Here is a 72,089-nt window from a genome sequence, read left to right on the forward strand (position 1 = left end):
AAAAACTTGAGTCGGCGCTACCAATTTGAAAGATAATTGGTTTTTAAAATTTGTTTTGAATGCGGAAGCGGCCGAGGAAAATTTTAGTCTAAAAACGAACCGTTATTGGAAAACCGGATATGCGTTAAGCTAATGGATTAGAGATAAAATGAAACACTAATCACTACACTAATTGCACACTCAATTGATATATTTCACTAACTAGCAAGCCTAGTTCCAATGATCCAAAATACCAAATTAAACTGAGTGTAAACTTAAGACAACTTTGGCTTATGCAAATTCACAAACACTTGGTGTGCATATACTCCAAGAGATATTTGAGTTGAGTAAGTAATTCAAATTTATCTAGTACAATATACTATTGTACTTTGTATTCAAACAGCAGTTTTAATTTCTTACTCAACTTATATCAACGTTTGGTAAAATTGCTTAAACTAAAATCACTTAATTTTTTTAAGCTGAAAAGCGCTTATGCAGAAAATTAAAGAAGACAGAGATTTGATGAGGCAGTTCCCCCGCCGTCCTCGCTTCGGGGTACGTCTGCCCTCAGTTCTAAAAATAGAATTGAGATGATTAATTAGATATCACCTGTGAAATTTAATCGTTTATACAAGGATTGCAAAGCATGTAAACAACAGAACTTCCAATGTGTTGAATGATGCTTCCTATCCTTGCTCCTTGATTCAAGATGAATCAAGACCTTCGATCGTTGTTGCTAGACCTCCGATTCCAGCCCCTTTGTTGAAGAATCTTCCGTTCTTCAAACCCTCGGCCCGGCTGATCTTAAACACAACGAGTCGAACCCGAATCCTTCACTTCAATGCCACCGAATCCGCTACTAGACTGATGAAGACTTCCTCTTCTCAATCACCTTCGCTCAGCTGAATATTGATGAAGCGATTCGTCCAAAAACCCCCAAACACAAACCCGTATTGGAGGACAAAACCCTAACGGTTTTATTCAAGAAAGAACCTGCCACAAGCTTCAACCCGAACTGGATTCTTCGATCACAGCTTCGAACCTTATCACCTTTAATCGATCACGAACCACATCAAGAGTAATTGTTTGCAGATGATGTGTTGTGAAAAGTTGAAGATGAATATGATGAGTCTTGGACACCTTTTTCACTCTTTCTTGTTTCCTTGAACACTTGTACTCAAATTTGCAAATGTTAGTTAATAAAAGTGTTTTGACTTCTATATATAGTAACTGATAAACAAACCAAAAATAACAGACTTTCAAACAGTGGAAATAACTCAGAAAACTGAGTTTACGCACGAGCGGTCGACCATAGGTCGGCGTGCGCTGAGCCGTGAGTGATGCACCGACCCCTATGGTCGACCCATGGTTCCATGCGCTGACTCAGGATAGCATCGTTATGCCATGCGCTGACTTCTGGTCGACTCAAGGAATTTTTGCGCTAACCCGTGAGTTATGCGCCGACCCTTATGGTCGACCCATGGTTCCATGCGCTGACCCAGGATATCATCGTTATGCCATGCGCTGACTTCTGGTCGACTCAAGGAATTTTTGCGCTAACCCGTGAGTTATGCGCCGACCCTTATGGTCGATGCAAAGAAGCATGCGCTGACCAATCTTCAGTTCTGCTGAGCTTTGCGCTGACCCGTGAGCTTTGAGCTGACCCCTATGGTCGACTCAAGGCCTTCAAATCTGCATAAAAATGTGTTTTGTGATTTTCATGCATTTCGTCATGATCACACTTTGTCCACATATGTTTTTGATCATTATAATAGGTTTAGACAAACGTAGAAAAGGATATGGTGGGTGTCATACCCCAAAATTTGCCCATTGGTGTTACAAAGCATTTTCCAAGACCCTCTGACTTGTTCCGCAAGGCACTGATGCCAAACGGACAAAAGCCCAGCTCACTACAGGCCCAATCCACAGGCGGTCCAAAGTAGCTTGCTCGCTAGGCGAGCAGCTCCTTCGCCTAGCGAGTATCTCAGCATGCCACTCGCCCAGCGAAGCGTCAGGTCCAGAAAAAGCCCAAACCTAACTTGCTCGCTAGGCGAGTAATTCCTTCGCCTAGCGAAGCTTGCGAAAATTGGAAATTTTGGACCTCATTTCAAGCCCATTAGGTCACCATTGCCACTACTATAAATACATGCTCTTCTGCCACGAAAAAGAGGACCCAGAGGCGGACGTTAGACGGAGAACCAACACGGAAAAGCAGAGAAAGACGGACGGAAACCCTAGCACGGGAACTTTGACGGCCACGTACCCGCACCGGAGTTACCACTGCCCAACGCAACCCGACACCAGCAAGGATCCGTCAATTCAGCATCATCACTAGGTTGCTAACAGGTTAGTGTATCATCACCGTTTTATGTCTTCATTCCATAAGCTCTAAATGCATAACACCGCATGATATATTGAATTTTTGGATACGAGTTCATACTTTGCATGCAAGCTTAAATATGTCTGAACATCATGAATATTGGACCCTGTTATTGCTGTAATTGAATGTGATAAGATATGTAATATGCTGGAGTCATGCTGTTCTGAAAGTCCAAATCCGTGGTCGCTCGCTAGCTCAACGCTAGGCGAGTCTGCAGCGAGCCTTCGCTGAGCCTTCGCTAGGCGAGGCAGCAGCGAACGGGACAGTGGCTGCTTTGTCCCTTTGCTGTTCCATTTTATGCGTATGTCATTATTGTTGCATCATTTGGCCTGAACTCCAACTGTTATTTTATGGCATTTTATGGTATTAATTAAATCATATTTTATCCTTATGCTCTAACCCGTGTGTTGAATGATGTAAAAGCTTCCATATCCCCAATGAAGTGGCCGGCTAGGTACCCTTACGTGCGAGAAACTTTCGCGGAGATGGAGTCCAAATTACTTCACTTTAATGTGAAGATTCATATTGATTACCAATTAATTTTAATGTGTCGATTTTTAATGTATTGATTGATTTTAATGTGTTGGTTTTAATTGGTTTTAATGTGGAAACTCACCATAATTACCTAATGAACTTAAAACATGGACTTTAAATTAATGATATCGGACCTCTCTCTATTACCCCACGATTACAATATTACGGTCATGTCCCGCGAATATGGGGATATCCTTAGCAAAGACCCTTCGGTAAAATCATCATAGTCCCTCGAATGTTGCCTTCAAAAATACGATGTTGTCCCTCGATGACCCTTCGGTGTAGCCTACGGTTAAATGATGATAGTCCCTTCGAATGCTAAGGTATCCTCACAACTGTTGCCTTCAATGACCAATCGATGACCCTACGATGACCCTTCTACATCCCAAGGATAAAACTACTTACTTCTCAATAGTAAGGACAGTTTTACCCTCATAAGGATAGGAAACGCCCGGAAAAGACCTCGGACAGGTATAACCTTAATTGCTCATTCATAACCAAAAAATATACTTTTCACCTCACACCTTTCAAACATCTTTTTTGGAAAATCACCACTTAGCATACATCCGCACTAGGATCATTGCTGAGTTATATTTTTCTAAACTGTTTTCTAAATTAAAACGAGATAACCACTTTGTATACATTCATGCAAGAATCATTACAAAGTTAAATTCTCATTTTGCAAAACATTTTTCACACCTTTCTCAACCACCTTTTTCAAACTAGAAAACATAGATGATTGAGCAATTAAGAGCCCATGGATAACCATGGATACAAAGGGTGCTAATACCTTCCCTTTGTATAAAGTACCTCCCGAACCTAAGAATTTAAAATTAAGGTCTTTCCTGTTCTTTTCCACCTTTCCTTATGGGATAAAAGAAAAGTCGGTGGCGACTCTTGCTATCCGCGACATTGCGATTACAAATCCAATAAGGTCCAGTTCACCGTATGACAGAACTGGCGACTCTGCTGGGGACTCACTAAAGAGAGGTCCACCTTAAAAAAAAATCAAAAATCATTTATGTTTTAATTTGTTCTTTCGTTTTAAGGGATTGTCTGAGTGAAAGATCCTACACCCGGATCTAGTGTACCTTAGGTAAGTAGCAATAGATCATCGCGACTATCCGGCGTATACTGGAATGGTCAAAATGATGGCTACGGTTAATGTGACACTTTGGTTGTCCTGATGTTCCTCATGTTACTTGAGGAAAAATTTGGCTTCCGCGTGGTGTCATCAGAGCATTAACCAGACCTTTAGAACCCTAATTGACTCATCCTAGCCATTAGAAAGTAGTGAGATAACTGGCTTCGGTTCCGACTGAGGTTGGTTGATACTCGATACTACACTCTTTGAGATTGGACTTTAGGGAAGCTCCGGTCAACCACTTGGTGTTGCACTGAAGTGGACTTAAAGAAAGGTCGATGATTTGAGATCCTTCTAGAACCCGGTTACTATTCTAGGACAGGTTGAACCAACCAAACTTCAGTGGGGAGGGTACTTACCTATGGAACTCATGCAAGCCTTAAAACCTAGGAATGATTGTTGTGTAACATGTCTGTGCTTGCATAACAGCATAACATCATAACATCATAACATCATAACATCATAACATCATAGCATCATGGCATTATCATACTAACCATTTCAAGGACTTAGGAATTTAGCTTTGCTCTTTGAACAGGTTATGGCTTCCAGGAAGACTATCCGGATCAATCTTGTAGCAATCTCTCCTCAACTCAAGGATTTGGTGTCAGAACTTCCCGATCAGGCTCAGTTCATCAAGAAACATGGTTATCTCCTCAATTTAGTTACCACTGGTTTCAAAGAAGATATGATGAGAGTTCTATTCCAGTTCTTCGATCCTAAACATCATTGCTTCACCTTCCCAGATTATCAGCTGGTACCCACATTAGAAGAATTCTCCCAGCTACTTGGGATACCTATCCTGGATCAAATACCCTTCAGTGGTTTAGAAAAGATGCCAAAGTCTGAAGAAGTTGCCGCAGCTTTACACATGACAAAGTCTGACATTGAGACCAATTGGGTAACAAGGAATGGAATAAAAGGTTTACTTGCCAAATTTCTGATAAGTAAGGCCCGAGAATTCCTAAAAGTTATGAATGTCCATGCTTTTGAAGATGTTCTAGCATTGCTAATCTATGGTTTGGTGCTATTCCCTAATCCGGACCAGTTCATAGATGTGAATGCTATTAAGATATTCCTCACTCATAATCCTGTGCCTACCTTGCTTGGAGATGTCTTGCATTCCCTTCACACTCGTACTATGAAGAAGCAAGGGACTCTCATGTGCTGCGTACCTTTGTTGTCTAGGTGGTTTATTTCGCACCTCCCTCAATCAGTCTTGAAGAATAATCAAAATCTGAAATGGGCTCAAAGGATAATGGCACTCTCCCATTCAGACATCCGTTGGTGTTCCAGTCTCAGAGAAAACGTCACCCTCATCGACCGTTGTGGAGAATTCCCTAATGTACCACTCATGGGGATAAGAGGAGGTATTACTTATAATCCTGCCTTAGCCCTACGTCAGTTTGGGCATGCTCGAAGAGATGGTCCACATGAAATGATTATTCAAGGTACAGTGTTTGACTATGACAATGACTCTCAAGGTCTCCGCCTAAGGTTTGTACGAGCTTGGGGCATGGTGAAAAGAAGCAACTTAGGAAAGAAAAATTCTATTCCTATGGAGCCTTATCTCCGATGGGTGCGCGCCAGAGCTCGCGAACTTGTCATGCCATATCTTGCAGTCGGACCATTGACTGTTGAATCAGAGGCCGAAGGAGCTACTTCCCAGATCATTCCTTATCCAGATATGCCTACTGATGTTGAGGAATTGAAAAGATCCTGGACCCAGTTGAGAGAAGAGAGAGATACTTTCGAAGCTCAGTTCAATGCAGAAAGGAAGAAAGTGCTAGAGCTCACCAGTCAGCTTAATGAGGAACGAAGACTCAATGCATATCTTCGCCCGAAAAGAAGTCGCCCCTGGGAGACTTGAGCTTTGTAGTTTTACTATTATTCCTTTTGTAATGAGCATTGATCAAAAAACGTAGCAATAAAACATTTCCCTCTTGTTGGGGATTTATGCAGAGTTAAATTCCAAAAGTCCTTGAAAACATTTCATGCATTGCATCACATAACATAACATTGCATAACAGGTATTCCAAAGGACCATATTCTCACGGTCTGCCTCTTAAACAGAAAAATGGATCTCGAACAGACTGTCAAAGATCTCCAGACTCAGAATGCTCAGTTTAAGGAAATGATGATGAGCTTATCCAAGGGGCAGGAGGAGCTGAAGGCTCTTTTGGCCGAAAAGAAGAAGGACAAGAAAGCTGTGAGCTTCATTAACCCGGGCAGAAGGCGTAAAGGACAGGCTACGGGAATCAAATTTGGAATCCCGAATGGCCCAGAAGAGGGGGCGGAAAAGGATTCAGAGGAGGAGGACGCTGATTTCTCTAACCCTGAGGATGAGGATGAAGAGTATGAAGATGAACCGTACTCTCCAAGAGATGATAAGTACAAACTGCTGGAAGAACGCATGCTAGCCATGGAGGGTCAGAAGACACCTGGTCTGGATTTCGAAAGGCTGGGTCTGGTCTCCGATGTGACCATTCCCCGCAAATTCAAAATCCCCACTTTCACTAAGTACGATGGTGCATCCTGCCCTCAGATGCATTTAAGGGCTTATGTGAGAAAGATTCAGCCGCATACCACTGATAAGAAACTGTGGATCCACTTCTTCCAAGAAAGTCTGTCTGGCACTCAGTTGGAATGGTATTATCAGCTCGAGAGCTCTGACATCCGCACCTGGACTGATTTAGCAACAGCTTTCTATAAGCAGTACCAGTACAATTCTGAATTAGCGCCTACTCGGCTACAGTTGCAGAATATGGCTATGGGATCTAAAGAAAGCTTCAAAGAGTATGCTCAGAAATGGAGAGATTTGGCCGGCAGGGTCAAACCCCTATGACTGACCGAGAATTAGTAGACCTGTTCATGGGTACCCTGACTGGCCCATTCTACAGCCACCTACTGGGGAGTTCTTCATCAGGTTTCACTGAACTTATATTGACAGGTGAACGGGTGGAGAGCGGCATTCGAAGTGGAAAGTTACAGGCAACTACTTCTACAAGCAGTAAAAGGTCCTACCATGGGAAGAATGAATCCAATGCTGTGTATGGTCAGAAGAATCATAATAAGAAAAATGGTGACCATGCCGTTGGAGCAGTGACAATTGCAGCCCCGCCAGCTCAAAACTTCCAGCAAAGACAAGACAGACCAAGAAGGCAGTTTACCAAGCTCAATATGACTTTAGCACAAGCACTGCAAAGCATGCTGAAGGTAAATTTAATCACTCTCAGAGGTCCTCCTGCAAATGTCAACACTGCTTCGCCTCGTTATAATCCCAATGCCAGGTGTGCATATCACTCCGACAGCCCCGGGCATGATACAAACGATTGTTGGCTGTTGAAGAATAAGATTCAGGACATGATCGACGCTGGGGAAATTGAGTTCGAGCCTCCGGAGACTCCTAATGTCATCACTGCTCCTATGCCTAATCATGACAAGGCTGTTAATGCTCTCGATAACGATTCTCTCATCACTGCTGTGGCGGACTTAACATCTCCTCTCCCGATCATAAAGAGGAATTTATTGCAAGCTGGTTTATTTCCAGGTTGTACTGAAGATTGCAATCTCTGCACACTTTGGCCCGAGGACTGTTTGAAATTGAAAAATGGCATTCAACGGCTGATGGACGACCGTACAATTCTCTTTGAAAGGGTTTCTAAAACGGAAAACCCTATTGAAGAAATATCTGTGATTGCAAGGTCCAAAGTTCCAGTAAAGATTACCGCTCCCAGGGTACCTGTGAAGATCATTGCTGAGCCTAGAGCAGCTCCCCTGATCATTACTACACCTGGCCCAATACCGTACTCCTCAAGCAAGGCCATTCCGTGGAATTATGGAGGCGAGGTGTACATCCATGGCGTAAAACAAGTTGGTGATTCTGCTAATCCTAAAGACATCGTGGGGACTAGTAAAATTACTCGAAGCGGAAGGATCTTCTCTCCAGAGATCTCACCCCCAGCTCCTGAGACTCGAGGAAAGGAACCAGTCAATCCTTCCCAGTCAGAGACACCGGTCGAAGCTACTACTGAAGACGTTGCCAAACGAGAAATGGAAGAAGTGTTGAAAATCATCCGCAAGAGTGATTTTGATGTGGTAGAGCAGTTGGGGCACACTCCTTCCAAAATCTCGATGTTGTCCTTGTTGTTGTCTTCTGAATCTCATGCCAATGCCTTGATAAAATTCCTGAAGACTGCCCATGTACCTCAGGAGACCTCCGTTGATCAGTTCGAAAACTATGTTGCTAATCTGACTGTCGACGGTGGCCTAGGTTTTTCCAATGCTGACCTGACACCAGCGGGAAAGAACCATAATAAGGCTCTGCATATCTCTATTGAGTGTAAAGGAATCACCCTGTCTCATGTGTTGATCGATAATGGCTCTTCTTTGAATGTGTTACCGAAAGCCGTGCTCGAGAAACTTGACTGCAAGAGCATTGAGCTGAAGCCTAGTGACATTGTGGTGCGGGCTTACGATGGTGCAAAGAGTGTTGTCCACGGTGAAGTTGTTCTCCCTATCAAGATAGGACCTCAAGTCTTCAACACTACTTTTTATGTAATGAACATTCGCCCTGCCTACTCCTGCTTACTGGGACGCCCTTGGATTCATGAGGCAGGCGCTGTAGCTTCGTCTCTCCATCAAAAGCTGAGGTATCCAATAGAGGGTAAGATCGTCACTGTGTGTGGGGAAGAAGAATACATTGTCAGTAGTGTGCATACCTTCAGATACGTTGAAATGGATGGTGAATTCTTCGAGACTCCGACTCAGTCATTAGTAGGTGTTTCTCCGCCCGATCCTGTCCTTAGAAGCCAACTCCCTGTGTGCCCAAGATTATTCGTGCTCCTCCTGCTATGATTTCTCTGATTATTGTGTCTTCCGATGTTTTAGACTCCCTTCTCAGTCTTTCGTTGCTCCTAGTTCTAAGATGCTCAAGCTGTAGTGGAAGATGGTGGCATGTGTACTGGCTGGGGTCAACTGATCAACGTACCGTACAAGTCTGACAAAGCTGGTCTGGGATTCAACTCTGAAAAGATGGTCAAAGATCAAATCAATGTTGTAGAAGATGCTGACAGTGATTGCGACCTGGATAGCTGGATCTACCCAACAATTGGCAACGGACTCAATAATTGGAAGGCTGAAGACATCATCCCGATCTCCTTTAGTCAGGAGTAATTGTTATTGTCTATTTAGCATTGCAAATTTTAATTGAACTTCGTAAAGCATTGTGTCTATACCCGGGGCACAATAGCTAATTTGTTAAGGGTTTTGTCATTTCATAAGCATATTTTCATATTCAATAAATCAATGGACATTTCGCATTCAAATATTGCGCTCTTTATTTTTCCTGTCGTCTTTCAAACAAGCTATGCATTCTTACACACACTCACGTAACAAATTGCAGATCCGTACTCACTCTGGATCCTATTGATAATAATTCCGCTACTGTTCATTATGACTTTGAAAATCCAATCTACCAAGCCGAAGATGAAAGTGAGGAAGATTGTGAAGTCCCTGGAGAGCTTGCCAGACTATTACTGCAAGAGGAAAGGACTATACAGCCGCATGAAGAATCCCTCGAAATTGTAAATCTGGGTACTGAGGTAGACAGAAAAGAAGTCAAAGTAGGAGCAGGATTGGAAAGCAGGGTCAAGGAAAGATTGATTCGGATGTTACATGACTATGTAGAGGTTTTCGCTTGGTCTTATGAAGACATGCCTGGGTTGGATACTGATATAGTGGTGCATCGGCTGCCTACGAAGGAAGATTGCCGTCCTGTCAAGCAAAAGGTTCGCCGCATGCGTCCTGAAATGTCTGAGAAAATCAAAGCCGAGGTTATGAAGCAATTCAATGCCGGTTTCCTAGCTGTTACTTCTTATCCTCAATGGGTTGCTAATGTGGTGCCCGTGCCAAAGAAGGATGGTAAGGTGCGAATGTGCGTAGATTACCGAGACCTGAATAAAGCAAGTCCCAAAGACGACTTTCCACTCCCACACATTGATGTTCTGGTAGATAACACCGCTCAACACAAAGTATTCTCATTCATGGATGGATTCTCGGGTTATAACCAGATTAAGATGGCACCTGAGGACATGGAGAAAACTACGTTTGTGACGCAATGGGGCACCTTCTGTTACAAAGTAATGCCATTCGGTCTAAAGAACGCCGGGGCAACATACCAGCGTGCTATGGTGGTTTTGTTCCATGATATGATTCATCATGAGATAGAAGTATATGTGGATGACATGATAGCCAGGTCTCATACTGAAGAAGAGCATCTCGATCATTTATACAAACTGTTCGAGAGGTTGAAGAAGTACAAGTTGAGATTGAATCCGAACAAATGCACTTTTGGAGTAAGATCCGGTAAACTCTTGGGCTTCATTGTCAGTGGTAAAGGAATTGAGGTTGACCCGGCTAAAGTGAGAGCTATTCAAGAAATGCCAGTTCCCCGTACGGATAAAGAAGTCAGAGGTTTCTTGGGACGTTTGAACTACGTTGCCCGATTTATCTCCCACTTGACCGCTACCTGCAAACCCATCTTCAAATTACTGAGGAAAAATCAAGAAATGATATGGAATGACGAATGCCAAGAAGCCTTTGACAAAATCAAGAAATATCTCCAGGAACCTCCAATTCTGATACCACCAGTCGAAGGAAGACCTCTAATCATGTATTTGACCGTGTTAGAAAGTTCAATGGGGTGTGTATTGGGGCAACATGACGAGTCTGGTCGAAAAGAGCATGCCATATACTACCTGAGCAAAAAGTTTACCGACTGTGAAACAAGATACTCACTGCTCGAGAGAACTTGCTGTGCTTTGGCCTGGGCTGCTCGCCGACTAAGACAGTATATGTTGAATCAGACCACTTTGTTGATTTCTAGGATGGACCCCATCAAATACATGTTCGAGAAACCCGCCCTCTCCGGAAGAATAGCAAGATGGCAGATGATTTTAACGGAGTATGATATCCAGTATACCACCCAAAAAGCAATCAAAGGAAGCGTGCTGGCTGATCATTTGGCTCATCAAGCGGTGGATGATTACCAATCTATGAATTTTGAGTTCCCAGATGAGGATGTCATGTTTGTTACGGATAATGAAAAACCTAAACCAGATGAAAGACCCGAATGGGGATCCCGATGGACTATGGTCTTTGATGGATCTTCTAATGCATTGGGCCATGGTGTTGGGGTTGTACTTATTTCTCCCGGAGGTTACCATACACCTCTCACTGCTAGACTATGTTTTCACTGTACCAATAATATGGCTGAGTATGAAGCATGTATTTTGGGACTCAAAGCTGCTATAGATCGGCGAATCAAGTTTTTGAGCGTGTACGGAGATTCAGCCTTGGTAATCAGTCAGATCAAAGGAGAATGGGATACTAAACATCCAAATCTCATCCCTTATCGAGAGCGGGTGATGACATTAATCCCATACTTTGAAGAGATTACATTTGAACATATTCCACGAGAGGAGAATCAGTTGGCGGACGCATTAGCTACCATGTCATCTATGTTCAGAGTCAGATGGGGCAGCGAAGCTCCCATGATTACCATTGGACGGTTAGATGAACCGGCATACTGTTATGAACTTAGCACTGAGAGGGTACAGGAGAAACCTTGGTTCCACGACGTAAAAAGATACTTAGAAGATCAGGAATACCCTGAAGGGGCATCCGTCAATGACAGAAAATTCCTGAGGAAGTTCTCCGCTAAATTCTTTCTGAGTAATGGAGTATTATACAAACGTAATCATGACTCGACTCTGCTTCGCTGTGTGGATAAAAAGGAAGCAGAAAAGATTATGGGAGACATGCATGACGGTATCTTTGGGACTCATTCTAATGGACATACAATGGCCAAGAAGATTCTGAGATCAGGGTATTATTGGTCTACCATGGAAGCTGATTGCCACCGTCACTCCAGAACCTGCCACAAGTGTCAGATCTATGCGGATAAAGTACATGCGCCTCCTGCTCCATTGAACGTGTTGACAGCTCCTTGGCCCTTTGCAATGTGGGGCATCGATATGATCGGAGAGATTAAACCTACGGCTTCAAATGGACATCGCTTCATTCTCGTCGCTATTGATTACTTCACGAAGTGGGTAGAGGCAGCCTCCTTCGCTGCTGTCACCAAGAATGTGGTGGCACGATTCATCAAAAATAGTCTTATTTGTCGGTATGGCATCCCTGAAAGAATTATCACGGACAATGGTACTAATTTGAATAACAAGATGATTACGGAACTCTGCACGCAGTTCAAAATAAAGCATCATAATTCTTCTCCGTACCGGCCAAAGATGAATGGCGCCGTAGAAGCTGCTAATAAGAACATCAAGAAGATCATACAAAAGATGACGGTAACATACAAAGACTGGCATGAGATGTTACCATTTGCTCTTCATGGTTATCGTACCTCCGTGCGAACTTCGACAGGGGCAACTCCTTTCTCTTTAGTCTACGGAATGGAAGCGTTTTACCGGTGGAAGTCCAGATTCCCTCTCTAAGAATCATGAAAGAGGCAGGCTTAGATGAAGATGAATGGATTCAGACTCGACTCGATCAAATAAACTTGATTGACGAGAAGAGACTTGCGGCTGTTTGTCACGGGCAGATATATCAGAAGCGCATGACCCAAGCATTCAACAAAAGAGTCAAGAGACAGGTATATCAGGTAGGCGACTTGGTGATCAAGCGTATCATTCTACCACAAGGTGACCCCAGAGGCAAGTGGACTCCCACATACGAAGGGCCATTTGTGGTTAAGAAGGTATTCTCGGGTGGAGCCATGATACTTGCTACAATGGATGGCGAAGATTTCCCGCATCCTGTGAACGCGGACATAGTTAAAAAATACTACGCATAAAAGAGACCCGCTAGGTCGACGTACCTAGGCAAAAGTAAGGGCATCCCGGCGAACCAAAAGGGTTCGGGCAAAAATTAGGGATAAATATATAAAGACGTATACCCGGCAAGTCGAAAACCTGAAAAGGCGGCTTGGGCAAAAAGGGTATCCCGGTGGACTGAAAACCTGAAAAGGCGGTCCAGGCAAAAATTAGGGATTAAAGCGTATGACTATGTCCCGTTCTCTGCCCCTTCAACCCAGTTCCAGGGACTGAACAAGCCAATCACTTCTATCTGACAGCAGGGGATGAGATACTTAAAGACATAATGACAATAGTGGAATCAAAATCAATAAGACTTTTTCTGTCTGCATAGCTTTCTCTTTTTTTGACAATTTCCTCTTACTAGGATTTCCGTCTCCTTGTACATAAATTGCCTGTTTATAGGCCCTCTTTCAACATCAATACAATTTCATCTCCAAAAAGATGCTTTTGTTTCACGTTCTCTGTTTTGTTTGCGTAAACGTCCATTGGTTTCGTTTGAATTGACTTATGCACTTGAATATGATCGATGTTTACCAAAAATGCATGCCTAAAATAGCGATAGCAATTACTACACGACTTCAGGATCGTGGAGAAGGTCTAACCACGCTTCCCCAAGGAGTCAGTGGCTAATCCGATTCCCCGGCAACGCCAGTTATTCCCCAGAAGAGGTCGGCAACACCAGACAGACAAGTCATCTCTTCCATCCCCAGCCAGGCCCGTTGGACAGAACCCAAATCCCTGGCTAAGGAAGGGCCATCAACACCAATGCCTCTGACCAGCAGACTGAGATCTATCTCCCCAGTAGTGTCCCCTGGAAGAATGCTTCAGACGCCTTACATCATTTCATACTACATACCTGCATACAACGCCCACATTTATTTCATTCCGCATCATACACTTTACATCATTTCATATACAGGCATATACATGCATACCAGATTCGCAGGCATAAAACATCTCATGCATCATGACATTGCATGAGGCTAATGTTGTTTTTCAGGTTAATTATCCTCTTGATACAATCAACACAAAGGTCCATCCAGACGGACATCTGTATCAATTACATTCAGGATTCAACTACACCTCCCAGATATACTCCCGGACATTTATCGCCAATGCAACAAATATTATCAGATACAGCCTAACGTACGGTTCATTCTGATTCAGTCCAACATATGACTCTTTCAACTCAGATACGATCTAACGTACGATCCATTCTGATCTTCAACAACTCAAGTATGGTTTAATGTACGACCAAGTTAAACCTTCATCTTCTCAGGTGCTACCTTCGGACAGGTACATTCCTGAATGGTAGTCTAGTATACGGCTACTCCCTTTCTCAGGTGCTACCTTCGGACAGGTACATTCCTGAATGGTAGTCTAGTATATGGCTACTCCCTTTCTCAGGTGCTACCTTCGGACAGGTACATTCCTGAATGGTAGTCTAGTATATGGCTACTCCCTTTCTCAGGTGCTACCTTCGGACAGGTACATTCCTGAATGGTAGTCTAGTATATGGCTACTCCCTTTCTCAGGTGCTACCTTCGGACAGGTACATTCCTGAATGGTAGTCTAGTATATGGCTACTCCCTTTCTCAGGTGCTACTTTCGGACAGGTACATTCCTGAATGGTAGTCTGGTATATGGCTACTCCCTTTCTCAGGTGCTACCTTCGGACAGGTACATTCCTGAATGGTAGTCTGGTATACGGCTACTCCCTTTCTCAGGTGCTACCTTCGGACAGGTACATTCCTGAAGGGTAGTCTGGTATATGGCTACTCCCTTTCTCAGGTGCTACCTTCGGACAGGTACATTCCTGAATGGTAGTCTGGTATACGGCTACTCCCTTTCTCAGGTGCTACCCTCGGACAGGTACATTCCTGAAGGGTAGTCGAATATACGACTACTCCCTTTTCAGCAGCTTCAGCCTAACGTACGGCTCATTCTGCAACTTAGACACGATCTAGCGTACGATCCATTCTGATCCCTTATCCCCAGCAGTATATCATACTCTGACTCCCCAACGAAGTCAACAGCATAATGGAGGGTTCACTATACGGTCTGATGTATGACCCGGTGTGACACCCATGTCTCTAGATATCGTCTAATGTACGACACAATCTGGAAATCTCCTCAGCAAGTTTCTTGGATGGCATCTTTAAGCCCATCTCCGTCAAGACAAATGAACAAGTGCAAATTTTTGGGGCATTCTAAGTGTTCAATAATCTTTCACCTCCAGACCGCGAACGGCACCTACCATTCTACTCTCTCGGTTCAAGAATATTGAACAGGGGCAGCTGTCATACCCCAAAATTTGCCCATTGGTGTTACAAAGCATTTTCCAAGACCCTCTGACTTGTTCCGCAAGGCACTGATGCCAAACGGACAAAAGCCCAGCTCACTACAGGCCCAATCCACAGGCGGTCCAAAGTAGCTTGCTCGCTAGGCGAGCAGCTCCTTCGCCTAGCGAGTATCTCAGCATGCCACTCGCCCAGCGAAGCGTCAGGTCCAGAAAAAGCCCAAACCTAACTTGCTCGCTAGGCGAGTAATTCCTTCGCCTAGCGAAGCTTGCGAAAATTGGAAATTTTGGACCTCATTTCAAGCCCATTAGGTCACCATTGCCACTACTATAAATACATGCTCTTCTGCCACGAAAAAGAGGACCCAGAGGCGGACGAAAGACGGAGAACCAACACGGAAAAGCAGAGAAAGACGGACGGAAACCCTAGCACGGGAACTTTGACGGCCACGTACCCGCACCGGAGTTACCACTGCCCAACGCAACCCGACACCAGCAAGGATCCGTCAATTCAGCATCATCACTAGGTTGCTAACAGGTTAGTGTATCATCACCGTTTTATGTCTTCATTCCATAAGCTCTAAATGCATAACACCGCATGATATATTGAATTTTTGGATACGAGTTCATACTTTGCATGCAAGCTTAAATATGTCTGAACATCATGAATATTGGACCCTGTTATTGCTGTAATTGAATGTGATAAGATATGTAATATGCTGGAGTCATGCTGTTCTGAAAGTCCAAATCCGTGGTCGCTCGCTAGCTCAACGCTAGGCGAGTCTGCAGCGAGCCTTCGCTGAGCCTTCGCTAGGCGAGGCAGCAGCGAACGGGACAGTGGCTGCTTTGTCCCTTTGCTGTTCCATTTTATGCGTATGTCATTATTGTTGCATCATTTGGCCTGAACTCCAACTGTTATTTTATGGCATTTTATGGTATTAATTAAATCATATTTTATCCTTATGCTCTAACCCGTGTGTTGAATGATGTAAAAGCTTCCATATCCCCAATGAAGTGGCCGGCTAGGTACCCTTACGTGCGAGAAACTTTCGTGGAGATGGAGTCCAAATTACTTCACTTTAATGTGAAGATTCATATTGATTACCAATTAATTTTAATGTGTCGATTTTTAATGTATTGATTGATTTTAATGTGTTGGTTTTAATTGGTTTTAATGTGGAAACTCACCATAATTACCTAATGAACTTAAAACATGGACTTTAAATTAATGATATCGGACCTCTCTCTATTACCCCACGATTACAATATTACGGTCATGTCCCGCGAATATGGGGATATCCTTAGCAAAGACCCTTCGGTAAAATCATCATAGTCCCTCGAATGTTGCCTTCAAAAATACGATGTTGTCCCTCGATGACCCTTCGGTGTAGCCTACGGTTAAATGATGATAGTCCCTTCGAATGCTAAGGTATCCTCACAACTGTTGCCTTCAATGACCAATCGATGACCCTACGATGACCCTTCTACATCCCAAGGATAAAACTACTTACTTCTCAATAGTAAGGACAGTTTTACCCTCATAAGGATAGGAAACGCCCGGAAAAGACCTCGGACAGGTATAACCTTAATTGCTCATTCATAACCAAAAAATATACTTTTCACCTCACACCTTTCAAACATCTTTTTTGGAAAATCACCACTTAGCATACATCCGCACTAGGATCATTGCTGAGTTATATTTTTCTAAACTGTTTTCTAAATTAAAACGAGATAACCACTTTGTATACATTCATGCAAGAATCATTACAAAGTTAAATTCTCATTTTGCAAAACATTTTTCACACCTTTCTCAACCACCTTTTTCAAACTAGAAAACATAGATGATTGAGCAATTAAGAGCCCATGGATAACCATGGATACAAAGGGTGCTAATACCTTCCCTTTGTATAAAGTACCTCCCGAACCTAAGAATTTAAAATTAAGGTCTTTCCTGTTCTTTTCCACCTTTCCTTATGGGATAAAAGAAAAGTCGGTGGCGACTCTTGCTATCCGCGACATTGCGATTACAAATCCAATAAGGTCCAGTTCACCGTATGACAGTGGGTAATGTGTTGCATTTGTTTGTAGACGTGTATGATGGTCTTTTGTTATCATCGAAACTTGCGATCGTATCTTGTCTGACTCTTTGTCTTTACAAAGTTGATTCAACCTTATGTCGACCTCGCCGGTTTCGGATATGTTAGAAAAAACATATCTTGGTCGGTTGATAATAAGTTTTTTCTAGTTTTATGTGAAAGATGGTGTCCCGAGATACACACATTATGGTTTCCAATCGGTGAATGTACTGTAACATTAGAAGATGTGTACATGTTATCGGGGTTGCCTATTGAGGGTAAGACGGTAAATGGAAAAACTAACTATTGAGTATCGACTTGTTAGATGATAACTCGAGAGGTCTGTAACACCTCAAAATTTGCCCTCCTCTCTTGGGACTAGCTTAACATATCGCATTTCATCTTTTAGGACATTAGTCATTGCATCTTTGCATATCATGTGGAAGCAATAAGCAAGTCATCCTCCTAAGTCTTGTTCAGAAGATAAAGAGGTTAAAAGATTCAAGCCTGATGATCTTGTTGAATTGATCACTAGTCATCTGAGGGTTTGTGCTTCAATTAGGGTTTATGGGTTCCTCAAGGAGATTGTATCTTTATCTTGGTTGAAGTGGTACATCACCATCATCATGGTCTTATCATCACCAAGAGGTTCATTGTGCCTGATCATGTTCCTTGGGATTAGGGTTTTGACCTCTGGTCAACCCTAATCAGTTGTATTGTGCCTATCAGGGTTTTGCAAGGAGATGGGGTCTTTCATGGAGATGGGGGTCATTATATGGTTTTTTGGAGCTTGTGTAAGCTAGGGTTTCATTTTGGAGCCATTTCATCAGGAGATTGAGGCTCAGATTCATCTGTGCATGACCAAGTCATCTATCAATTGGAAAAAGTCAACCAAAAGTCAACTGTTGGATTTGGAGGTGGGAAGTGGTTAGAAATACTTCATTCATGTTCAAACAAGTCTCATTTGACATTTCAAACATCAACATTGAAGAAAATAAAGTCAGGACAAAACTTTCCAAAAATGGAAAGTGACTTATAATTCAAAATTGCCAAAAATGGAAAGGTTTTCTCCTCAAGATTACATCATCAAGAAAGCTTCAAATGAAATTTTGTTGAACATGAAAGTTGTAGATCTTGTTCTCCCATTTCCAAAAAGTCCAAGATCATGAATTTCTCATGTGTGGTTGAAGAGATATGGTGAAATCTTGGTCAAATGAACATGGAACTTCAAAGGAGCATAACTTTCAAACCATAAGTCCAAATGGAGTGGTTCTTTTTGCATTGTTCATGTCTTGATATATACTATCCAAAACATACATTACATGACATGCATTCCATTCATATAAATATTTGAAAATTCAATTCATTTTGGAGGGAAAAATCAAGTTAAAAAATAATGCATTGTTTTCACATTTTAACATTTCCATTGGTCTTAAAATAATATTTTGAGAGAAAATGAATGCAAAAACGTGCACTATTCACATGCCATGCCATGCATAAGGTGAAAAAATAATTTTTGCAAAACACCTCCAAAATTAACCATTTTTCATTAGCATTTGATTAGAGGTTAATTAATCATGATTAGTGAAGCATATAAATAGAAAATCATAACAAAATTTTCACAATTCCCAATTCTAGATCTAGAATTTCCAAAGTCTCTCAAAATTCTCTCTCACTTTTTCTCAAAATTTCTTCAAACACTTTGCATTTTTCTTGGTTGATTCATCATCTAGCATCATTGTGGAGCAAGATTGAAGCTAGAATCACATGAATTCGTGGAGTTTGAAGCCTATGCAAACTTGAAGTTCATCAATGGTGGAATCAAAATTTTGTTGAATCAAGTGCAATCAAGCCTCAAGACTTCATCCATACACTCACACAAGCTTGATAGAACACGTTGGAAGCATTGCAAGGCGTGGAAACCACACGAATCAAGAGCTGCACTTCAAGAGGTCACTTTTTCGACCTCTCTAATTCTTGAAATTGTTGTATGTATCTTGTAGTTCTCTTGATGCTGAATGATTTGCACTTTGAATCGTGCAAATTGGTGTTGTATTGAGTGAGAACCATGCATTTGAAGTTTGGTGATTGAATCTTGATGTGTTCGTTTCGTTTGTTATGTGATGTTAAATGCCTAACTAATGATTGATTCATGACCTATGATGTGTGTGCTTCGTGTTGATATGATTGTTTCCAAAAACTGGAACAAAAATTTTCTGGATTCGTGATGCTGTTGTTGTTCCTGTTTCTGCATTTTCGAAGAAGATGAAGAACAAGTTTTTAGCCACGGTTTTTGCATGTGAAAGCGTGGCCTTAGGGGTTGATTAGGGTTGCGCTCCCATTGGCTGCATGGGATTCCCATGCAGCGCGCGCCCAAGCCTGGTTTAAATAGGGGCATGGTTCGATTCCTGGTTGTAACCTTTTTCACATATTTCATTTCCTTTCTTTCCACATGGTTATGTACATGTTCTTTCAGGCTTTTTAATTTTTTTTGCATCTTCAAAAAATAACAACAAATCAAAGGATGATCCAAATAATATGGGGATTTTTGCTATGGTTTTCTTTTTCTCTCTAGTTTTTTATCAACATGAAAATCAAAATTGTGCCTGGCTGGATTTAATTTTGCCCTAGGGTTTGTGCATACATGTCATGTTTTGACCTTGCCTTGATATATCAATTGTGAAATGCTCAATTCTTATCCAATGCTCATGAAATTTTACATGCTTAAACTAGACATCTTGCTGGACATTTTGGTGTTGAGTTTGCATTTTTATCAATTGTCATTGCTGAGTTATGATTTTCCTAAGTTAGGTGTGACAATTTGTGTCACACCTTGTGATGTCCAACTTGATGGATGCATTTACCATGGCAAATGAATTCCAATTGTTCTGATTTTTTGTATGGTGCTTTATATGCATGTTGTGAATGCTCATGAATTTTTCTGGAATTTTTGGATTCATTTCTGATTTGTTTGAGATTTTTCTTGCTGGATTGCCATTGGTGCATTTTTGAATAGTCATGATTTTCAATGATTTGTGAAATGATGGTTGTTTATCACATGGATGTGAAATTTTGCACATTGATTCTAAACATGTTAAAGTTTGTTTTGGATTTGGTTTGAAGTTTTTATCATTTGCCAATTCTGTTTTAGGCTTGTGCTAAGTTGATGTACCAAATTGTGCCCATTTGTGCTTGATTTTGATTGCCTTGACTTGATGAATTTGATTACCCTGGTTAATCATGTCCAAATGCCCTAATTTTTTGTGTGATGATCATGTTGTATGTTCTGTTTACCCATGATTTTTGCCAAAATTAATTGAATCATTTTTGAATTATTGTGCATTTGTTCATTCTGATGTTGCAATGTGGTTACAATGTGCATACCTTGCCATATTTTGTTCATGAAATGAAATTGGTAATTGATATTGATGTGGGATCTTTTGGAAGATGTTCTTAATTGATTGAAGTTGATTCATGTCAATTTTCATGTTCTGTTTTGAATTTTTTCTCCCTCTTTGACCCTAGGCCTTGACCTAGTGGTTTGTCTCATCTTTGAGCTTTGATTTCAGGTTGAACATCCAAGTTATATGGTTCATGATGCAACCTCACTTGAGCATTTGATGCTTGATTTTGACTACTAACATTGTGTGTTTTGTAGGGTTATTAACTCATTTGAGTTTGACTTGTGGCTTATGCCTTTGTTCATTGGGTTTGATTGTTGATATTCATGTTATCTGTTTGTCTGTACAGTTTAACTGATTTGTTTGATGTTTCTTCAGGTACATAAGTTGCTTAAGTTCATTTTGAACTTGCTTTTGCTTGGTTGTTTAACCACATAGGTATAACTCTTTGACTTCATGTAGTCTGGAAGACCTGTCCTGTTACTTGGGCAGGCACATGTCTGAAGCCCTCCTTAAGAGGCAATGCTTGTGTATGTTTATTTTTGTGCCAAGCAGGAAAAGTCCTTTGATAAGGCAATTGGCAGATAAAAGAGATGTGCAATCCAACTCCTGCTACTCAGTGTGTCATCCACTTTGCTCACACACCTTGTGTTGATGCATTGTGGATATTAACCCAAGATCTTTGTTGAGTCAGTCACATGTGGATAGAAGAGTTCCTGCTTTCTGAACTCCCACGCCTTCTATTTGAGTCAAGCTCTCCCAGGCCAGGGATAAGAGCTGTGAGGCACACCCCTCACTTCCCATTTCATCTGCTTCACCCTAACTCTCAATGTTAGGGTTAAGAGCCAACTACACCCGATTACAGTTGGCTTGTGTTCCACAGCCTAACCTTGTGTGAGCCCACTTTGTTTGTATATAGTGTGTGCTAATTGTGTATGTTTGCTTTGTTTGTCCTGATTAGGATAACTTGTTGCCTGTGCAAGTTAGATAGAAAACTCAACCTAGGACCATTGAGGATTGCATGATAACTATTAGGCTTGAGTCAGTTTCCCTTCTAGTTTGTCATTTCCCAGTCTCTGGTTAGGAGAAAGTTTCTCCCCTGTTAAGGGGAACTATGTTGCCCTGATCCTCATACCAGATGAGGTACGTAGGCAGGAGATCGTACGAGATCTCTCCGGGCACCCTTTTTCCTTTTTGTGTGTGTTTGCTTGACAGTTACTAGGCTCGAGTGCCAGACTCCTTGGTAACTTGTTGTTTGTTATCCTTCTTGTGTGTTAGGAGATGGATGTAAGCCCAGCGATTGGCATTCCGTATCCTATTGTTGTGTGCTTGGAGTCCGATATAAGTCCAGCAATTGGCATTTGGTTTCCAGTGCGGGTTTGTTTGGTTCGGAGTCTGATGTAAGTCCAGCGATTGGCATTCGGTTTCCATGTTTGCCTGTGTGTGTGTGTTTTGTTTCGGCGTGCGTGAGCCGAACTACGGTAGCTCTGATTCTCATTACAGATGAGATACGTAGGCATATGATGCGATATCCTAGCGAGCCCTTTCCCCTCTTCTTCCACCTGTGTGGTTTCCAGTGTGTGTGTGCATTTCTTTTGAGCATCGTTTAGCAACCTTTCTTCTATTTCTTTTGAGCGTGGATCCCGTCGAGTACGACGGACGTGAGGGGTGCTAATACCTTCCCCTTGCGTAACCGACTCCCTTACCCTGTAGTCTTCGGTCGTAAGACCATTTCCTTTCCAGGTTTACTTCGAGCGTTTCCTTTCCCTCTTTGGGATAAATAACGCACGGTGGCGACTCTGTTTGTTTTGTTCTAGCCCGCCGATTGTTTTTCGCGGATGCGACAAGGTCAAGGTACACTTTTTTCGCGCCTTAAGATATATTACAATAATTTACAATTAGATGAAAATTCTACCGAAGAAGATCGAATAATAAAAACTAGGTGTTAGATTGTGCTTTTAATTGGTTTATTTTAATTTCATGAAGGTAGTGGTTCTAGTATGCATGCTATGCATTTATCCTTATTAAGACATGTTGATAAAATAAGAAGTTATAGTTGGGGGTCCGCTTTTTTGGCTTATCTATATCTCTTTTATGTAAAAATGCACATAAAGACACATCTACATCTTCTGGATGCGTTGTTTTGCTCCAAGCATGGGGTTGGTCCAAACTACCGTCCCTAGCGTCCGTCAACCACAACCGGTTCACATTCCCGTACGTAGAAAAGTAAGTTCTTAACATTAATTATATTTACTTATTTTACCGATTATTATCTCTAAATAATATATTTACTTTTTTGGTGCAGATGGTCGGTTTGTGGTATGAGTTACAACAGATGTCCTGAACATTGTATTACTTAGTATCACATTCTCTTGGATCACCTTCGACCAACAGATGTATTGCCACTAACCAAATTAATTCGTAATAATTTGTTTTTAATATCACTCATTTTATAATCTAATATATTTTCCCGTTTCAGTTTATTTGATGCTCATATCTAAATTGAGATCATAAACATGAAATCAACGAACAAGATGCAGCCGTTTGGACTACATGCACACCGATCATCAGGTTCACCACCGTGGAGATGCACCATAGTGACCGTGTTAAATTGCAGTTCGGCATGCTTCAACACATCCCAGATCCTCTGACAAACCTCAGAGAATGACATATACGAAGAGTTAATGGCCAATGGAACTTTAACCCTTGGCAAGGCTTCGCTAGATTTGAGTGTCGAAAATGAAAGCATTGACAAAACCATGTCTTAAGTGACGTTGTGATGCCAACCGAAGAAAAACCAACTCGTAATTATATGTCTTGGTACAAATCGATTGGATTTGAGTTCCTCGCCGAGAATATGTACTTATACGACTCACGATGAGTCACTCACACATAAGAAGGTTCAACATCTAACTCCCCACAATATTATTAGGCCAGTTACTCACAACCCCCTACCCAACAAAATTAGCGACCCACAAACAGACAAATCTACGACCTTAACATGCCAAACACCCAACCATAATACCAAGAGCATACTCCGTACCACCAACAACAAGAAGATCATCATCAAGACACCCAACATCGCTATGCACCCAACACATCACCCTACCATAATCACCTTAGCCAAAACACTCAGTGATCATTTAACACCAACCGTCCCTCCTCCTATAACCAATAAGCCCAAACATCTTAAAACTAAAACATGCAACAACTATATGACTATCAAACACCACAACAACCATTTCAACCTTTCCTCGACGCATCATTCACACCAATGTCGTCCTTCAATCATCCTGGTCGTCCTCCAATAACTCAAACACACCCCAACTACTTTGACATGGGTCACGAATTCAGCTATGACGGTAGCGCTCATTGTATACACAATACTTCGTGAATTTGTTTGAATATCTTAGGAAATCTTCTACAGGTGATGGTGATGTTCTTGGGTCCTCAAATCCTCAAACACCTGGGGTGAATCATCAACGTGGGTTAGAGCCATGCGTTTGAGTAGCCAGGGGATGTGGAACCGGACGTCAGTTGGGTCATCCCAGTGAATGACATTAGTACTTTTGGTATTCGTATGTAAACACATATTAATTATAATACCAATTGGTCCGATTTTGACTTTTAAATAAAACGTCTATTATTTTTTTAAAAAAAATACACAATACACATATGTGTTAGGTCAATTGGCGTCACCTCTTAAACCTAGCACATAGACGCCAATTGGATTGACAACCGTAGGTGTAGAAGTCAATCCAATTGGCATCTCCTCTTTAAATTAAAGAGCAAGTCGCCAATTGAACGGACACAAATGCTTTAACGTATGGTAGTTTGAGAAATTATTTGAAATGTGAGTTATTTTTGATTTTTTTTAAAACATGAATTATTTGAGAAAAACATCATTAAAATTGTAATATCGTAATATCACATGTTAAATAGACTAATTATTCACTTACAAAATTCTAGTTTGTTTTTTTAATTTCTTATTAATATATTATTTCTCTAATTAGAATAGAACATTGTCACAAAATACTCATCCTATCTAAAAAAAAATCTAGTAATTATACATTCAATATTTCGTATTTCCATCTTTATGGCACTAGTTCATCTCATCTCATTATTTGAAAGCAACGCACAAACAAAACAATAAAGCATAAAGCAAATTCACAAAATATTCACCATAATTCATAATCAGTGTGATTCATTATACTCTCACCTGATATGCATCATCATCAACCAAATAAAAAAAGGAGAGGTTAACAGGTAAAATTTATTTAACGAAAATGTATCCAACAACATTGTTGAACACATTGCAATGTTTTTCCACAGAAGCCAGAAGGAAATATAAAAATGATATTAGATGCGAACAATGATGGGTAATGACTAATGGAGACCTACCATATAGAGAATCAGTCGATGGGTATTAAAAATTGCTAAAAGAAACATATTTTATATAAATGGATATACTAATGACATTAAAAGTTTGAGATATTACAATTCAATCACCTGTCTTGCTTTCCGAATGCCTAAAATGTTGAGTGACGAAGGCAATTAATTTAGCTCGGGTGAGGGAAAGAGACAGTAGTTTTAGTCTAATAATTAATACTAGTAGTTTCTTTCATCGGAGGGTGGAGTAAAAATAAAACAAAACCCAACAAACAAGACATATTTAGTGAAAGAATTAATGTTTGCTATGATGTGTGTTCGTAGAGGGGCCAACATGAATAAAGCACCATCTAAAGTTATCGGCCATAATAATGTGTTGATGCATGTTTGGTGATTGATTGAGATGTTTCTCCTTGGAATGACAACTTAATTAAGATGTATTTAGGGATGTTAATTTAATCTATTTTCATATGGAAAATTATCTTAGGTAAAAATTCGTAAAATATGAATATGAATAATTATCCATTAAAATAGGTGGGTATAAATACGGATACAGATGCTTTAGTATTCATCCTGTCCTATACCTTGATTATATATATATATATATATATATATATATAAAATTTTATATTTATCAATTTTATTGAGTACATATGTATTAAACTTGTAGCATTTCAATATAAGTGTCTGTTTATTTGTTAACTCAATAATAACGTTCTTAAATTATTTTTAATATTGTCAAAAACTTAATATAAAATAATAAATTATAATTGATCGATAATGTTTTATCAAAAATACGGATAAACAGATACATATATGGGTATTTAGCTACCTATAGAGTACGGGTAGGATAGAAATGTTGGTGCCCACACGGGTATGAGCTCGAATACGAAGATGTTTTCAAACTGCGGGTATGAGAACGAGTACTATAGTATCCTACCCAAACCTTACCCATCGACATCTTTATACTATATATAACAATTATTATGACTTAGGCCATCATATAGTTTGCATTGGGTGTGTGAAAATAGTCGGATTAATGATGTACTAGTATTTGATTAGTTGAAAAATGACAAATTACATAAAATAAAATTAATTGTAATGTATTTGATATAAAAATGTTTATAGGATTCAATAGAATTGAGGACCTGGCCTAGACAAATTTCAAATTCGTCTTGACTTAATTAAGAAGAATATTGAGAATAAGTTAAGGAGATGTGATGAAACTCTACCGGAGGTCTTCTGAGCTATAAGGAGTTATAAATAATGACATTTAACTTTACTCTTTATCAGCTCACATATGGTCAAGATGCAATATTACTCCTAGAGATTAACCTAATTTCACTCAAAGTTGTCAGACAGAATAAACTCAATAGGAATGAGTATCAACGTGTTATGTAATTGAGTTGGACTCTCTAAACGGAGATCAACTAATAATCTTGGATATAATTGAGAACTCAAAGCAAAATACGACCATAACTTATAACAACTTGGTCAAGCTCAAGTGATTCATTGAGCGAGTTAATTTGGAAAACTATTTTGTTAGTTGGTATTAAAGATCCTAAGTTTAGGAAACGGTCGGTAAATTGGAACGACCTATTCATGACTAATGATTACATAAGGCAATTAGTTTAATAGAAACTTCAATGGAAAATATCTAAACAAGTTATACACTACCATGTGAGAGAGTAAGGAAAGTCAAAATGAAAGTTATATTGATACCATTAAATATTATCAGCTATAAAGGTCGATTATCTAGCTGATATAGTAAGAGAAATATTTCAAAAAATAGACCACAAAGGCCCTAGTCCCTAAAAAGGTAGACATATCCTACTATCATGTGTATATTGTGTTAATTGTGTCCACATCACCACTGTCTGCTAAGGCAGAGTGTGAGACGACTTCCATCAAATCAACATTGATGTGGGGTTACATTGATTTCCCACCTAGAATATGCGAGTTCGATGAAGACGAGAAACACATGTTAACTTGCTTATTCGAGAACACTTTCTAATCTATCCATATTATAAAGAAGCGAACTCATCTTGACTTGAAAAAGAAAGAAAGACAATTGATCATTCCACCTGAATAACAAAGAATCAATCTCTTTCACATCCGATTTGCAACAATTTCTACGAGCAAAAGTCTTTGATGTTATTCTTGGAGATAAAGAGTATGTAAAGCCTTTTTACTCCTATTAGGACCTTCATCTGCAAGAGTATATAAACCTTAAATAAATATACATATAAGATATATGTGTTTGGAAAGAAGACACACTCATAATAGTATGAACACCTTGTTTTTTGACATAAGTTTGCAAGGCTGAAACACTTCTCATGGTAATCAGATAGACAATATGGAAGGAAAAGGAATATGTAACTACTTACCAAACTAGTTCATAAATATTTATGAGATAACTCATCCAATAATATGGTATGATAATCGATAGAAGCGGTTTGGAAGATAAAGAAAATGTTAAGAAAAATACAATACATCGTAAAAAAATAAAAAGAGGCACTAAATAATTCACAGGCTAAGACATGATTTGTAATGGCTGGTCTTCTGCTTTACAGCGCAATAATACCGCTTTCATGCACATCAGTTACCAGTATACCATATCATCTTGTGTCTTAAGGTTAACTGACAACACAATGCAAGGAATGTTTGTTTACACCTAAAAAATGTAAGTCAAAATTAGAAGACAAACCCGTTTTAGGGTTAATAATGGTATCCCAACTAAAGTAATTTGACGAGTGCAAACACATTCGAACATGAGCCAATTGAATTTTTCTAAAGTCTACTAGGACTTATTGTGGCAACCAACAATCTATAAAGTAAGAAGCATGTTAGGATTTGATAGTTGGTTTTTATGACCACACTTCTTATTTATAGTGCCTCTAATCGAATATGGTAAAAAATGTGAAACTGCTAGCTAAAAATGTCGTAATGGATTACGAGATCAACAAAAACATAAACAAAAGACAACACTCAAGCGTGAGACGTGACATATCACAAAATGGAAGAAACACTTTTACACTACCAATATACACTAGTATTTGAATCTGTGTTTAATTAAACAATATTATTTCCTTCGTTTTTTATTATAAGTCGTTTTGGAAAAAAAATTATATCATAATATGAATAAGGATGACAATCATATCCACTAGGTACCCATCCCTAGTGGATATCCATAAAAATTACTTACGACGAGTAGAGTAAAAATCCGCAAAATGGATACGGGCACAAGAAATTATCCATTAAAATAAGCGGGTATGAGTGCGGATACGAGTACCTTAGTACTCAGTTCGTCCCATATCCGCATTGTATATATTTATTTATTTTTATTTTTATTATTATGTACCCATGTTAATCTAAATTTTTTATTAACTACATCACTATTAAATTTTAAGGTATTTTAATATAAATGTTTGTTTATTTCTTATCTCAACAATAACATCCTCAAAAATTTGTAAATATTGTTAAAAAATTAAAATGATATGATAAATTATAATTGATCGATAATTTTTTATTAGAAATGCGGGTAAATGGGTATGAGTATGATACATAGGCATCCATAGGGTACAAATAGGGGTATAAACACTGATGTCCACATGAGTTTAAGAACGAGTACTATAGTACCATGTCCAAACTTTGTTCATTATCATCCTTAAATATGAGTTAATTTACATTACCAATAAATAATTAATGTTATTTTTCTTATTATACTCGTAAAAGTTTGCTATTATCTCTTATTTCAATTATTTAAATTTATTTTTCTCAAGAATAATTTTTTAAAAATATTATTTTTATACGACAATAATTATTTTTTATAATAAAAAACGGAGATAAGAGTGTGTACTAAATAATTTAAAATTAAGATTAAATGAATACAAAGTTATAGAAAGTTTAGTTTTAAATTTTTATTGAATAATTATGGCCAGTATGTAGTTTTTCATATAAATATGACAATTTATAAATTATTATTCCCTTTGTTCAAATAAGTGTCGTAGTTAGAAAAATAATTTATTTTAAAATATTTGTTATTTTAGTTTATTAATGCAATTTAAATTTAAATTTTTTAACTATATCCTTTGATTAATATTCTGAATTTTATTATTTTTTAACTTTAGATTAATACTAATTCAAATACATCAATAATTAATAAAAATATAGTTTGGTATTCTCTTTCATTTATTATATTTTCTTATATGAAGTTGTCAAATATAACAATTATTTTGAAACGGAAAAAAATAACATATTTGATCAATGAAATTTATTATTTATTCATTTTATTTATATTTTATTTTACTTTTGTTTTTTATAAATTTATTAGTATACAGATCTCTCTGTTTTTTTAATACGGGCCCATAAATAAAAATAAAAATGGGATTTTGTCTAATTTTAATTTTTTTAAAATAGTAGCATAATAGAATGTAAGAAACATATAATTGTCATATAAGAGTAACATGAAGTTTAAAACAAAAACATAAAATAGTATATTTAGAACAAAAATAAGTTACAGAAAAACTATATTTCATCTTTATATATCGTCATCGATTAAACTGGTCATTCAACGTACATTTGTGGTTAACCCTTATTAGAATAGTAGCAGTAAAAACAAAATCAATGAAATCAATGAAGTAACGTAAAAACAAAATCAATGAAATCATATCAGATCATTATATCAACACACCACTAGTAATTTTTTCATTTAAAAACAAAATTATTAAACCTAATAAATAATAGTAATAAATGCATATGAAAATTTGGTTTAAAAATCTGTGGCCGATTAAATATTTTTTTTGTATTTTTCTTGATTACTACATTCATATTGTGTATGCAGTTATAAAAAAGTATTTTTGTAATTTTTCCATTTCTTGGTTCTATTAACATTAAATGATAGCATTAAATTGTTATTTATGTGAAACAGGAGATTCTCGTGCGTTGAGATATTTGTAGGACCACAGAAACAAGAGCAAGCAGCTAAATAAGTAACCGTTTCAGAACTCTGACTTGACCGTTGTGTCCATTCAAATCTCACTTCTTTTCCATGCTTCACTCTTCGCTTTCCTAATCCAACGGCTCACATTCACCCAACACTCTTCTCCTTCTTCCTCTTCTTCTTTCCTTCTAAGGCCGTGTTTGGATTATACCATCGATAAAAAACGATTCCCGGAAAATGCCGGTTTCAACGCGATCTAAAATCTCTACAGAAAATGAGCGAAATCCAACAATGCAAGAGCAACAGAGACTCAGAAACCCTCACCATGGCCTCAAAGAAAAACTCAAAACCCTCACTCTTTTATACGAACAGCAAAAACAAGCTTCCAAGTCTCTCAGAAACAGCAACACTGCCATGCGAGAGAGAAACTCGATCGCAAACCCTAACTCAACTATTACGAAAACCTTCGTTTTACCTCAACCACCTTCTTCCTCAAACAACGATGATGATGCCAAAGAAAATCAGAATCTCATTGTTGGACAGGATCGCATCGTTGGATTTTCGTATCCAAGAAAGGTTTCAACCACTACGAGTGCAGCAGCTCCGGTTGCCGCCGTTGCTCGGAGACTATCGATGCCGGCTCCGGTGAAAGGGAAGGAGGAAGAATTAGGGAAATGTGTGAGTAGAATTTTGGTGTTTGTAAGGGTTAGACCAATGAGCAAGAAGGAAATTCAATTGAGTTCAAGGTGCTGTGTGAGAATTGTTAATCACCGTGATGTTTATCTAACCGAGTCTGCAAATGAGAAGGATTACCTCAGGCTCAATAGGGTTAAGGGGCGTCATTTTGCGTTTGATGGTTCTTTTAGTGATTCAGCAACTCAGCTACAGGTGTATTCCACAACGTGAGTGTCTGATTCTCCTCGTTTACTTTCAAATTTGGATTTAGTTATAGCCATTTACCAAATGTAGATCATAAACCTATAGAACTAGTTGTTTTGGATCAATCATTTTTAGTCATGAGAGGCACCAGTGTAGTAGAGAAAAATCAGTTTTAGGGTAGAGTTTTGTAAATTTCAGAACTAAATTGTCTAACCTTACAATTTTGGAAGCTAAATTGTTTATTCACCTAAGAAAATTTGATGTTAACTCACCTCTTAAACATTGTTAAGTTGAATGTTTCAAATTATTTTTGTTGAACTTGTCTGGTTTTAATTGCTTGCAGTTTCTGTTTATGATGTTGTGTCCTTAAATTTGTTGATAAAAGTATCCTTAATGCTCATCATATAGTTTCGATTTATAATATTGATCATACAGTTTTGGAAGCTAAATCGCTTATTCGCCTGAGAAAATCTGATGTAAACTCACCTTGTAAACATTGATAAGTTGAATATTTCAAATTATTTTTGTTGAACTTGTCTGGTTTTAATTGCTTGCAGTTTCTGTTTATGATGCTGTGTCCTTAACTTTGTTGATAAAAGCATCCTTATTGCTGATCATTTAGTTTCGATTTATGACATTGATCACACAGTTTCTATTTGTGTTGTTGATCATATGATTTCTATTTATGATGCTGAACATATACCTAGTTGATAGGGTATCCTTAATACCAACTGTGTATATATTATAATGATGTTGTGTTCTTAGGGTTGTGTTGTATATACCTTTAATTTCAGCTTCTTTTCAGAACTTTGGAACTTGTCGAAGCTGTTCTGCAGGGGAGGAATGGATCAGTTTTCTGTTATGGTGCTACAGGAGCTGGAAAAACATATACAATGCTCGGTACCGTGGAGAATCCAGGGGTGATGGTTTTGGCGATTCAGGATCTATTCAGTAAAATCAGGCAGAGAAGTTGTGATGGAAGCCATGTGGTTCATCTCTCCTATCTTGAGGTTTACAATGAAACAGTCAGGGATTTGCTTTGCCCCGGAAGGCCTTTAGTCCTTAGAGAAGATAAACAGGTACTCTTGTGTTTTTAAAATGAAAACTTAGCAATTCACAAATACTCTTTTTAAAGTTATAGTTAGTATTCACAAGTATTCTATACCTGCATTTGAAGTTGTACTTTAGAAATATGTGTTTGATGAATGGACCGATAATATTGTAGGGGATTGTGGCGGCCGGTCTTACACAATATAGAGCTTCTTCTGCAGATGAGGTATTTAATATTCTGATCCTTTTTGAAGAGTATTATAACTTTTGGGGAGGTTTAAAGTCATAACATCGGTTTAGCATGCATTCCTTTTCTTTTCTCTGATTGCTTCAGGTGATGGTATTGCTACAACAAGGAAATCAAAACCGAACCACAGAACCAACTCGTGCAAATGAAACGTCTTCGCGTTCCCATGCAATTTTGCAGGTGAGACATTAACGATTTGGAGGGAGTCCATTTAATGTTGTGATTGTGAGTTGTCACATGTTCTTGTTACTAACCAAATGCATATTATTTTGTCACATCTAGGTTGTGGTTGAATTCCGAGTTAGAGATGCCGCAACAACGGATATTGTTAACCGAGTGGGCAAGCTCTCATTAATTGATCTTGCAGGGTCAGAAAGGGCTCTTGCCACGGATCAAAGAACACTAAGATCTCTTGAGGGTGCCAACATAAACCGGTCCCTTCTTGCACTCAGCAGCTGCATCAATGCTCTTGTAGAGGGAAAGAAACACATACCATATCGAAATTCCAAACTCACTCAACTTCTCAAGGATTCATTAGGAGGAATTTGCAACACTGTCATGATTGCAAACATTAGCCCAAGTAGCCTCTCATTTGGTGAGACTCAGAACACCGTTCACTGGGCCGATAGAGCCAAAGAGATTCGGCTAAAGGTAGAGTCCTTGTACCATATCAAGCTAATATTTATCTTCGAAATGTCAAAGGCCTTGAGGCATAAACTTGGCATGCTTATGTAACGAAGTTGACTAATGTCATTTATTCTTTGTGTGGATACAGGTAAGCGAAACCAATGAGGATCAATTGCCAATACACGAGACAGACGCTGACCAGGCCAAGCTGATACATGAGCTGCAAAAGGAGAATCATGAAATAAGAATGCAGCTAGCAGGGCAACAACAAAAGCTCTTGACTCTAGAAGCACAGTCCTTAGCTTCACATTCCTCTACACCTCCAGCACCTTCTGATGCAAAACTTTCCACTACTCCAACTTCGGCCCAACCTAGTGAAAAACGAAGGACTAGATCCTCTTTCTTGGCTGGAACTTGTTTTACTCCGGAAACCAAGAAGAAAGGAGTTGAGCTAGCTGTGAGGACACTACAACGGACAGTGAAAGCACTAGAGGCTGAGATAGAGAGAATGAAGAAAGATCATGTCTTGAAGCTAAAGCAGAAAGATGATCTCATCCGCGAGCTTTCTCAAAAGTGTGAAAAACAAGCATTAACAACAAGAGAAGTAGGGAAGAGAGAGGTAACTAGGGCTGCTGGCTTACCAGTAAATGAGCCAAACAATGTTGAATTGAAGAGTCATCGTCTTCGATCACCAGCTCCAACTGCGAAGAAGCGAAGCTTTTGGGACATAACCACAAATAATAGCCCATCAGTTACTACATCAAATGGGAGAAAAACTAGAAGTCATGTTCTTTCAGAACCCACAGCACCTCCTCGATCCATGCTTCTTCAGGTAATTCCATCGTACCTTACTTACCCTTTTCATCAATTTCTGTAACTGAAATGACAACTTATCCATGTTTTCAATTTTCTTTGTCCAGCCTGGTTTTGCTCGTCAAAAAGCCAATAGTTAGATATATGGAGTAAAAGAGGAAATTGCTTAAGTACATGGATATAGAGAAGAGGAAATTGCTTAAGTACATGGATATAGAGAATTATTGCACGCATGATATAACGCTCCTCCTTTGTGGCCATCTTTTATGCTTCTGCCCAAAGGATAATGATAATGGTGCAGTCGGCTGCAAACCCGGTCCTTTGCATACTTCTTCATTCGCCATCACTTTTGTATGAGGTCGAGATAGATATTCTCCATTTTTCAAATGACATGGAAGGCTCCATATATGAGAGGTGGAAAGAATGAGATTGGAGGAAAACTCCACAAAAAATTGTAGATGTACATTAATTGATTTTAACGACAGAGATATTGTTATTGACACAACAGTAAACTGGATACCATGAGTATGTAAATTTTTTATTGCTTTGATATATACAACCATGCCCCTCTGAATCTGGTTTCCTAAATTGAACCTGGGATTGGCTTGTTAAGTGACAAGAATTTTCACCGTTCAGTCTAAATTGACTATTTTATTTTGGACTACTTGATTTTGTAAATTTGTTTCTGTTCAAATATATTTGAATTTCATCCACTCAGTCTCAAACCAAATTCTAGATTTAGTTACTTTGCTTCTATCAAAACCACCTTCCAACCCATAAACTTTGTCTGAAAAATGTAGTAATATGTGGTTTTATACATTTTCAAAACCACACTTTTAGTCTTAAAGATATGGTTTTTAGGCTGAAAAATATACGCTTTTGGTAAGGTATTTTGATATATCTAAAGAATATAGAAGACAATTTATTGGACTTATTCATGAATTAAATAATTTGAACTTAATCAAAAAATTAAAATTAAGTTGGTAAAATAAATCTATTGAATTTGAATTATATATTGGGTCCATTTATTTTGGCTTTTTTTAAAAATGAGTTTTATAGTGTTACATATTTTAGTGTAAAAAAAATTTACAAAGAAACTTTTCATAAAAACTTCAAATAAATTTTTTGTTTGAATAGTTATTTTAGGTATTTCATCGTTTCATCGGAATTTTTTTTTGGATATTAAATTTTCAAAAAATCATTTAATTTTGAAGCTATTTCAAATAGTTTTTCATAAAAATTATTTTTAGGATACAACTTTTTTAAAAAATTGTGATTTTGACTATGTTTTGATCTTCAATAATGTATATTTATATTATAGAATGAACAATTCAATCTTTTAATTTATAAAAAACAATTTTAGAAAAACTTGTAATATTTTGAAAAATATTTTTTTTTGTAGAATCCATTTTCAAAAATACAAAAAAAAATCCATTTTTTTAAAGATAAAACAAACTTGTCCATTATTGGACCCGATAAGTAATACATATTTGAGATGATGTTAAAGACTGTGTAAAGATTCTATCATAAGTTTAATTACAAATATTGTTTTAAAATCAAACAAAACTCCATTAAAAATTAACATTTATAGCTATAAATTTCATGAAGATATTAAGAATAATTTTCTATTTATTTATAGCATTTAAAAATATAAAATTTTCTATAATTATATATTTATTTTAAAATTAAAATCCATTCACTAATGTAATAAAATAGATGTTATAAACTTAAGATATGATGTTTGAGATTAATTAATATGCATTTTCAGTGTAAAAAATTTATACTTTCAATTCATCATCATCCGTCTGTATTATTTTTAGATAGTTGAAATAAAAGTCAAATTTTTTACAAAATCAAACATCTCAGATTAACTGATGGTGTAAATTCTTTTTACACGATAAATATATTTATAAATATATTTTAATTAAATTCATGATATTTTATTATTTACTCATATTACTTAGTTTTTGTGTTATAAATATTATTTTGAGATGAAACTTGTATTAAATAAAAGATAAAATATTGTCTATAATTCTTATAAATATAATAAAGGTAAATAAAATTATTTTAATTGTTATATTATCATTAGTCAAAGTTAACTATTTAGGTAAGTTAAATACTTAAAAATTTAACATTTAACGAACTCTCATTTATTTTATTATTTAAATCTTGCATTTAAAAATACACTTTTACATTCTTCTCTTATAATAAACATGAAATATATTCAAAAGGTGAGAGATTTTTTCTTCTAAAAAATATTCATTGACCCTAGTATAAAATTATACTAGCATAAGTAAAAATTTAAATATTTTTATTTTATATTTTATTTTCATCCATTTTTAAGCTATTTAGACGATCGAATTATTGTGACGAAATCAAATTGAATTTCAAATTAAATCAATTTTTTATTAAGTCAAATTGAATTCAGCTAGGTTTGACTCGGCCGGTCTTATTTCTAAAGTTATCCTCTTCCAAACATAAACACTAAATTGAGCCCTATAAACTTGAGGTGACTCTTGAACTATAATTTAGTATAAATAATTGACAAGGAGCTCCACACTCACACATCAGGGGCAGATCACACATAAATAAAATAGTTAGCCATCAAAATTGTAGTTGGTTGAGGTGGTAATGAAGGACCACACAACCTTCATACACTCTTCTAATTTCTATACTTTTTCTTAATGGTGGTGGGTTTAGGGAGTTCTTGGTGCATTTATTAGGACAATAATGTTATAAATCAGTGCCACAACTTTATGTAAAGGAATTAGCTTTTACAGTACTTATTTTTGGAAGAATGATTTCTAGATCATTTGTTTTATTAGAAAGAAAGAAAAAAAAAAAACTTTGGTTTTGGTGAAATAAGTGTTACAATGAGTGGCACATAACATGATCAAATTATCCATGTAAAACATCTTTTTCATTTTGCACTTAATCAAATGTTAATGAACCGGATTTCGAATCTAGGACACATCTGAATCATGATACAACCGTTTAAAACTGTCATACTGTCATAATCAAAATGAACTGAGACGAAACTACAAACTACAATCAAACCGTAGAAATGATCAAACCATATAACTCCTATTCAAAGTTCAACCGGTTGAATCGTCAAATATGTCACCGACTCACAATCTTAAGGGTTTTCAGACATTAAAGTTAGCACTGTGGTGGGCTTAGGTTTACACTTTTGAGCCACATGATGCAAAGAATATAACATATTTGAATTAGGCCAACCAAAGAAAAGCAGTCAACAAAAGGAAAAGCAAATGGTAGAGAGTATATAAACAAAGAAAAAGTATGGTGCTACTGTCAGATCAGATTGTTAGTAACAGGATATGGATTTTCTTTTCCTTTTCTTATATTATTGCTTTTGATTGCTTCCATGATTAGGCACTAACAAACAATTCTTGGGATCACTTCACAAACAAAATTATACATAAAAAAGCAATGATTGGGACAATCTTAACTTTTTTAGTATACCAAATATTGAAATCTAGTTGAATTAAAATAGCATGTTCATCAAGGATCCTAACTACTCTAGAAGGAAACAAATGAAACGTTACTTAACAAAATAATAATGAAGTTATCATCTAAGAGACAGAGAAAAGAAAAAGGAATGGTAGAGATTCTCATATGGCAATTTTCCTCTACACAAAAGCAAAGAAAGTAGTATTTGTAGAATCTGTAAGAGTAGAACTTGCAGAATACAATCCAAACAAAACTAAGTCCATTGAACGGTAGTTTTCCGCTCCTACGCAGAAACTGCGTTTAGTGGCTTTCAGAAAACCATGGTAAAATCGAAACTGGATGTGCGTTTGAGCCACCAAATGCCAAACCAAACAGAAGCTAAGCTATTTTTGTAACAAAACATGAAAAGTGAAATTGTTATTGTATAATCTATAACTGGTTTTCATAAACTATAGCATAGAAAGTTTATGAGAACAAGTTGAAAATCACTATTAAACATGTAATAAGTTGTTTTTGTAAGTTCTTCCATGAACTCAAATAAACAAAAGTTGTGCATGACAGCAATGGTGATGGAATTACCAATATAAACCACAATAATAGCAGCATACTTTTTAACATTCAATAGTTCAAGAAGCACTTCAAATGTGGGAAATGAGTTGAATCATGAAACCAATCGTTATGAAGCACAAACACAGATATCAGACATAACATCGACACTGACACATCGATGCCAGTAATAATTTGAATAAATTGAATGTAATCACAAGTGTCAGTGTCATGTCAAATGTCGGTGTCCAACACTGACCGGTGCTACAACGGTCAATAGACACAAGAAGATGAAAAAAAGAAAGCATGAAGAAGCAAAGTGCTAAAGCTACTTAAACTAAACAAAAAATGTGAGAACATAATCATGATTAGCATTAACATCCATTTCATATCACTAATCAAAAGGATTGAAATTAAAACTATACATATACACCTTTCTTGATCCACCCCACCACCAAGCTGTAAATACTATAGATTACCCACAATTTCCCCCCTTTCTCCCTAGCCTAAAAAAGAAACAACAGAAACCCAACTAGGTCTCCATTTCATGATTCAAGATCCAAACAACTAGTGTACCCTTCCAAGTGCATGTTTGGATTCACGGCAAGTTTCACAGATTCACAACATGCTACCTTAATTTCGACGGAGAAAAAACCGTCGTGATCTCGTCAAACTCGTCGTAATTCCAAACATGCACCAACCAAGATTTTAGTATTAACAAAAACAGTAATTAACAAAGCTTTTCAAGATGCTAATACTGCTAACTAAGAAACTAAACTCTAAGCAAATAAACACTGAGTTCAGGTGCACCATTGCTATCAGGATTCATCATATAGAAAGCTTCAGAATCTCTAGACCCAACAATTCTCTCAAACCTAGCTCTCATATACATAACTTCACCATCAGAACAACCACCTTCAGCACTTGGCAAAACACCAGCTCCCATTGAAATAGGTTCAACAGCTTTCAAAATCTCCCAATCTTTCTCCCCACATTCTCTTCTATTAGCAAATCCACATTTTTTTCCATTACAAGAACTCCTCCAAAGAGGCTCTTGCAACAACCTCAAACTCTTCTTCTCTGTTTCTTTCTCCTTCACCTTGTCACATTCAAGAGCAATTCGAACCAACCCAGAAGCCATTTCACGAACCAAACCAGTAATAGGTGTTCCAAGCTCGATGAGGAAAGCTGGTTGTGAAGTGGGGTCTTTCTGAAAAGCGAAATGAACGTGTCCACGACGGTAACCGAAGAGCGTTCCAACAACTCGTGAACCGAGACCAGAGGGAAGATTTGAACGGTTCTTGTTGAAGACTGTTAGAACAGAACGAAGCCTTGAAATTGCTACTGCTTGAAGCTTCTTCCTTGTTGTTGATGAATGTCCTGAAACAACTTTTTCATCGTCGTTTTTGGTCTGTTCTTCTATGATTTTGGACATGGTTGAGGGTTCTTCTGGTTCTTCATTTCCAACTTTGTTTGTCCAATGAAAGTGTCTCTTGGAAGAAAGATCTTGAGAGGTTAACGTTGTGTTTGTGTTTGTGTTTTCTTCCATGTTTGGTGTTTTCATTTTCAGAGAAAAAAAAAACAAAGCTTTAAGAACAGGAAGTAAAGAGACAGAGAGAGAGAGACAGGGAGAGAATGAATCTTAGTATTTGTTTTGATGTGTTGGGGGATTTTATTTTATTTATGATTTAATTTAACTAGTAGTAATAATTAATTGATTATTTAGTGATGCTAGCTATCTTTATTCTGTTGTAATTAATCACTTTTGATTAAGCTAGTGAGTGCAAGAGAATCGTGACAAAAGAAACATAGGTAGTCCCACAAGGTGATATAGGAAATCAGAAAGAGAAAAACTTGGATAGAGTGTGATTTTTTAATAGGAAAGAAAGGAATCTGAGGAGACAATGTGTTTGTTATTTCACTTTCTATGTGGGGTAGGTAGAGAGAGATTTTTTGTGAGAGTGATTGAGAAGGGTTTCTGTGATGTTTGTGTTTGAATAAGCTCTTTTGACTTGGTGCTAAAAAATGGTAAAAAAAGAAGATTAAATATAATTATAAAGCTAAAACAAACAAAACACAAAGCCGTCACTGTTTCACTTAGCACTCTCTTTAGCTGCATAGATGTCTACAGTTTAATGGCGCATAAGGTCACATCAGGTTAAGGATTGCTGAATTTTCATGCCTCATGTTGGCTACAGAGACTACATTATATGTACCTACAAACTGACATTTCATTGTAGTGTAGAGTTATCCCCACTTGTACTCTATCCTATTACCATGATAAATAATTTGGTCCTTGTCTCCACTATAAACTGTGAAAACTTACTTAGATTTAGGTTAACTGTTTTTATGATAACTTCAAAGGATGTTTGCACAATACATTTGTCTCATAATAAGATGAGTTCATTCACTTTAATACCAAATAGATGGATGGTGAGAGAATTTTAAGTTATCATCATTCATCTCTAGCTATTTTTAAGATTCTCCCATATCATATTGATCTGTATACAAAAGAAATAATCAGAACATGATGGCTTATAATGGCTTCTACTAGTTTAATTGTTTGTTACAATGAAATGTAGCAAGTAACTACGGTCAGACTCTTGCTAGGAGCTATTAGTGTGTAGAAGATTCCAAAAAAGTAAACAATAATTACAAGTGATTCTAAACAGAAGAGGATTTTCATGAACTTTCACTAATTACAATGACTAGCAAATATGGTTCATCCATAGAATACAAATGGAAGCATATCCACATTGCCCAGCAAACTAGTGAATGGTTTTTGTACACAATTGAATGCATAGGAAGCACAGACAGGAGCCAGGTGCTTCTTTGATTCAATCTTAACTAAGGTCCTAAAGTTAGCTATCTAAACTTTGGTCACCATCTGGCTGCTTAGAAGCAATGACCCCACCATTCATCCTAGCGCGTGCCTCTGCAAACATCCTTTGTTGTTCGGCTAATGCTTCTTCCTCGGTCATTTCAGCTCCATTGCTCCATTTACCGCCTTTTAAGGAATCCTGCTGAAATATGAAAATCTCTCATAAACTAGTTCACATTTTGAAAATAAACTCATGCAATGCGATAATTGAATCTAGATTAATTTAAACATTTCAATAGATGTGGACACCCCAGTCTCGATAACCAGAACGAGCATTCATGTAATGAAAATTCACAACACGTGAATTCAAATAAAACAGATGGGTTAGCTTTTGTATGAGCAGACAATGATCCTTCTTACGTCACAAATGCAGAATACACAACTATTTTTACAGGAAAGTTTAACAGAGTCAAAAAATTCAACAAGCACGGGAAAATAATAACTACAGGAGATTTTGATTTTAAGAACCAAAGATAACACAACACAGGTCATGCCCTCAAATGGCATGCTGAAAACACCATATGGATGGGAAAGCATTGGTGAGCACAGTCAAATTACCACCTAATTAAAATCGTTCCAGTGTACGCATAGGAACCATTTCCTCAGGTCTCTATGGTTTAGGTTAGACCGGAGTCACAGAGGGTTTGGGGATTCTCTATCAGAGAACCATCAATAAGCCTACAGTCCATCTTTCATCAGTCCCCATTGTAAAAACAGAAATTCTGCTTCTACTAAGACTGTCCAAGAAAAATGGTCAGATAAACAGCCAAAACCGGTTCATCTTTAGGGACCACTCTGTCATCTTTCGTTTTCGTAGCAAGTGTTTATCTATTTTGGGAGAAAGGTGTGTGATATGCTAATCTGTGTGATATTACTTGATATTCAGCATGCATGTGGGACATTCTTATTCAAAAGTACCATGGTCTCCAATTTTGTGTTTTCATATGCTGCATAAACTTCTTCCACGTAATCGGCAAATCCAAGCACCTGGAAAAAGAAAAAATAGCAAAACAATAAAAAAAACCATAACAGATTTTGTTTAAAAGCATCCGATGAGTCCACTATTGAAAATATCATAATGCTCTTTTTCTAACACTAACCTGAGAATTGAACGGAATTCATTTGGAATTAAAGGAATTTTTTAATTGATATTCCTAAAAGATTAACTATGTATGTAACGATGCATATTGTTGTGATTGATTATCACCAATTTGCAGGAAACAGAGTATAACATTAACTGAAAAATGGATCAACTGCTACTCCACTTCAAGAAGAGGTAAATCTTTAATCAACAAAGAATGGCTTAATCAAGTATTGAGTAATCAAAGTTCAAGTATCGGAAAGCTTGGCTTAAGTCTCTTTAAAAATAATAGTGCAATGAATTGAATGTAGTTCCAATTTTGACTATGAAGGCAGGCATGTGTTCTTCCAAACCAGTTACCAATAATTGATTAATAACTGGACTAACTCCTAAACTATAGCTTGCTTACACCAAATCATTAAGAATCTTTTCCATACATAGCACTGCCCAAAATAATTGATGGTCCCATATGAACATTGAAACATAATAGGAAAATCTTGAACAAGAACGAGATGCATAACTATGGATATATACCTGTAGAGCCTTCAATACGTGCTCAGGTGCAATAGTCCGTTTATCCTCTCTACTACAGACTTCATTTGACTCAGATGAGATGAGATTTATAAACTCTACAATAAAAACCAACCAACGAAATCTTATTTAGTAAACAAAAATCAAATAGCCCCAAAACATCATCAAAATATAAAAACTAAACGGCAAGTATAAGTGTGCTAATCAGTTATCACCAAAAAGATACTACTATTAAACTGTAGTTTCTAGTGATTGATGGCCCATAAGATATGTTATGGTAGGTGGGTCACAATTCCTCATATTTAAATCTAAATTAGCCCTAATAACATATCAGAACCGTGTATCATCAACAAATTGTGCAACCAAAAAGACATAATAAACAAATATCAGTGATGATCATTTCAATTTATAATTCATACAAGCGACTTGCGGACATGACAGAATAGCATAGCATGTTTCTTCAATTCGGTGCAACTGAGACCCACACTAAAATTTAGATAAATAATACCCTGAAATAGAATAATTAACTCAACATATTTACAAAATTACAACCCCGAATAAAAGATTTAAGTCAATAAACAAAAAATCCTGTGAATCACATACATAGATTGTGATATTCTAACCTACACAACACTCAATCAATAAGTCTTGGGCGTCTCTTGCAACTCGTACGTCTGGAGGTAACATCTCTTTAATTATCTTTGTCATTGTTGCTGTCAAGAAAGTAACGCATCAGTAAGCTATAAGAAAAATCATGCACTAGAAATAAATAAAATAACCATTACAAAGTGCAGCAAAAACTTCCGATAACCATTAATTTAAAAAAGAATAATTTTCACAAAACAACCATATAATAACACAAGTTTCATAAAATTGCAAACCAAAAAACATATAACTGGAAAACCAAAATTCATGCAGATAATTAAGACATATATGTGCATGTTAGGAAACAGATGAAATTAAAGACTCTGATTTTCCAATTATATTATCATCATTCAATTTTCCAGAGAGAAACAAAATTCATATACACAGGTAACGAATTGATTCAATCACATTAACCTATTAAGGAATAATTAAAATCGAAAAATAAAAAACCTTTGGGAAGCGAAGCGTCTTCCTTTGATTTGCCAACGATATCCATGGGTTCCATGATTGATTTAACCTAAAACAGAAAACGAATAAAAAGCGAATAAAAAATAGAGATCGTGAAATTAGAGATTTGAAAGAAGGAAGGAAAATGGATGTTACCGATTGAAGATTCGACGATGAGGGGAAGACATTGTTGATTGATGTATGAATTTATGAAGAATGTGTTTTGAGAAGATAAGAGAGAAGCAGTTTTTGATCGCATGCGATTAGGGCAACACACACTACCAAAACGCGTTTACCACTTACCCTAAGCCACGCGCATCATGCGCGTGATTCGTGTTTTGGGGTCCACAGAATGTCCGATTCGTAATGCAGACGTGTTCTCATTCAGATAAAACAAAACATATTTTTATTAAATAAGTTATTTTAGCTGAGTATAATAAACCTAATTGAAGTCTTTTATTTAATTTAATTTAATATTTCTTTCACTTTTTTATTTAAAATTAATCTGACACGTCTTCAATTAAAAAATAAATAATTTTGAAACAAAATTTTAAAAAAAAACGAAATTTTCAAAAACAAAATTCTAAAAAATTCAATTTTTTTTTATATTCTCGGAAATTCGAAATTTCAGTGAATTAAAGCACTTTTTGAAATTTTCAGTAAATGATAACAATTTTAAAAAAATCGATAAAAAATTTCACTCGCATTTTTTACTCAAATTTATTCATGGACAGTTTGGAAATTATAAAAATATGTGGGATGTCAAATTTAATTGTGGGGTGACAAGATAAATGCTCAAATACTTTTGTTAGTCGAATTAGTCATTTTCATCATATTTTGTAATAAATCGTTAATTTCTGCTGACGTGGCTTGACAGCAAGACAACTCAGTTAAAAGTTGAGTCAGCATATGTATTAAAAAGATTGTATTTTGTTTAAACTGAAGAGGTTTTGTTTTCGGATGTTAAAAACCTCCGCAAATTTTTTGTTATGAGTAAAAAAATAACAAGTTTTTTTCTGCAATTATACAGGTCTGCAATTACACAAACCATGTAACTTCAGGAAACACAACAAATTGAGGATACACGTATGTTCTTCTATGGTTAATGAACCAAGTTAAGATAGTTGGGTAAAAAATGATGAGTGACAAGACAGCAAAGAATCCAACTCCAATTGAATCAACAAATATTCAAATCACTACAGATACTAAATCTAAAACAAAACAAAAAAAAATCACCCAACATGTTTATAAAAAATAGACAAACCAAAATTAGTAGCTTTAAGCTTAGCATCTTCATCAACAGTATCAAAGAAAAAATTCCCCAATTTAAGATCCATGCGTATAACAGCAAGCGGGTGACAAGACTTCACAACCTCAACAATAGTCTTAATCAAAGTCATAACTTGTCTCTCACTATAATGACCATTTTGAACAATCTTATCATAAAGTTCACCTCCTTCAGAAAGTTGCATAACAATATGAACCACAGTAGAATCCTCATAAGTCCCTATGATTCTAACAACATGTGAATGCTCAGATAAATGATGCATTATATGAATCTCACGCCAAACATATTTATAATCTTCTTTGCAAAATAGTTTTTGTTTTGGGATTGACTTGCACGCAAACCTTTTGTTTGATGATTTGCGTATGCAAAGATAGGTTGTGGTGAATTGACCTTGACCGAGCTTTCTACCCATTCGGTATATCTCTGTTATACTTTTGATTCTGTAGGGTAAAACCCATGCTACTGGTGTCAGTTTTATGGTTGGATTTTCTTTCACCATTTCAACAATAAAGAGAGAAAAAATAACCTAAAATAATGAATAATTGAAGCTATGTTAAAAAAAATAGACCAAGTTAAGCTTTGTGAAAAAAAATATAACCATCATCTGATTCTTTTTGCTATAGTGCCTGATCACACGATTTACATTCTCGGGAATAAACATAAGTACTAAGTTAAGATAGAGCTCGTCTTTTTTAGTTGTTGAAAAGAAATAATGCTTCAAAGTTAAGATAAAGTTCATATACTTGTCTTGAAAAACCTTCTTTATCGCTACCAGATCTAAAAAATTAACAGCCAAATAGGAAAACTCAATTATGTTTTGAGATCCTGATCTACAAAAACCAGATCTACATATCTACTAAAAGAATAAGAAAAAATTAGATCTACAAAATCCATGTCTATAGATCTACAAATCAAAAAGAAAATGAAAAAACATTGGAAATGAACAGTGAAGGTGTGTATTCAATTACCTTCGTCATTCTTGAGGTTCGTCAATCTTTTTTTTCGTCGTATTTTTTTTTGTTATTCTGAATAACACTCTACCTATAACAACGCCATTGTCAGATCCTTGAGAAGACAAAGAAGGTTATTCTTTATGGTTATTGTAATATGTTTATTATAGTGGATTAAGTTCTTCTGTATAAGGTGAAATCACCTTGACGGGTGGACTGGAGTAGCTTTGAGTTTCAAGCGAATCAGAATAAAAATACTTGTGTTTTTATCTCACTGTTAGTAACTTTTAAGCGATGTTCTTGAGTTGGTTAAAAGCTTTTGTTTTGTAAAACCCAATTCACCCCCCCCCCCCCCCTCTTGTGTTTTTCACACCTTCAATTGGCATTAGAGCTCCGCTTCTGATTGTGATAAAAGTTTTATCAAAACTCCACCGTGTTTAGTACCAATCCAAGTTTATGTGAGAAACAATGGTAGTTGCTAACGTTGCTTATATTGTTAACAACGATGAAAAAGATCACTATAGTGCAGAACCTCAAATCTTTGATGATGGGAAATTTGATTATTGGAAAGATAGAATAAAAAGTTTCTTTCTTGGTTACAATGTTGATCTCTTGGGTCGTGTAGTCGATGGTTATGTTCACCCAATTAATGTTGAAGGAAATAATATAGCAAGAAGTGTAATGACTGATCAACCGAAGAAAGATTTCAAAAATCATCATAAGGCCATAACTATATTGCTAAATGTTAACTCTTATAATGAGTATGAGAAGATAACAAACTGGGGATGACCCGTGACGGGAATGCTCAAGTAAAGAAGGCAAAAGCCTTGGCCTTTATCCAGAAGTACGAGGCATTCAAAATGGAGGATGATGAAACAGTTGAGACTATATTCTTAAGGTTTCAGATGCTTATTGCAGTACTGAAAGGTTATGGATAAAGGATACTCTATAGTTGATCACGCCAAGAAGATTAACAAAATTCTCCCTAAAAGATGGAGACCTATGGTAACTACTTTGAAGTTGGCAAAGGATCTAAACAGTACCGGTCTTGAAGAAATTGTTAGTTCTTTAAGAAGCCACAAGATTGAGCTCGATGAAGATGAACCTCCGAAGCGAGGTAAATCTGTTGCTTTAAAGTCTAAGTCTAGGAAGACAAAAGCTTATCAATACGAGGAAGAATCATAAGGTTCTGATGAAGACTCAGAAGATGATGATGAGTTGTCTCTGATTTCAAAGAGAGCTAACATACTCTGGAAGCACAGGCACAATGGCCAAGGTAAGTTTAGAGGAGCAAGAAGGATTTTTGGACATTCTGATTTTATGTCTGGACAGAAGAAGCAAGGTTATCGTAAAGAGGTTATCTACTTTGAGTACAAGGAGTCAGGCCACTACAAAAACGACTGTCCTAAGCTGAAAAAGGGCAGAATGCCGAAGAAGATTTTTTCTAAAGACGAGAAGGGGCTGATGGCTACATAGGATGACTCAAAATTAGAAGAAGAAGATTTTTATGAGGAACAAACCAATATTGCATTGATGGCAACAACAATTGATCTATAAGATTCTAAAGAATCATAAGACAAAGTGTTCTCAAAATCAGAATCAGACTCCGATTATGAAGAGGTATTTTCTAACCTATCTCGTCCTGATCTTGAATCATGTCTCTCTAAACTATTGGAAAAGTACCAGAGTCTTCAGACTAAATACAAGGACCCTAAACAAGTTCAAGTAGCTGCTTCTGAAACTCGCAGTGAGATTAAGAAATATATTTCCTCTCTAAATGAAAAAGCATTTTCCTTAGAAAGTAACAACTCTACTTTGAAAAGAAAAATTGCAAAGCTATAGGAGGAAATAGTCTCAGAAGCTTCTGGTACTGATTACGTCATTAAATATGACAAAACATTCCAATACTTTCTAGCTAAAAGCAGGGATATCAGCAAAATGGCTTCTTTGATCTATGGAGTTAACATAAATGGCAAGAAAGGTTTAGGTTATACATAAACTATAAAACCTGACGAAAGTCAGAAGGTAAAACAAAAACATCTCTATGAGCATTTTGTGCTTGCTGGCACTGAGCTTGATGTCTCTGCACAGACACATAAACATACAAAGGGTAAGAAATCAGTTCTAAAACCTAAGTATCATGCAGAAATTCCCCATGATTATCCTTTTGCATAAAGATCCAAAGTTGTAAGAAACTCTGGGAAAACTAGAAAGAGAGGACCCAGAAAGTGGGTACCTAAGGATAAAATGATTTATGTTGCAGACATCCTTAGCAACTCAACTGAAACACCAGTCATAGTACCTGGACAGTGGATGCTCGTGACATATGACGGGCAGAAGGTCTATGTTCCAAGATTTGGAACGTAAGTCTTGAGGCTTCGTTGGTTTCAGAGGAAACCAGAAAGGAAAGATCATTGGCTCCAGAACTATTGGTAACGGTAAACTTCATTCTATTACTAATGTTCTTTTGGTTTATGGTCTGATGCATAGTCTTTTATCTATTAGTCAACTTAGTTATAATGGTTATGATATTATTTTTAATCAAAAGTCCTGTAAGGTTGTTAGTCAGAAAGAGGATACAAACTTTTTTAACGAGAAGAGAAAGAACAACATTTATAAAATTGAACTTTCTGATCTTGAGGATCAAAATGTAAAATGTCTAATATCTATTAATGAGGAGCAATGGGTATGGCACATACATTTGGGCCATGTTAGCATGAGAAGGATTTCTTAGCTAAATAAGCTTGGATTAGTCAGAGGCTTACCCAACCTGAAAGTCACTTCAGATACTCTTTGTGAAGCATGTCAGAAAGGCAAGTTTTCTAAAACATCTTTCAAAGCGAAATTATTTCTACTCCTAGACCGTTAGAACTTTTGCATATTAATTTGTTTGGACCAGTGAAAACTGCCTCTATCAATTGAAAAAAGTATGGATTGGTCATCGTTGATGACTATAGTCGATGAACATGGGTAAAGTTCTTGAAACACAAGGATGAGTCATATTCTATATTCTATACTTTCTGCTACCTAGTGCAAACATAAATAAACTGCAAAATAGTCAGAGTCAAAAGTGATCATGGTGGCAAATTTGAAAATAAACTTTTTGAAAATCTTTTTGATGCAAATGGCATTTCCCATGATTTCTCCTGTTGTAGAACTCCACAACAAAATGGGGTCGTAGAAAATAAGAATATGACTTTACAAGAAATAGCTCACACCATGATCCAAGAAACTGACATGGCTAAGCATTTCTAGGCAGAAGCAGAAATTGACATGGCTAAGCATTTTTGGGCAGAAGCAGTTAGCACAACATGTTATATTCAGAACATGATTTCTATTAGACCTATTATGGGTAAAACTCCTTATGAATTGCGTAAGAATAGAAAGCCCAACATTTTTTACTTTCACCCTTTCGGTTGTGAGTGTTTTATGTTGAACACTAAAGAGAATCTTTGCAAGTTTGACTTTAAAGCACAAAAGTGTTTATTGTTAGGATATTTTGAATGCTCTAAAGGCTACATAATCTTTAACACTGAAACACAAATTGTTGAAGAATCAATTCATGTTAGATTCAGGACTTTGTGACTTGTCCCGAGCTCGGTGTTAGGGCTTGGAGCTCGGTGTAGGGTTCGGAGTTCGATGCGGAACTCGATTTAAACGAAGATCATTTTGTTGAGTTAGTACCACATACATATGCATCGATTTACATAGTTAAGTTTCATTGTGTAATAAGTTGTATGTTTAATCATGATTATGTATGATGTTGAGTTAGGTGTGAGAATGTGATTGTGTAATTATTATGAAATATGTGTAGTTGTACATGTTCTACCTTGCAATTTATACCGCTTAATTTATTGATGCGAGTTCTCGCCCTCTTATGTTGTTATGGCATGTGCTCCTTTTCGGATTACAGATAGATAGGTAACCAAGTAGCTGCTTATAGTTAGAGGATAACGTTGGGTTGTTCCTCTCCTTTTCTTTCGTTTTGCATTCTTAAAATCACGTTGATCTGATCCGTAACATTGAGTGGGGCAAACAATGCTTTTTATTTCCATTTTGTAAAGATTTAGATGTTATACTCTCGACGTTTTGATGCTTGCATTAATTCGCTGAGATGTTTACCGCATTGGTTTAGTTTTAATAAAATATTTTTATGAGACTTATATGATTGAGAAACATGCTTATTTGATAAATTTCTATTGTGATGATACCCTAAGTGAATGCGAGCATGCGATGACATGTGTTGGATGTTTTATTTTAAATTAATAGTGTTACATAACATGTTGTGATTTGAGATGTGTGACATCCTAATGTGCATATGTGATAGATTATTGATTTAATTCGTTATATTACGCGCGGGGAAAATTAGGGTGTTACGCTCTTTGCACCATCCAAGTAAGCATCCAATAGCACAAAAATCATAATTTCCATCTTCACCCACATCAACAATGTCATCAATATACTGATGTAAGAAAATAGGAAATTGAGACAAATAAACAAGTCTTGAAGTCTGGCTAGACAATTGACTTATAATTGGTTTTGTAAATGATCTATTCATAGTTTGACTACCCTGACAACCCTCAACATACTCCCATTGGGAGGGATCACAATGCACATCTCTCTCTTGACCCTTTTTACTATTCTTAATTCCCCTTTTTAGCTTGCATTTAACTGATGGTGGACACATTGAAGTTGTAGATTGATGTGTTAGTTCCCAAACTATTTTCTTCATCACCCTTTGACCTACAATATCCAGTGCACTGAAATATCTCTTCAACTATTCATAATATTATTTTAAATCTAATTGTATCACATTATCTTCTTCATTTACCTCATGCTACTCAATGTGTAATTTCTTCCAAAACACGTTAATCAATTCTAACGGAACATACTCACCTTGTATTTAAAGACCGACAAATTGACACACAAGGTAACACATGTATTGTTCGAATGAATAAACTACATACATCTTTGTCAGAACCAATCAATTTTACCATTTGTAGATCTTTACCAATATGTTGTATACACTATATTGAAATAAAGTCGTGTAATCTGGAATAGAATAGTGTGTTACACTGATGCTCAATGTTGGAAATACTTTTTTGAAATGCTACTCTGACTGAACTTAGTTGCAACTTCAACAGGGTGCTTACAACATTCCAACTTTTGCATAAATCTCCCTGGATAGTAGTCAACATGTTTTTTAGTCTCCAATGAGCCAACTCAATCCTAAAAAACATAAATAGAAAATGATGTTATAATTTGATAATTAGTAATGTAATGTATTCAAAGTCGCATCGACGTACCTGTTCATTCTTGTGTTCACTAAATGAGTGACTCTATTAGTCCATACAACAACAAATATTTATTTATAAGATGCTAATTATGTTTTGTGCACACATAAAACAAATAAAGTAATATTAACACATATCACCACACAATTCTTCAAGCGTTCCACAAACTCGAACTCCCTATTCGAATACATGATGTTATTCATACCGCACCGTGAAAAATATCTGAGTGCATCACACGCTCGAAATACAATGAATTCACCATTAAATTTTATTTATTCTAAGAGAAAGGGAAAATATCAACAAAACCCTAAGGGAAGAGAAACGAGCAAGAAAGTCGGTTATGTAAGGAAAAAGTATTAACATCCCTCATATTTGTTGTACTCAACAGAAACCATTTTGACTGTTCTTTGCATGGATGAGTGTTATTGTCTAAAGGTTACTCACAGTTGATTTTAATAAAGGGGAAAATAATTTATTAATTAATGTGCTCGCCTTCAAACCCTCGTGCCTACGTATTCTCATAGTGCAATGAGAAAATCAGAGCTATGTAGTTCGTGCTAGAAAACTACGTATTTGTTGGTTGTTCTCAAGGAACAATGTTATAATCGTATCTTGGAAGTGCCTTGACGTTACCCGGTTCGATCCTAGTTCGAATGCTTTAAGCTTTTAGTTTGACTGCTAAGGAATAGATTATAATATTTCTTTTATGGAAAAAAGTTATTTGGGAAATGAATTGAAAACGTTTATGAAGTGGTGAAGGTGTTTGTAGGACCAAAAGTGTATTGTTTGAACCCATATAATGGTGTATGAACTAGGAGTGTGGTATTTAACCAATAAATGGTGATTAACCAATGCATAATTGTAGGGTTTTGCCTAGATTCGAGGGTTAAGGCCTACAAAAGGGGGTTTACCTAAGCTATGAGACTCATAAGGAAAACATGAAATATGTGGTATGCCTAAGCTCTGGGACTCACAGAGCATACACGTATGAGAAAAGAGTTTTCATAGGAAATGGGTCTCACACGGAAAACATGCATAAGGTCACTTGCCTAAGCACTAGGTCTCACAAGGCAAGCATGCACGAGGTTGCTTGCCTAAGCATTTTGTCTTATTTGGGAAATCATTTAATTATTTAATTTAATTTAATGTAACACCCCGGTGAAATAAGGATAATTATTTAATTTAAATTAATATAATATTTATTAATTTAATTAAATAATTGGAATATTATTGGAATATTATTATTATTATTATTGGAATAAAAGTTGGAATTAGAAAAGGTCCCATTTGGTAAAAGAGAGTTTTCACGTGAATACAGAAAAGCGACTGAAAAGTGGAAAAGGGCAAAGAGCAAGAGAACAAGGGTTGAAGGAAGGAAAAGCTTGAAGCTCAGAGATTTGCCGGATTAACTCAGGTAAGGGGGATTTATCATCGTTTAATGGGTATTATGGGATAACATGTAATGGATAGTGATAAACCATTGATTTGACTCTAATTGGAATGATGCATGATGAAATTGTGAACTTTTGGATGAACGAAATTTGGATTATAATTGAAGGAAATTCGTAGGAATTAGATGTAATAATGTTAGAATTTGTGAAATCGAATAGGGTATGATTCGTGTTAGATGATATGAACGAATACTGTGTAAAATTGGACCGTGGGAGGTTGGATCTGAGAAATCTCGTGGTAGAGAAAACCATAGCAGATCTGGAAATCTGGTTTCTGGTCATACGCGTATGGCACTAGGCAATACGCGTATGAGATGGTCTGGTACGCGTATGGCACTAGGCAATACGCGTATGGATGAAGAAGATGATGTTTCTAACGTAGTTTTGTCTCTGTTGGTACGCGTATGGGAGAGGTGTTACGCGTAGCATACGCGTATGAGATGGTGTTACGCGTATGGGCAGAATTGTGATTTTTCTGTGCTGTTATTGTGCAGTTTTTGGTTGTTCAGCTGAGTAATGTAATTTTAGCTGATGTATGATATAGTAGGGATCGTTTCCCGTTGTTTTGAGCAGTGTAGGTATTAGTAGGGTGTGCTAATACTGTGATTATTAACTGGCATGACATGATATGAATTTTGTGATAACATGCTGATGATGTATGATGGTATGCATAATACTGTGAATGTATCTGTTCTGTATGCAATTGTGAATGGACTGTTTATGGCTTAGAGTGTGAGCATATGTCTATTTTGAATTGTTGTCGATGTTTGCATGCTAGGTGATTTAGCATGTATATTATGGCCTTTATGGTGGTAGCTAATTCCCATGGTGAGGAATTAGTGAGTGAGTTGTTGTGGATTGTTTTTGATGTTTGCATGCTAGGTGATTAGCGTGCATATCATAGCCCTTGGGGTGGTAGCTAATTCCCATGGTGAGGAATTAGTGAGTGAGTCACTAGGTCTCAAATGAGTGGGACTAGTGAGCTTGGTAGCCGTATCTGGATTTGATCGGTGAGGTTGAACTATATGTTCACGAATAGTCGGTACCGCATGCATGGAGTCTCATTGCATAATGTATGTATGGCGTATAATATGAATGGATGTATTCCAATATTATACGTGTGTTGTGTGTTTGTGTTGAGTATGATTATGATATTGAGTTGATGTTGTTGTTGCTGAATGTGTGATCTGATTAGGGTGATGAGATGTGTTAATTTACTTAGCATTACTTGATATTTTATAATGCTTATTATATCGATTGAGGAACTCACCCTTACAACTATGTTTCAGGTAACGAGCAGTGATTGAGTAGAAGCTAGTCCTTGGAGTCTAGTGTAGTTCCTTAGTGGGTCATGCTCTGGTAGATGTAACATCGGGATGGGATGTTTTACTATGTTTTCATTTGGTTGTTGAACAACTTTACATGTAATGTATTACATGGTTTGAATGTTGTTAGTTTGTATCCGCTGCGTATTATGCAAATGTTTTATTTTGATTAAATAAATGAACATGACAGGATATTTTGGAAAATGGTGTGAAGTGTCAAGTGTGACACCCTTGAACTGCATATTTACTCTGATTTGTGTTTTGTTATTTTAATTAATTGTTGGGGTATTTTAGAAGGGTGTTACATTAGTGGTATCAGAGCATAGTCGGTCGAGTCGAGTCGTAATTATTCTGTTTCCCCTGTACGGGATAGGTGTTGTGTAACCCTATCAGTACTTATTGTTTTAACTTGTTGGGTTTTCAGAATAGAGATGGCTGGAAGAGGTAGAGACGATGCTGCGATTGCTGAGGCTCTAGGTATGCTAGCTGGAGTACTTGGAGGGAATCCGAATGTTGTGGGAATGGGAGCTGCTCGTCAACTGAGTGAGTTCCAGAAGAACAATCCTCCAATGTTCAAGGGAGCATACGATCCAGATGGTGCTCAGAAGTGGTTGAAGGGGATCGAGAGGATCTTCCGAGTGACTGAGTGTGCCGATAACCAGAAGGTCAGGTTCGGTACGTATATGCTGTCAGAAGAAGCAGATGATTGGTGGGTTGCTACCCGCACTGAGTTGGAATCTGCTGGGAATGCTGAGATCACTTGGGCTGTGTTCAGAGAGAGATTCCTGGGGAAGTATTTCCCAGAGGATGTTAGAGGAAAGAAAGAGATAGAGTTCTTGGAATTGAAGCAGGGCAACCGGTCTGTTACTGAGTATGCTGCTAAGTTCACAGAGCTGTCGAAGTATTACACTCCCTATAACGAGGCTACTGGGGAATTTTCAAAATGTGTGAAGTTTGAGAACGGGTTACGTCCCGAGATCAAGCAAGCTATTGGGTATCAGCGGATTAGAGTGTTTTCTGACTTGGTTGACTGTTGCAGGATTTTTGAACAGGATACCAAGGCCAGAGCGGAGAGCTATCAGCAAAGGGTTGATAGGAAAGGCAAGAATCAGAATGATCGTGGGAAACCGTATGCAACTGGCAAAGGTTTCCAGAGACAAAGTGGGATGAAGAGGCCTAGTGGGGGAGACTCCAGTGCCCCTGCTAAGTGTTACAAATGTGGTCAGGTTGGACATCGTATCCATGAGTGTACCAGTAATGAGAAGAAGTGTTTTAAGTGTGGAAAAGGTGGTCACTTGGCTGCAGAGTGTCGGTTGAAGACTGTGACTTGTTTCAACTGTGGAGAAGTGGGTCATATCAGTCCACAGTATCCTAAGCCGAAGAGAGAGAACCAGTCGGGAGGCAAGGTCTTTGCTTTATCGGGTTCTGAGACTTCTGCAGATGATCGTTTGATCCGAGGTACGTGTTATATTAATGGCTTTCCTCTTGTAGCTATTATTGACACAGGTGCGACTCATTCCTTTATATCTTTGGATTGTGCTGTGAAACTTAAGTTAGAGATATCTGAGATGCATGGAAGTATGGTGATTGATACTCCTGTGAAGGGTTCAGTGACTACTACTTCAGTTTGTTTAAATTGTCCTTTGAGTATTTTTGGTAGAGACTTTGGGATAGACCTCGTGTGTCTTCCACTAGTGCAGATTGATGTTATCTTGGGTATGAACTGGTTGGTGTTTAACCGAGTTTATATCAACTGTTTTGATAAGACTGTGATCTTTCCTGAGATTGAGGAAGGAAAGGATTTGTTTCTATCAGCGAGGCAGGTGAATGAGGCAGAAGTAGATGGGGAAGAGTTGTTTATGCTGTTAGCGACTTTGGAGGCTAAAGATAAACTGGTGATTTGTGATCTAGCCGTGGTGTGTGATTTTCCTGATGTGTTTCCTGAAGAAGTGAATGAATTACCGCCAGAGCGTGAAGTTGAGTTCTCGATTGATTTGGTACCTGGTACTAGGCCGGTGTCGATGGCTCCGTACCGTATGTCTGCTGTTGAGTTAACTGAATTAAAGAGTCAGTTGGAAGATCTGTTGGATAAGAAATTTATTCGTCCGAGTGTGTCACCGTGGGGTGCACCAGTGTTATTGGTTAAGAAGAAAGAAGGTACTATGAGGTTGTGCGTGGACTACAGGCAACTGAATAAAGTGACGATCAAGAATCGGTATCCTTTGCCGAGGATTGATGATTTGATGGATCAGTTGGTTGGTGCGAGTGTGTTCAGCAAAATAGATTTGAGATCTGGGTATCATCAGATACGTGTGAAAACTGAGGATATTCAGAAGACTGCTTTCAGAACAAGGTATGGACATTATGAGTATTCTGTAATGCCTTTTGGTGTAACTAATGCGCCTGGAGTGTTTATGGAGTATATGAATAGGATTTTCTATTCGTACCTAGATCAGTTTGTTGTGGTGTTTATTGACGATATTTTGGTGTATTCGAAATCTGAAGAAGAGCATGCTGAACATTTGAGAGTGGTTTTAGGAGTTCTACGAGAAAAGAAGTTATTTGCTAAATTGTCAAAGTGTGAATTTTGGTTAGAAGAGGTTAGTTTTCTTGGTCATGTGATTTCCAGAGGTGGTGTTGCTGTTGATCCTTCTAAGATAGAAGCGGTATCTAAGTGGGAAGCTCCGAAGTCAGTTTCGGAGATAAGGAGTTTTCTTGGTTTGGCTGGTTATTATAGGAAGTTCATCGAGGGATTTTCTAAGTTGGCGTTACCGTTGACGATGTTGACTAGAAAGGGGCAAGCGTTTGTTTGGGACTCAAAATGTGAAGAAGGTTTCCAAGAGTTAAAGAGAAGGTTAACTACTGCTCCTGTTCTGATACTACCGAGTCTGTCGGAACCATTTGAGGTTTACTGTGATGCTTCATTGTTGGGTTTGGGTGGTGTTTTGATGCAGAATAAGCAGGTTGTAGCTTATGCTTCGAGACAACTGAAGGTTCATGAGGGGAACTATCCGACACACGATTTAGAGTTGGCAGTTGTGGTATTTGTTCTGAAGTTATGGAGGCATTACTTGTACGGGTCAAGATTTGAGGTTTTCAGTGACCATAAGAGTTTAAAGTATTTGTTTGATCAGAAAGAGCTGAATATGAGACAGAGGAGATGGTTAGAGTTTCTGAAGGATTACGACTTTGGTTTGAATTACCATCCGGGTAAAGCAAACGTAGTGGCTGATGCATTGAGTCGGAAATCATTGCATATGTCTATGTTAATGGTTAAGGAATTGGATTTAATTGAGCAGTTTAGAGACTTGAGTTTGGTGTGTGAGAGTACTCACAATAGTGTTAAATTGGGAATGTTGAAGTTAACGAGTGGTATTCTGGATGAGATTAGAGAGGGTCAGAAATCCGATGTGCTTTTGGTTGATAAGTTGACTCTAGTGAATCAAGGTCAAGGTGGTGAATTCAGAGTTGATGAGAATGGTGTTTTGAAATTTGGTAATCGGGTGTGTATTCCGGATGTTACCGAACTTAAGAAGAGTATTCTTGAGGAAGGACATCGTAGTGGCCTGAGTATTCATCCTGGAGCTACGAAGATGTATCATGATTTGAAAAAGTTATTTTGGTGGCCGGGAATGAAAAGAGAAATTGCGAGTTTTGTTTATTCTTGTTTGACTTGTCAGAAGTCAAAGATTGAGCATCAGAAGCCGTCTGGGCTAATGCAACCGTTGGTTATTCCAGAGTGGAAGTGGGATAGTATCAGTATGGATTTTGTTTCTGGTTTATCGAGGACAAGTAAGAATTTTGAAGCTATTTGGGTGATTGTTGATAGATTGACGAAATCGGCTCATTTCATTCCGATCAGAATGGATTATCCGTTAGAGAGATTAGTCGAGTTGTATATTGAGAAGATTGTAAGTTTGCATGGTATTCCGTCGAGTATTATTTCGGATAGAGATCCTAGATTTACATCGAAGTTTTGGGAAGGTTTGCAGAGGGCTTTGGGAACTAAGCTGAGATTGAGTTCTGCATATCATCCGCAGACTGATGGTCAGACTGAGAGGACGATTCAGTCACTGGAGGATCTTTTGAGGGCTTGTGTTTTGGAAAAAGGAGGTGCTTGGGATTGTTATTTACCTTTGATTGAGTTTACCTACAACAATAGTTTTCATTCGAGCATTGGTAAGACACCGTTTGAAGCTTTGTATGGTAGGAGATGTCGGACACCTTTATGTTGGTATGAGTCCGGTGAAAGTGTTGTGGTTGGACCGGAGATTGTTCAACAAACTACGGAAAAGATTAAGATGATTCAGGAGAAGATGAGGATTGCTCAGAGTCGTCAGAAGAGTTATCACGACAAGAGGAGGAAGTCACTTGAGTTTCAAGAGGGAGATCATGTGTTTCTTCGTGTTACTCCGATAACTGGGGTTGGTCGAGCTTTGAAGTCGAAGAAGTTGACGCCTCGATTTATTGGTCCTTATCAGATTTTGGAGAGGATAGGGGAGGTAGCCTATCGTATCGCTTTACCGCCGTCACTTGCAAATTTACATGAGGTTTTTCATGTGTCTCAGTTGAGGAGGTACATTCCTGATCCGTCGCATGTGGTCCAAGGAGATGATGTACAGGTGAGAGATAACCTGACTGTTGAAACATCACCTATGAGGATCGAGGATCGAGAGTTGAAGCAGTTGCGGGGTAAGGAGATTGCTTTGGTAAAGGTAGCTTGGGGAGGACCAGCAGGTGACAATGTGAGTTGGGAACTTGAGAGTCAGATGAAGGAGTCTTATCCTGAGTTGTTCGCTTGAGGTATGTTTTCGAGGACGAAAACTCTTTTAGTGGGGGAGAGTTGTAACACCCCGGTGAAATAAGGATAATTATTTAATTTAAATTAATATAATATTTATTAATTTAATTAAATAATTGGAATATTATTGGAATATTATTATTATTATTATTGGAATAAAAGTTGGAATTAGAAAAGGTCCAATTTGGTAAAAGAGAGTTTTCACGTGAATACAGAAAAGCGACTGAAAAGTGGAAAAGGGCAAAGAGCAAGAGAACAAGGGTTGAAGGAAGGAAAAGCTTGAAGCTCAGAGATTTGCCGGATTAACTCAGGTGAGGGGGGTTTATCATCGTTTAATGGGTATTATGGGATAACATGTAATGGGTAGTGATAAACCATTGATTTGACTCTAATTGGAATGATGCATGATGAAATTGTGAACTTTTGGATGAACGAAATTTGAATTATAATTGAAGGAAATTCGTAGGAATTAGATGTAATAATGTTAGAATTTGTGAAATCGAATAGGGTATGATTCGTGTTAGATGATATGAATGAATACTGTGTAAAATTGGACCGTGGGAGGTTGGATCTGAGAAATCTCGTGGTAGAGAAAACCATAGCAGATCTGGAAATCTGGTTTCTGGTCATACGCGTATGGCACTAGGCAATACGCGTATGAGATGGTCTGGTACGCGTATGGCACTAGGCAATACGCGTATGGATGAAGAAGATGATGTTTCTAACGTAGTTTTGTCTCTGTTGGTACGCGTATGGGAGAGGTGTTACGCGTAGCATACGCGTATGAGATGGTGTTACGCGTATGGGCAGAATTGATTTTTCTGTGTTGTTGTTGTGCAGTTTTTGGTTGTTCAGCTGAGTAATGTAATTTTAGCTGATGTATGATATAGTAGGGATCGTTTCCCGTTGTTTTGAGCAGTGTAGGTATTAGTAGGGTGTGCTAATACTGTGATTATTAACTGGCATGACATGATATGAATTTTGTGATAACATGCTGATGATGTATGATGGTATGCATAATACTGTGAATGTATCTGTTCTGTATGCAATTGTGAATGGACTGTTTATGGCTTAGAGTGTGAGCATATGTCTATTTTGAATTGTTGTCGATGTTTGCATGCTAGGTGATTTAGCATGTATATTATGGCCTTTATGGTGGTAGCTAATTCCCATGGTGAGGAATTAGTGAGTGAGTTGTTGTGGATTGTTTTTGATGTTTGCATGCTAGGTGATTAGCGTGCATATCATAGCCCTTGGGGTGGTAGCTAATTCTCATGGTGAGGAATTAGTGAGTGAGTCACTAGGTCTCAAATGAGTGGGACTAGTGAGCTTGGTAGCCGTATCTGGATTTGATCGGTGAGGTTGAACTATATGTTCACGAATAGTCGGTACCGCATGCATGGAGTCTCATTGCATAATGTATGTATGGCGTATAATATGAATGGATGTATTCCAATATTATACGTGTGTTGTGTGTTTGTGTTGAGTATGATTATGATATTGAGTTGATGTTGTTGTTGCTGAATGTGTGATCTGATTAGGGTGATGAGATGTGTTAATTTACTTAGCATTACTTGATATTTTATAATGCTTATTATATCGATTGAGGAACTCACCCTTACAACTATGTTTCAGGTAACGAGCAGTGATTGAGTAGAAGCTAGTCCTTGGAGTCTAGTGTAGTTCCTTAGTGGGTCATGCTCTGGTAGATGTAACATCGGGATGGGATGTTTTACTATGTTTTCATTTGGTTGTTGAACAACTTTACATGTAATGTATTACATGGTTTGAATGTTGTTAGTTTGTATCCGCTGCGTATTATGCAAATGTTTTATTTTGATTAAATAAATGAGCATGACAGGATATTTTGGAAAATGGTGTGAAGTGTCAAGTGTGACACCCTTGAACTGCATATTTACTCTGATTTGTGTTTTGTTATTTTAATTAATTGTTGGGGTATTTTAGAAGGGTGTTACAGTTAAGGCCTACAAAAGGGGGTTTACCTAAGCTATGAGACTCATAAGGAAAACATGAAATATGTGGTATGCCTAATGTCATACGGTGAACTGACTTGGGGTGTTTTGCTTTTTATCGCAATGTCGCGGATAGCAAGAGTCGCCACCGACTTTTCTTTTATCCAATAAGGAAAGGTGGAAAAGAACAGGAAAGACCTCAATAGATTTTGGGTTCGGGAGGTACATTATACAAAGGGAAGGTGTTAGCACCCTTTGTATCCATGGTTATCCATGGACTCTTAATTACTGGATCACTTATATTTTTGTCTGAAAAGTGTCGGTGAATTGCTTAAAAAATGTTTGAAAGAGAGTTTAACTTTGTAATGATTCTCGTATGAATGTATACAAAGTATTTATCTCATTTGATTTTGAAAATGGTTTAGAAAAATATAACTCGGTAATGATTCTAGTATGAATGTATACCAAGTGGTGATTTTCTAGGATTTGTAAAGTGTAAAGTGTGAGGGGTGGAAAATGTTTTAGGTTATGATCCAGTAATTGAGAGTTATACCTTCCTGAGGTCGTTATGGGCATTTCCTATCCTTATGAGGGTAAAACTGTCCTTACTATTGAGAAGTAAGTAATCTTACCCTTTGGATGTTTAAGGGTCACCGTAGGGTCATCGATAGGTCATTGAAGACAACAGTTGTAAGGATACCTTAGCATTCGAAGGGACGATCATCATTTAACCGTAGGCTACACCGAAGGGTCATCGAGGGACAAAATCGTATTTTCGAAGGCAACATCCGAGGGACCATGATTTATTTTATGATGATTTAATCGAAGGGTCTTTGCTAAGTGTATCCCTACATTCGCGGGACATGACCGTTATACCGTAATACCGTAGGGCAGCAAAGAGAGGTCCAAGATCACTTATTTAAAGGCAATATTTTAAAGTCAATTAGGTAATTAGGACGAGCCTCCATATTAAAATCAATACATTAAAATTAATACATTAAAATTAATACATTAAAATTAACACATTAAAATTAATTAAGTAATTTAGGGTGAGTCTCCACAAGGGTATCCCACAAATAAAGTGGAAGACCTAACGGCAATCTTTTCCTGGGACATGTGAATCTTGGCAAAATTCAGCAAACGGGTTAGAATACCAAATCGGGGTGTAATCGAAGATTACACCGCAAAAGAAAATACAGCAGCATGAATGTCAGGCAAAACAGTGCATAATTAACATAGAATAGATCAGATACGCATAGGACATAACAAACAAAATATTAGCGACTGTCTCGTTCGCCTCGGCCTCGCCTAGCGAGGGCCTAGCGAATACTCGCTACATGCTCGCTTAGCGATGTGCTAGCGAGCGGCTGCGGGTTTTGAATTTCAGAACAGTATGACTTCAACCTGCGGCATGGCTTATGGCATCCAACACATAATTATACGGTTCAACATTCACAATATTCAGGCACACTTAAATTCACATGCAAAACCTCAAATATGTTTATGAATTCAATTATAATATCACATGCAAGTTAAGAACATAAAGCGGTATCACATGCAAATTAAGAAAATAAAGCGATAATAGTAATGCAAACCTGTTTGCAATCGAATTGCAACCTTGAATTGGCGAGCCGGATTGAGTTGGGCGGTGGTAGCTTCGGAGCGGAGGAGCGGCCTTCAGGGTTTCTAAAGTAGCCTCCAGGGTTTTTGTGCCAGGGTTTTCGTCTGTCTCCCTCTGTTTTTCCTCTTTCATTACTGAAGTGCTGGTATTTATAATGCCCTTTTTCATGACCTAATGAGCTCAGAACGAAGCCCGAAATTTTTTGTTGTCTGTCAGCTTCGCTAGGCGAGCTGGTAGCGAACGTTTGCTTCGCTAGGCGAGCGTGTAGCGAACGTTCGCTAGGCGAGCGTGTAGCGAACGTAACGTTCGCTAGGCGAGCGTGTAGCAAACAGGCCAGTTTGGGCCATTTTCTGGATTGGGCCATTCGTGAGCTGGGCCTTTGTCCCTTTAAGATCAGTGCCATAAAATGAGTCGGAATGCCCCTGAAAAATGTCTTGAACTATTGATGGGCAAATTTTGGGGTATGACAGCTGCCCCTGTTCAATATTCTTGAACCGAGAGAGTTAGAATGGCGAGTATGTCGTTCGTGGTCTGGAGGTGAAAGATTATTGAACACTAGAATGCCCCAAAAATTTGCGCTTGTCCATTAGTCTTGATGGAGATGGGCTTAAAGATGCCATCCAGGAGGTTCGATGACGAGATTTCCAGATTGTGTCGTACGTTAGACCATATCTGGAGACATGGGTGTCACACCGGGTCATACGCTAGGCCGTATAGTGAGTCATCCATTATGCTGTCGACTTCGCTGGGGAGTCAGAGTATGCTATATACTGCTGGGGATAAGGGATCTGAATGGATCGTACGTTAGACCGTGTCTGAATACCAGAGTGAGTTGTTCATTAGGCGGATGACTTTGCCGGGGATGAAAGATCAGAATGGATCGTACGCTAGATCGCATCTGAGCTGCAGAATGAGCCGTCCGTTAGGCTGAATCTGCTGAAAAGGGAGTAGTCGTGTACTAGACTACCATTCAGAAATGTACCTGTCCGAAGGTAGCATCTGAGTAAGGGGGTAGCCGTATACCAGACTACCATTCAGGAATGTACCTGTCCGAAGGTAGCACCTGAGTAAGGGAGTAGCCGTATACCAGACTACCATTCAGGAATGTACCTGTCCGAAGGTAGCACCTGAGCAAGGGAGTAGCCGTATACCAGACTACCATTCAGGAATGTACCTGTCCGAAGGTAGCACATGAGCAAGGGAGTAGCCGTATACCAGACTACCATTCAGGAATGTACCTGTCCGAAGGTAGCACCTGAGCAAGGGAGTAGCCGTATACCAGACTACCATTCAGGAATGTACCTGTCCGAAGGTAGCACCTGAGTAAGGGAGTAGCCGTATACCAGACTACCATTCAGGAATGTACCTGTCCGAAGGTAGCACCTGAGTAAGGGAGTAGCCGTATACCAGACTACCATTCAGGAATGTACCTGTCCGAAGGTAGCACCTGAGCAAGGGAGTAGCCGTATACCAGACTACCATTCAGGAATGTACCTGTCCGAAGGTAGCACCTGAGCAAGGGAGTAGCCGTATACCAGACTACCATTCAGGAATGTACCTGTCCGAAGGTAGCACCTGAGCAAGGGAGTAGCCGTATACCAGACTACCATTCAGGAATGTACCTGTCCGAAGGTAGCACCTGAGTAAGGGAGTAGCCGTATACCAGACTACCATTCAGGAATGTACCTGTCCGAAGGTAGCACCTGAGTAAGGGAGTAGCCGTATACCAGACTACCATTCAGGAATGTACCTGTCCGAAGGTAGCACCTGAGTAAGGGAGTAGCCGTATACCAGACTACCATTCAGGAATGTACCTGTCCGAAGGTAGCACCTGAGCAAGGGAGTAGCCGTATACCAGACTACCATTCAGGAATGTACCTGTCCGAAGGTAGCACCTGAGCAAGGGGAGTAGCCGTATACCAGACTACCATTCAGGAATGTACCTGTCCGAAGGTAGCACCTGAGCAAGGGGAGTAGCCGTATACCAGACTACCATTCAGGAATGTACCTGTCCGAAGGTAGCACCTGAGCAAGGGGAGTAGCCGTATACCAGACTACCATTCAGGAATGTACCTGTCCGAAGGTAACACCTGAGCAAGGGGAGTAGCCGTATACCAGACTACCATTCAGGAATGTACCTGTCCGAAGGTAGCACCTGAGCAAGGAGAGTAGCCGTATACCAGACTACCATTCAGGAATGTACCTGTCCGAAGGTAGCACCTGAGCAAGGGGAGTAGCCGTATACCAGACTACCATTCAGGAATGTACCTGTCCGAAGGTAGCACCTGAGCAAGGGGAGGGTCTAACTTGGTCGTACATTAGACTGTATTTGAGCAGCATCTGGTCTAACTTGGTCGTACATTAGACTGTATTTGAGCAGCTTCTGGTCTAACTTGGTCGTACATTAGACTGTATTTGGGCAGAATCCGAGGACTTGACGGTCTAACTTGGTCGTACATTAGACTGTCACTGAGCAGAATCTGGTCTAACTTGGTCGCACATTAGACTGTATCTGGGCAGAATCCGAGGACTTGACGGTCTAACTTGGTCGTACATTAGACTGTCACTGAGCAGAATCTGGTCTAACTTGATCGTACATTAGACTGTATCTGGGCAGAATCCGAGGACTTGACGGTCTAACTTGGTCGTACATTAGACTGTCACTGAGCAGAATCTGGTCTAACTTGGTCGCACATTAGACTGTATCTGGGCAGAATCCGAGGACTTGACGGTCTAACTTGGTCGTACATTAGACTGTCACTGAGCAGAATCTAGTCTAACTTGGTCGCACATTAGACTGTATCTGCAGAATCTGACTTGAAGGTCTAACTTGGTCGTACATTAGACTATATTTGCAGAATCTGACTTGAAGGTCTAACTTGGTCGTACATTAGACTATATTTGAGGTCTTGAAGATTTGAAGGTCTAACTTGGTCGTACATTAGACTGTCTTTGAGTTATTGAAGGTCAGAATGGATCGTACGCTAGATCGTATCTGAGTTGAAGGAGTCATGTGTTGAGATGAATCAGGATGGACCGTATGCTAGGCAGTACCTGAGAAGTGAAGGTCCAACTGGGTCGTACATTAGACCGTGTTGGGATAGTTGAAGATCAGAATGGATCGTCCGTTAGATCGTATCTGAGTGGAAGGAGTCATATGTTGAGCTGAATCAGAATGAACCGTATGCTAGGCTATATCTGATAGTATTTGTATATGTTGTATTTGCAATGAATATTTGGGATGGGCATATAGATGCCATCGTTAGGAGAATGTCAGAATGAATGTTGACATGGAGTATATCTGAAAGATGTATCTGAAGAAGAAAGTAGTCGTACGCTAGACTACACCTCGGAATATACCGTACGCTAGGCAGTATCTGAGGGATATAGTTAAATCTTGAATGTAATAGATAAAGATGCCCGTCTGAATGGACCTTTGTTTTGACTGTGTCAGGAGGATAATTAACCTGGAAGAATAAAGTTAGCTTCATGCCATGTCATGATGCATGAGATGCAAATGTTGTATGCATGCGAAATGATGTAATGAGTGAATTATGCGTTTGGAATAAATGAGAGCATTGTATACATGTATATGTTATGAAATGATGTAATGTATATGATGCGGAACGAAAATTGTATGTAGGTATGTGATGTGAAATGATGTAATGAATGCACTATGTGTCTGAAACGTTCTTCCAGGGGACTCTACTGGGAAAATAAATCTCAGTCTTCTGGTCGGAGATATTCATATTGGTGACCCTTCCTTAGCTAGGGGTATTTGACTTTTATCCGATGGCAAAAACATTCGACAGAGCCTGGCTGGGGATAGAAGAGATGCCCAATATGTCTGATGATGCCGACCTCTGCTGGGAAATAGCTGGTTCTTGTTGGGGAATAGAATTAGCAACGGATCCATTGGAAAGCGTGATTAGACCTTCTCCTCGATCCTAAAGTCTTTTCGTAATTGCTATTGCCATTTTAGGCATGCATTTTTTTTGTAAACATTGATCATATTCAAATGCATATATCAATTCAAGTTAAATCAATGGACGTTTACGCAAACAAAACAGAGAAAGTAAAACAAAAGCATCTTTTTGGAAATAAAATTGTATTGATTTTGCAAGAGGGCCTATAAATAGGCAATTTGAGTACAAGGAGACAGAAATCCTAGTAAGAGGAAATTGTCAGGCAAACAAATAGAAGCTATGAGGAAAAATCCTGTTGATTTTAACTCCACTACTGTCATTATGTCTTCAAGCATCTCATCTCCTGCTGTCGGATAGAAGTGATTGGCTTGTTCAGTCCCTTGAACTTGGTTGAAGCAGACAGAGAATGAGGCATAGTCATACGCTTTAATCCCTAATTTTTGCCTGGACCGCCTTTTCAGGTTTTCAGTCCACCGGGATACCCTTTTTTGCCCAAGCCGCCTTTTCAGGTTTTCGACTTGCCGGGTGTATGTCTTTATATGTTTATCCCTAATTTTTTGCCCGAACCCTTTTGGTTCGCCGGGATGCCCTTACTTTTGCCTAGGTACGTCGACCTAGCGGGTCTCTTTTATGCGTAGTATTTTTTTAACTATGTCCGCGTTCACAGGATGCGGGAAATCTTCGCCATCCATGGTAGCAAGTATCATGGCTCCACCAGAGAATACTTTCTTAACCACAAACGGCCCTTCGTATGTGGGAGTCCATTTGCCTCTGGGATCACCTTGTGGTAGAATGATACGCTTGATCACCAAGTCGCCAAGTTGGTACACCTGTCTCTTAACTCTTTTGTTAAATGCCTGGGTCATGCATTTCTGATATATCTGCCCATGACAAACAACCGCAAGTCTCTTTTCATCAATCAGATTTATCTGATCGAGTCGAGTTTGAATCCACTCATCCTCATCTAAGCCTGCATCTTTCACAATTCTTAGAGAGGGAATTTGAACTTCCACTGGTAAAACGGCTTCCATTCCATAGACTAAAGAGAAAGGGGTTGCCCCTGTCGAAGTGCGGTAACCATGAAGAGCAAAAGGTAACATCTCATGCCAGTCTTTGTATGTTACTGTTATATTCTTGATATTGTTAGCAGCCTCCACGGCGTCGTTCGTCTTTGGCCGGTACGGAGAAGAGTTATGGTGTTTTATTTTGAACTGCGTGCAGAGTTCAGTAATCATCTTGTTGTTCAGATTAGTACCATTGTCAGTGATAACTCTTTCAGGAGACAGTAGGTTTCTCAAATAGATATTTGATAGAATCCATCTCAGAAGTCAATAAAGTGGTATGATTCAACATAGACTGTCTTAGTCGGCGAGCAGCCCAAGCCAAAGCGCAGCAAGCTTTCTCGAGATGTGAGTATCTTGTTTCACAGTCGGTACCTTTTGCTAAGGCAGTGTATGGCACGCTCTTTTCGACCAGACTCGTCATGTTGCCCCAGCACACCCTATTGAATTTTCTAACACGGTCAAATACATGATTAGAGGTCTTCCTTCAACTGGTAGCATTAGAATTGGAGGTTCTTGGAGATATTTCTTGATTTTGTCATTCATCATTCCATACCATCTCTTGATTTTTCTTTTTTGGTAATTTGAAGATGGGTTTGCAGGTAGCAGTCAAATGTGGGATGAATCGGGCAATGTAATTCGAGTGCCCCAAGAAACCTCTGACTTCTTTCTTGTCTATTTCAGTACCCATTGCAATTTCAATTGATTCCTCCTGCGGCTGTATGGTCTTTTCTTCTTGTAGTACCAGTCTGGCAAGTTCTCTAGGGACTTCACAATCTTCCTCACTTCCATCCTCGGCTTGGTAGATCGGATTTTCAAAGTCATAATAAACAGTAGCAGAGTCATTACCAACAGGATCCAGAGTGGATATGGATCGGCAAATTGTTACGTGAGTGTGTGCAAGAAAACATAGCTTGTTTGAAAAATGACAGGAAAGATAAAGAGCGCAATATTTGAATGCAAAAGTCCATTGATTTATCGAATATGAATATGCTTATGAAAATGACAAACCCTTAAAATTAGCTATTATGTCCCGGGTATAGACACAATGCTTTTGAAGCACTAAAATAGCAATAACAATTATTCCTGACTAAAGGAAATCGGGATAGTGTCTTCAGCCTTCCAATTGTCGAGTCCGTCACCAATTGTTGGGAAAATCCAGCTATCCAAGTCATAATCGTTATCAGTATCTTCCACAGCATTGACAGTCTCGTCATGATTAGGCAGAGGGGCAGTGATGCCATTAGGAGTCTCCGGAGGATCAGATTCAAATTCTCCAGCGTCGATCATATCCTGAATTTTGTTCTTCAACGACCAACAATCGTTTGTATCATGCCCGGGGCTATCGGAGTGATACGCACACCTGGCATCGGGATTATACCTAGGAGAGGTAGTGTTGGGTTTTGCAGGAGGATCTCTGAGGGTAATTAAATTTGCTTTTAGCATACCCTGCAGTGCTTGTGCTAAAGTCATATTGATCTTCGTAAACTGCCTCCTTCCCGGGTTAATGTGCCTCACAGGTTTCTGGTCTTTCTTTTTCTCGAGCAAAAGAGCCTTCAGTTCCTCCTGCCCCTTGGATAAGTTCAAGATCATCTTCTGGAGTTGAGCATTCTGAGCATGGAGATCTTTGACAATTTGTTCGAGGTCCATTTTTCTGTGTGGAGGAAAACCGTGAGAACACTGATCCCTTTAGAGTACCTGTTATGCTATGTTATGCTATGCAATGCATGAAATGTTTTCAAGGCCTTTTGGAATTTAACTTTGCATAAACTACCGAAAAGGGAAACTTTTTTTTTGTTTTTTTTTGTTTTTTTTTTTACAAAATAGAGCAAAGTTAAATCCCTAAGTCCTCGAAATGGTTAGTTCAATGTTATGATGTCATGATGTTATGATGTTATGATGTTATGATGTTATGATGTTAAGTAAAATAACAAGCACAAACGAGTCACACAACAATCATTCCTAGGTTTTAAGGCTTGCATGAGTTCCATAGGTAAGTACCCTCCCCACTGAAGTTTGGTTGGTTCAACCTGTCCTAGAATAGTAATCGGGTTCTAAAAGGATCTCCAATCATTGACTTTCCTTTAAGTCCACTTCAGTGCAACGCCAAGTGGTTGACCGAAGCTTCCCTAAAGTCCAATCTCAAGGAGTGTAGTATCGAGTCTCAACCAAGCCCCAGTCGGAACCGAAGTCAGTTAGCTCACTACTTTCTAATGGCCAGGATGAGTCAATTAGGGTTCTAAAGGTCTGGTTAATGCTTTAATGACACCACGCGGAAGCCAAATTTTTCCTCAAGTAACATGAGGAACATCAGGACAACCAAAGTGTCACATTAACCGTAGCCATCATCTTAACCATTCCAGTATACGCCGGATAGTTGCGATGATCTATTGCTACTTACCTAAGGTACACTAGATCCGGGTGTAGGATCTTTCACTCAAGAATACCCAAGCAATCCCTTAAAAGTAAATCAAACAATTCAAATAAGTGATCTTGTTTTTTAAGGTAACCTCTCTTTTTAAAGTTTCCCCAGCAGAGTCGCCAGTTCTGTCATACGGTGAACTGACTTGGGGTGTTTTGCTTTTTATCGCAATGTCGCGGATAGCAAGAGTCGCCACCGACTTTTCTTTTATCCAATAAGGAAAGGTGGAAAAGAACAGGAAAGACCTCAATAGATTTTGGGTTCGGGAGGTACATTATACAAAGGGAAGGTGTTAGCACCCTTTGTATCCATGGTTATCCATGGGCTCTTAATTACTGGATCACTTATATTTTTGTCTGAAAAGTGTCGGTGAATTGCTTAAAAAATGTTTGAAAGAGAGTTTAACTTTGTAATGATTCTCGTATGAATGTATACAAAGTATTTATCTCATTTGATTTTGAAAATGGTTTAGAAAAATATAACTCGGTAATGATTCTAGTATGAATGTATACCAAGTGGTGATTTTCTAGGATTTGTAAAGTGTAAAGTGTGAGGGGTGGAAAATGTTTTAGGTTATGATCCAGTAATTGAGAGTTATACCTTCCTGAGGTCGTTATGGGCATTTCCTATCCTTATGAGGGTAAAACTGTCCTTACTATTGAGAAGTAAGTAATCTTACCCTTTGGATGTTTAAGGGTCACCGTAGGGTCATCGATAGGTCATTGAAGGCAACAGTTGTAAGGATACCTTAGCATTCGAAGGGACGATCATCATTTAACCGTAGGCTACACCGAAGGGTCATCGAGGGACAAAATCGTATTTTCGAAGGCAACATCCGAGGGACCATGATTTATTTTATGATGATTTAATCGAAGGGTCTTTGCTAAGTGTATCCCTACATTCGCGGGACATGACCGTTATACCGTAATACCGTAGGGCAGCAAAGAGAGGTCCAAGATCACTTATTTAAAGGCAATATTTTAAAGTCAATTAGGTAATTAGGACGAGTCTCCATATTAAAATCAATACATTAAAATTAATACATTAAAATTAATACATTAAAATTAACACATTAAAATTAATTAAGTAATTTAGGGTGAGTCTCCACAAGGGTATCCCACAAATAAAGTGGAAGACCTAACGACAATCTTTTCCTGGGACATGTGAACCTTGGCAAAATTCAGCAAACGGGTTAGAATACCAAATCGGGGTGTAATCGAAGATTACACCGCAAAAGAAAATACAGCAGCATGAATGTCAGGCAAAACAGTGCATAATTAACATAGAATAGATCAGATACGCATAGGACATAACAAACAAAATATTAGCGACTGTCCCGTTCGCCTCGGCCTCGCCTAGCGAGGGCCTAGCGAATACTCGCTACATGCTCGCTTAGCGATGTGCTAGCGAGCGGCTGCGGGTTTTGAATTTCAGAACAGTATGACTTCAACCTGCGGCATGGCTTATGGCATCCAACACATAATTATACGGTTCAACATTCACAATATTCAGGCACACTTAAATTCACATGCAAAACCTCAAATATGTTTATGAATTCAATTATAATATCACATGCAAGTTAAGAACATAAAGCGGTATCACATGCAAATTAAGAAAATAAAGCGATAATAGTAATGCAAACCTGTTTGCAATCGAATTGCAACCTTGAATTGGCGAGCCAGATTGAGTTGGGCGGTGGTAGCTTCGGAGCGGAGGAGCGGCCTTCAGGGTTTCTAAAGTAGCCTCCAGGGTTTTTGTGCCAGGGTTTTCGTCTGTCTCCCTCTGTTTTTCCTCTTTCATTACTGAAGTGCTGGTATTTATAATGCCCTTTTTCATGACCTAATGGGCTCAGAACGAAGCCCGAAATTTTTTGTTGTCTGTCAGCTTCGCTAGGCGAGCTGGTAGCGAATGTTTGCTTCGCTAGGCGAGCGTGTAGCGAACGTTCGCTAGGCGAGCGTGTAGCGAACGTAACGTTCGCTAGGCGAGCGTGTAGCGAACAGGCCAGTTTGGGCCATTTTCTGGATTGGGCCATTCGTGAGCTGGGCCTTTGTCCCTTTAAGATCAGTGCCATAAAATGAGTCGGAATGCCCCTGAAAAATGTCTTGAACTATTGATGGGCAAATTTTGGGGTATGACACCTAAGCTCTGGGACTCACAGGGCATACACGTATGAGAAAAGAGTTTTCATAGGAAATGGGTCTCACACGGAAAACATGCATAAGGTCACTTGCCTAAGCACTAGGTCTCACAAGGCAAGCATGCACGAGGTTGCTTGCCTAAGCATTTTGTCTTATTTGGGAAATCATGCATGATAAGGGTTTGCCTAAGCACTAGGACTCACAAAGCAAAGATGTAAAAAAAAGGGGTATGCCTAAGAATTGGGACTAACAATGCATGAAAATGAGGGGGTTTTCTAAGCACTAGGTCTCACAAGGCAAACGTGCATGAGTTGGTTTGGCTAAACATTAGATTTCACAAGGCAAACATGCATGAAAGGGGTCTGCCCAAGCACTGCGACTCACAAGGCAAACGTGCATGAAAAAGGTTTTTACCATAAGAAGGTGGTTAACCCAAAGATAAGTGTATGGTTCAGAGATGGGTGTTTAACTCAAAGAAGATGATTAGCCCGTGAATGAGGTATTTTAATCAATAGAAGGTGATTAACCTCGAAAGTGTATGGGTGTCCAAAAATTATTTCGTTTGGTCCAAATAGAGAAGT

General features: G+C 38.2%; 4 protein-coding genes across 5 annotated transcripts; 1 reads left to right on the forward strand and 3 right to left on the reverse strand.

Annotated features, from left to right (window-relative positions):
* Window positions 1-30,091: 30,091 nt before the first annotated feature.
* LOC127073667 (kinesin-like protein KIN-8A) lies at window positions 30,092-34,244 on the forward strand. Its single transcript, XM_051014843.1, has 7 exons — window positions 30,092-30,942; window positions 31,725-31,998; window positions 32,145-32,195; window positions 32,304-32,396; window positions 32,499-32,867; window positions 32,992-33,675; window positions 33,764-34,244. The coding sequence occupies exons 1-7, from the start codon at window positions 30,278-30,280 to the stop codon at window positions 33,794-33,796; spliced, it is 2,169 nt and encodes a 722-aa protein (XP_050870800.1). The 5' UTR covers window positions 30,092-30,277; the 3' UTR covers window positions 33,797-34,244.
* A 3,780-nt stretch (window positions 34,245-38,024) lies between these two features.
* Window positions 38,025-39,467, reverse strand: LOC127073668 (protein MIZU-KUSSEI 1). Its single transcript, XM_051014844.1, has one exon. The coding sequence runs from the start codon at window positions 39,235-39,237 to the stop codon at window positions 38,446-38,448; it is 792 nt and encodes a 263-aa protein (XP_050870801.1). The 5' UTR covers window positions 39,238-39,467; the 3' UTR covers window positions 38,025-38,445.
* Window positions 39,468-40,190: 723 nt separating this feature from the next.
* Window positions 40,191-43,570, reverse strand: LOC127073669 (protein Dr1 homolog). 2 transcript variants are annotated; one of them, XM_051014846.1, is made up of 6 exons: window positions 43,415-43,570; window positions 43,262-43,328; window positions 42,790-42,879; window positions 42,170-42,264; window positions 41,473-41,541; window positions 40,191-40,693 (listed from the first exon to the last, which is right to left on the reverse strand). In XM_051014846.1, the coding sequence occupies exons 2-6, from the start codon at window positions 43,314-43,316 to the stop codon at window positions 40,535-40,537; spliced, it is 468 nt and encodes a 155-aa protein (XP_050870803.1). In that variant the 5' UTR covers window positions 43,317-43,328; window positions 43,415-43,570; the 3' UTR covers window positions 40,191-40,534. The 2 variants fall into 2 exon arrangements, with proteins under 2 accessions (XP_050870803.1, XP_050870802.1); XM_051014845.1 differs by having other exon boundaries at window positions 40,191-40,696; window positions 43,415-43,568.
* A 920-nt stretch (window positions 43,571-44,490) lies between these two features.
* On the reverse strand, window positions 44,491-45,523 carry LOC127136181 (calcium-dependent protein kinase SK5-like). Its single transcript, XM_051062774.1, has 3 exons — window positions 45,515-45,523; window positions 45,190-45,399; window positions 44,491-45,072 (listed from the first exon to the last, which is right to left on the reverse strand). Exons 1-3 carry the CDS (start codon window positions 45,521-45,523, stop codon window positions 44,491-44,493), a joined length of 801 nt encoding a protein of 266 aa, XP_050918731.1.
* Window positions 45,524-72,089: the final 26,566 nt, after the last annotated feature.

Source organism: Lathyrus oleraceus, chromosome 4 (assembly GCF_024323335.1).
Source record: "Lathyrus oleraceus cultivar Zhongwan6 chromosome 4, CAAS_Psat_ZW6_1.0, whole genome shotgun sequence".
NCBI lineage: Eukaryota > Viridiplantae > Streptophyta > Magnoliopsida > Fabales > Fabaceae > Lathyrus > Lathyrus oleraceus.

Excerpts from the sequence above, each read along its gene's own strand:
- LOC127073669 (XM_051014845.1), bottom strand. The coding sequence starts at position 43,316 with ATGGAACCCATGGATATCGTTGGCAAATCAAAGGAAGACGCTTCGCTT. Across the intron at positions 42,880-43,261 it reads AGACGCTTCGCTTCCCAAAG|CAACAATGACAAAGATAATT; the intron begins GTTTTTTATTTT and ends CTTTCTTGACAG. Across the intron at positions 42,265-42,789 it reads ATTGATTGAGTGTTGTGTAG|AGTTTATAAATCTCATCTCA; the intron begins GTTAGAATATCA and ends TTTTTATTGTAG.
- LOC127073667 (XM_051014843.1), top strand. The coding sequence starts at position 30,278 with ATGCCGGTTTCAACGCGATCTAAAATCTCTACAGAAAATGAGCGAAAT. Across the intron at positions 31,999-32,144 it reads TCCTTAGAGAAGATAAACAG|GGGATTGTGGCGGCCGGTCT; the intron begins GTACTCTTGTGT and ends ATAATATTGTAG. Across the intron at positions 32,868-32,991 it reads CCAAAGAGATTCGGCTAAAG|GTAAGCGAAACCAATGAGGA; the intron begins GTAGAGTCCTTG and ends GTGTGGATACAG.
- LOC127073668 (XM_051014844.1), bottom strand. The coding sequence starts at position 39,237 with ATGAAAACACCAAACATGGAAGAAAACACAAACACAAACACAACGTTA.
- LOC127136181 (XM_051062774.1), bottom strand. Across the intron at positions 45,073-45,189 it reads TTATGTTTATTCCCGAGAAT|GTTATTTTTTCTCTCTTTAT; the intron begins GTAAATCGTGTG and ends TCATTATTTTAG.